Genomic DNA, 58,034 nt, shown 5'->3' on the forward strand with positions numbered 1-58,034 from the left:
GGAACCACATATTATTCAAGTCCATATTATCTAATTCGAGCCAATGTATTCGGTTATAATTGAGCGGTAGCGATTCCCATTTACAGTAATGTGCCGACGACCCATACCCAAACCGTAATTTTTTCGGGATGCAATGGTGACTCATGGAGTACATGGGGATTGCTGCCTGACCAATAACGCATATTATGCTTACTGACGAAGCTATTCAGCCCGAAATGGGCCCAATCGCTGAAGATGATTTCTCAATGAAATTCCGCAATATTTTCAAGTTATTGCTCAGCACAATTCACGAGCATACGACGATTCTGGTGGTCAAGCGGCTTCAGTGCTCGTGTCAATTTGATCTTGTAAGTATGTAGGCCAAGATCTTAGCAAAGTACGTCACAACGACGTCACAGAGATGTCCAACGCTTGCGAACTAAGGGAGAGAGAACTGTGCTGTGCTTGTGGATTCAAAATTTTCTACTAGAAGCTCAATTGTTGATCTGAAGGACGACTATGACGAGCGCAAATTGGACGTAGCGCTCTTAAAGCTAAGGCCACGGACTCCAAATTTCGGTAGTAAATTTTAATAATTTCGACTCCTTGTTGGATCGTACATCTTTCCAAGATGAAATGGTGAACTTTATTGAAGAGAAATGTCAAAAGAGCGGGTAAAAATATGGCAACGTTTTCTGGTCTTATCGGTGTACTTTTGTAGGGTCCCTATTGAAAAACCCGCTATTAGTCTCCTCGCCAGTTTCAATCATGTAGTTATCTTCAAATAGTGTTTTATTTGGAGTATTTTTTGAGATATACTTAGTCCTGCCTACTATAATACATTTACAGTTCCAGTTGGTACTGATATTTTGAGGTTCTGCAAATTATTGCGAGGTGATCGACAGGACAAATTCTCCAAATCTGACCACAAACTGTTGTCCGATAGATCCAAAGCTGGTCTTCCAGGCCTTAGACACTCCCTTCAATTAAAAAAAAAAAACTAAAAAAAAGATTTAAACGTCCAAGGGATTACTGGGCTATTCTTTTTAACACTGACTCGGAACTTTTTGACACTTCTGCGCTTTTTTATACTCTCGCAACAAAGTTGCTAAGGAGAGTATTATAGTTTTGTTCACATAACGGTTGTTTGTAAGTCCTAAAACTAAAAGAGTCAGATATAGAGTTATATATACCAAAGTGATCAGGATGACGAGTAGAGTTGAAATCCGGATGTCTGTCCGTCCGTCCGTCCGTGCAAGCTGTAACTTGAGTAAAAATTGAGATATCATGATGAAACTTGGTACACGTATTTCTTGGCTCCATAAAAAGGTTAAGTTCGAAGATGGGCAAAATCGACCCACTGCCACGCCCACAAAATGGCGGAAACCGAAAACCTATAAAGTGTCATAACTAAGCCATAAATAAAGATATTAAAGTGAAATTTGGCACAAAGGATCGCATTAGGGGGGGCATATTTGTACGCAATTTTTTTGGAAAAGTGGGCGTGGCCCCGCCCCTACTAAGTTTTTTGTACATATCTCAGAAACTACTATAGCTATGTCAACCAAACTCTACAGAGTCGTTTCCTTCAGGCATTTCCATATACAGTTCAAAAATGGAAGAAATCGGATAATAACCACGCCCACCTCCCATACAAAGGTTATGTTGAAAATCACTAAAAGTGCGTTAACCGACTAACAAAAAACGTCAGAAACACTAAGTTTTACGGAAGAAATGGCAGAAGGAAGCTGCACCCAGGCTTTTTTTTAAATTGAAAATGGGCGTGGCCTCGCCCACTTATGGACCAAAAACCATATCTCAGGAACTACTAGACCGATTTCAAAGAAATTCGGTATATAATATTCTTTTAACACCCTGATGACATGTACGAAATATGGGTGAAATCGGTTCACAACCACGCCTTCTTCCAATATAACGCTATTTTGAATTCCATCTGATGCCTTTTCTGTATAATACGAGTACATACATACATTAGGAACCAATGATGATAGCGGAATAAAACTTTACAAAAATACGGTATTTGAAAAATATGCAAATGACGGGTAATGAAATCTCGATTATCACTTTATCATGCGAGAGTATAAAATGTTCGGTGACACCCGAACTTAGCCCTTCCTTACTTGTTTTAATTTATTTCGCTGTTTCAAGGCAAGAAATGTCCACATCTTATTTTTAAATACCCAAACAGACAATTTGAATCAAATGCTTAAGCTAAAAATCCTTGAAAACATTTTGTAAATAACTTAACTCGCTTCCGGTGGCAATTTTTCGCCGTCCCAAACGGTATATCGCACTGCAAATGTAGCTGTAATTATGTCTGCATAGCCGCTTTGTCTTTGCTAGATTCTCCTTAATGATTTCAAACGAAAAGCGGAGATATGCAAAGCTTTTCAACTAGATTTATTTGAAATTTACTACCAATGCGGCCAAAGGCGCCAAACAAAGGGAACTGAACACATCGCCGGGCAGTTACCCAACACCGCATATGAGTTTGCTATGTTTGTGCATTTTTTTTTGTTGTGCGAGTTTCCACAACATGGATACTCAGAAAACGAGTGGATAATATGTTAGTCTATCCATCCGTCGGTTTGTCGGCTTAATAGACTACACAAATATTCTTTCATATATAGTAAATATCCACATATAGCATACTATATATTGTTGGTTTCTGTGTTTGCCACTTTTTGCACATAGTTCATGCCTTAGTACTGTTATTTTGTAAATTCCTGCGTTATTTTTATTTTATTTTTGTTTTGCACATTTTAACATTTTTTTACACCAAATAGCGCTTCCGCCTTAGCTACCCAGTTATTCTGGTCGTGGCTCTGCGCGTATTGCTCGTTATTATGCTATGTGATATTGTTGTTGCTATTGCTATTGCGCTTGTTGTTGTCGTTTTTGTTGCATTGCTTTTTTAGCCATAATGAATGCAATTTTCAAGTTTTCTGCTCTCATTATCGCCACATCAGGAAGCGAATACTCTCGTGTACGAGCACGTGGAGGGGTGTACTTCAACGCGAAACGCTTCGCATATCAACCCTTTCGTAAATCTTTCCTTTTGAATATTTGCATTCGTGTTGCCACTGCCTACAGTGTGAATGGAAATATGCAAATGTTGTGAAAGGTTGTGTTTCGATAGATATATGTATGTATAGAGTCATGTATCGCACAGTGGATCTTAGTCGAAGTCCGCGATTTTCGTTTGTGAAGTTTGAATGTTTGTAAATATTATCGTTTGATTAGGTTAGGTTAGATGGCTGATCGAAGATCGCACGTGGACTGGTATATACAGTCTTTTAAGAAGCCATAGAAGGCAATACAAATTTGCATAGACGATTAATTTCAACTCCCGCCAGTTCGGTGGAATGTCTGAAGGTATGCGCTCCTCAGTGCTTAAGTCTTGACTTCCCAAACCTGGGACAGTCAAGAAGGAAGTGCTGAGTTCTTTCCACCACATTTTCTTCCATACACTTCCCAAAAACGGCGTTGGTAGATTTCCAACCTTACTGCATGAACATCAATAGGGCAATGGGCTGTTAAAATCCTCACAAGAAGAGTGAGGCTAGCCTTACTAAGGACAAAGAGATCACTAGCTATCTAATAGTAGAACACAAAAGGATATGCGGGCACCGACCCGCTCCCATTCTACCGATAGCTGTTCTAGGGTGCCTTTCCTTGCGAGCTCAACGCGATCTCACAACTCTGCTATCTTGAGTGAATGGTCTCATCTCTGAAGGAGGCTGTGGTCTGGAGCAGAAGATCTACTGCAACTTCGGCTTGAAGGACATTGCAATAGATAGGAAGTCTAAAAGTGGAGTTGATAGAGAGCTCCTGACAGTAAACCCCTCCACCAACCTCCCCCCAAGCTTCCCCCTAGCTTCTTCCCAACCATAGGTCCCTCATCGGTATATGAACAGAGAAGGAACCACCTGAGTTCGTTTGGCGAGTCCATGATCTAAGTGAGTAAGTAATGTGAGGATATCCGGGTGTTCAGATACGCGTGCTTTTAAAAACCCAGATACTCTGAGTCTAATAGCCACTTTCGCAGCCACACACCTTCCGGCGATGTCTACGGGTTCAAATTGAAGTGCCATGGTTGGAGAGGACCTTAGTGCACCACACATCCTGATGAACGCCACCCGTTGAACGCTCTCGAGTTTTTTTCAAGTGTGGTCTTTTCTAGAACCTTTGACAACAGAGAACCACTTTCGGTGAGAGCCCCACCTCTTGCACAAGGCTGGCCTACAGCAGTATACGGCAGTCGATGCCTTTTTGCTCTCATTCCGTTTCAATCACTCTGTCGCACAGAAGACTGAGGATGAGGTATTTGAGGTTTGATTCCGACAGCACGTTGTTGAAAGCTCCTTCAATATCAAGGAAGGTCCCTACAGCCTTATCCTTAACCCTAATGACTTCTTCAAGCTATGACACGATAGTATGCATATGTTGCGCTCCTGATAGATAGTCTCTCAGAATGCGCTTCCTAACGTACCTGTCTATCAATCTTTCCCGAGTTTTTATCGTTACAAATCTTCGAAACTATTTCATCAAAACTCTTCTATAAACTATCACTTTGACATTTAAATAAAATATCTCCCCCTTCCTCTCTCTGATTCTCGTCAAAATCGGTCTTGTCTTATTTCCATTAATTTGAAGTTGCTGTGTCTTTCTAAAGCTCGAATAAAAGCAAATTCAATATTTGATCGTGTTTGTCAGAGCCTACTTTAGTCATTTTTTTCGGGAATGAGTGGAAGTCTCCCATTTTCTCTGATAAAACCAGCTGTTGGGATGACCACTCGAAATTTTCAAGAGCAATTATACTCATTTCTCTCTCTAATTGGAATTTGATCACTCTAGTAGGTATTAGGTCTTCCGTTGACTGAAATAATGTGATTGCGAACTGCTTAAGCTTGCGATTTTCGATCTAAAGACTTCCAAGTAGCTTTTTTATGTCGGAAATCGTGAATTCGGAGCACGAGAGTTCAATGTTTCGGGTTTGCTTCTATCTATACAACGATATCAATCAGCCTTCAAAAAGAATTTTTATATTATATAAGCTCGCAAAGGAGGTATTCTATGTTAGTCTAAAAACACTCAATCCTTTTTTCACCATATTTTGCTAACACCAATAATCATACTAACCCACTGTGCAGCATAGCTGAAGAGTGCGAAGCGATTAGACACAGTGCCACAATATTTCAACATGAACTCTGCTCTTCCGGCTGTTGAAGGCGCTACTAAAGCGTGCAGATTTTTTTGTAGTACCTCCACACACTAACACATACACACTCAAGCAAATTTACAACAGCAGAAAGAGCGAAAACCACTTCACATACTTTTGGGCGCACAAGAAAATAGAAACAAATTCAAATTTGTTTCTGCGGCTTACAAGCGATTGTTTTTACAGGCGCCGCCTATAAGTTATACCCGTTATGCACACGCTAGTGTTGTTATTATTGTTAACACTTTATTGTATTCCTACTCACTGCCTGCCTGCTCGCCATTCTTTCACAGAGAGAGATAAACGCCAGGCAAATGCGAAAGACGCACAAAAACATTGCAGGCAACACTTTAATTTAACTGTCGGAAATGCGCGAAAACGAAGACACACAGCGAACAAAAACAATCGCTACGCGTACACAAAAGAAAAAAGGGAATTGTAAAAGTAAGCAACAACTTTGCGCGAAATGCAGCTGTAAACGCTTCGTAAGCCTTTGGTGCGGCATCCGGCGGCACAAAAGACGAAAAGCAAAACACCGTTGCAATTTGTTGCTGATGAAAATAAATTTTGCGCCATCAAGCAAGACGCCAGGCAAGGCGCGAACTAAGGCAATAACGGTAGCTGCTGCCAGTGTTGCCTCACAATGCAATAAATGCAACAACAATAACGTAGGCGAAATACATCAAACGGCGAAATCACACAATATACAACCTTGCCACATTTGTTTTAGTGCATTAATCGTCATCTTCACTTACGGCTCATGCCTCACGCACTCATACATACATATACGATTTTATATTCATTCACGTTTTTTTGCTGTCATGATGTTCTATGCTTAATCCTGCTGGCTTCATTATTTTTATCTATCACAATGAATGGATGAATTGCTGAATGAAAGAATGAATGTGAATGGCGAAAGATATTACAAAATTAAGCTAATACTATAAAAAATTTGACGCAGAGCAGGTAAAACTTACAATAATACTTATGTATGTTTATGTTTTAGAAGGATTAGATAGATATTTTACAAACTTGGTAGTAAGCTGGGATACTTTAATATTTTTATTTACTTTTTCGCCTCGAGTTCACTGTGCGTTATTCCATTTAGATTCAGAAAGAATTCGTTTAACCACGAGCTAGATCTCCTTTGACCTCTAGCTTGACATCCCTTGACTCTTCGCTGGATCTCGCATGACCTCTAGCTTGCCAGCAATTCATTTTTAGCTGATGGTTCTTTTATTTTGAACCTTTGGCAAAATAGATTTTCAAGAAAATTTTCATAGAAAGTTTCTAAAATTTCAAAGAGTTTATTAACAATGCTTTATTCACTCTCCAACACTGACTATAACGGCTTTCCTTTCTAGAGTGCTTGAAACATGGAAATACTAAGCTTCGTTAACGGAATGTGGAGCATCAAAAGACCCTCCATATTGCTCTAGTTTGAATAAACTTTGTTTAGTGAAATAAACTTCAAAATGTAATGCTATTTTCGGAACAGAATAGTATTTAGTCCAAAAGATTGTCGTGAATAGATCAACTGTTCTATGACTTCTGCAAGTAGTCTGCTTAGCATTCACAACTGACTCATAAACCCCTCATTTTCAACAGCTAATTCAGTTTAGTTTACCTAAGAATACTAATCTCAAAACAACATTTTTATTTACATAAGTAAAGGGTGATCCGTTTCGAGTTGCCCAACTTTTTTAAAGAAAAAACACAGAAACTTCAAATTTATTGGGGAATGTTTATTATCATTCGCAAGAACATACTTTGGTATTTTTTTTTTTTAAGATTATCTCTTTGAAATGTTGGCCGCGGCTACGTCGCAGATAGTTCATCCCTTGAGTCCAATTTTCAATGACGCGTTCGAGCATTTCGACTGGTAACTGGCGAATAACAAGCTTGAGGCCTAACTTGAAGCGGGATTGTCCGCATAGTCTTTAGACTTTACATATCCCCACAGGAAAAAGTCTAACGATATGATATCACACGATCTGCTCATCGAAGTGTTCTCTCAATAAATCTATTGATTAAAGCGATGTGTGAGGAGTGGCGCCGTCTTATTGAAACCAAATGTCACCAAGATCACGACTTTCAGTTTCAGGCATCATATAGTCGGTTATCATGGTACGATAATGGTCTGGAAATAGGGACCGATGATTTCACTGGCCGCAAGTCTAACCAAACTGTTGTTTTTCTGGATTAAATGACAGCTCTTCAATCTCTTCAGGTTGTTATTCGTGACAAATGCGTCAATTTTGCTTGTGGGTATGTACATTAAGCCAGAAATGAGTCCCATCGCTGGGCAAAATTTGGCTCGAAAACGTCGGATATTCTTGGAACTTTTCAAGAGCCCATAGAACGAAGCGATGTCGCTTGGAAAGGTCGAGCGGCTTCAGTTCTTGCACAAGCTATATTTTGTACGTTTGAAGTTTAAGATCTTGACGTAAAATGTGCCAAGTCGTTCCATATGTCAGACCGAGTTGCTGCGAACGGCAAAGAATCGACACTCTCAGCTACGGCTACTAAATTTTTTTTTACTGCGTGCCGGACGTGGTATATTCGGTTAAATATTATCCAATAATGAATGCTGGATCTCAAGATGGGTGATGGTGTTGCGAATAGTACGCTCAGTAGACCGATTATGTTGACCATAAATTGAGCGAAGCGCGCGAAACACATTCTTTACAGAACGTGAATTTTGGTATTAAAGTTGAACGATTTGTAGACGTTATACAGACGTCAATCTTTCCATGATCAAATGCCAAACTATATTGAACAAAAACAAAATGACTTAAGCGTGATTTGATCGCGTGTGTCATAAAAAGCGATTGAAAAAAGTACATTTACTTGAACCACCTGTTAAATATCAAAACAATATCGTATAAAAACAAACAAACGTAAGAACAACAAGTTAAATACTCAACTTACCAGAGTCTTGCTGAACCACTTCACCGCAGAGAAGTAGACCAGCTGTTTCGCTTGGCGCGTGCCTCTGAGTCACCACTGTGTCGACGAATGTAAAAGTGCCGCCAGAGTATGAAAGCTACATGCGCTTAAAATGCAAATGCCGAAGGACAATTCGGCGCAGGATTAAAGGATTCGTTTGTGTTGTACAATGATATTGAACAGAGCTTGAGGATTTCTGTTGTTAACATCGTTGCTGTCACAGTGCTTTAGACAGTGCATAGTGGCGGTGTTGCTTGCCGTTGAAGAAAACGAAGACCATAATAGTAACTGCAATGGTACTGCAAGAGTGATAGCTTATAATGATGACATGAAAGTACTTATATAGTCGTCTCATAACTTTAAAGAAGTTAATGGAAAAGAGGTATATAAACTCCAAACCTAGGAAATATCATCGCCATAGAAGACTTAGTTCATTTCGTTTGGCTAATTTGCGGAAATTATAAAACTAGCTTGTTCCATTAAAATTAGCAAACAAAAAATTTGGAAATCATATTTTAATATTTATTTATGGTATTACCAGGCTGCAGAAACCAGGGGCCCTCTGATGGCCCTTAAAAACGTTCATATTCATAATGCTACGGTCTACCACTCAGCAACTGGCAAATGCAGCTTAGAGATATCACGTTCCTGGCTGCCCCGAACAGGCCCACTCGTCTGCCTTTTTGTTTTCTCATATTCTTAAATGACTGGGTACCAGATGATTTTTACCGAGTTTCCCACTGAGGGCCAAGTTTTTGCCTCCGTGCATAACATAACCCAGTGAGACTTAGTATAGGCGCTACGAATAGCTTTAATAGCCGCTTGACTATCCACTAGAAGCTTAATGGACTGCTAGATAGAGCACAGATGCATTTGACGCCTTTGTTATACCAAAAATTCTGGCTTAAAAGACTTGAATTGTATTCACTTAGTTTGAAGCTACCTTCTGCGTATGGATTACAGAAGATGTCTGCTCATGTGCCTATTTTATCCTTTGATCCAGCGGTGATACATGGATTTCGCACTTAGAACTGTCGATCGCCAAACCAAGGGTCCAAGAATGGAATGAAAACATCTGGATCTCGCTTGCTCGGTCGCATTGCCAATTTAGCCTAGTTCAGTAGCAAAGTATAACATATAACATGCTCGCAGTAACGCGGAGACTGGTTCCAATGATCTAAAATCTTAAGTCGGCTTGGCGTATGAATTGTATCATATATCACGCGAATATGTAAATGTCGGAAATTGAACATAACCTTCAAAACCTTTGTCGAAGTAGTTTTCATTGCGACCGTAATTTTCCGACAGTACAATGTCTTACGACATTTGGATACGAAAGACATTAGTTCAATTTCATGATCAAAAGGAGTGAAAGCTTTTAATAAAAGGAAAGTTTGTATATTTATGATCCTATATTCTTGGCTTGCAAGTAAAAATAAGAAAATATTTTCATCAACTTTTCCACAGCATGTTTCTTTATCGATTAATGAGTTTTTCCATGAATTTAAATTCATCGCACTTCACACAACTCTTCACAGTATAATTCATACGATTCTTCACCTTTTGTCACACATTTCTAAAATGAATATGCAATTTTTATAAGGCAGTGGAAAATCGAGCGAAATCAGAAGTTGCAGAGAAGTGTTAGATACAGATATGTTGGTATGGAAATTTAGTGTTTAATGAATTCGAACACATCGAGTAATGAATTCAGCGCTATGACTGTTTCAAACTAACGAGAAAAGTATGCAAATATATATTCGAGTGTTTTCGAAGGATTATTGTAACATATTTGAAAATATATATGTACATGCTTATAGTAAATGATATACATATATATAATTATATTCTGAAAAAATATAACTTTTCCATAACCAAACTTATTGTAATAAATAATATTTCTCTCAAAAAAATGTTCTAAAAAATTATTAGAATATTTAATAATAATTCATTTAATTCTTCAATAATTTACATAAATTAAATTAGCAATATTTTATAAACAATTTAACCCAAGCCACGCATGTGATCGGTATTTCGATTCACTTTCGGATGTCCATGTAGTTTTGGCGCTCTCTTTCTTGTAATTGTTCCACCAATGTCGTTAGAATCAGCCACCGCGCCAAGAATCAACTGCAGCAGAATAATTAAAAGTAAAGAAAAGTACACGAAATTCATTACGTTGGTTTGATTGTGATATTTTTAATTTTTTTAATTATCCGCCGTGGCCTAAGAACCGTCTTAATTCCAGTACTTTTACAACCTTCAGTCGTCTGTGGCCCATTAGTGAGCCAAGAAGTCTTTTTATACGAACTTAATCCGCTTGGACTTTGGAATGGCGCTCCAAGAGAGCAAGCAACCGGTTTGAACAGCTGTTGAAGAAAAAACGTGGGCTTGGCAGCACATTACACACGCTTTGTGCGTAAAGAATGGACGTTTTCTGCAATACTTACTCATTACTTTCTTATAAGTGCGCGTTGTATATTAATTATTAATGAATCAGTTTTAAAATTATCAAGTAAAAAGATATTAAATTGTTAATCGTTGCTGGCAAATAAAACATATGATGAAATTTTGAGAATTATGACGTCATAAACAGGTTCCCATATTTATTTATTGTAAATAATAAGATGGAAATGATTTCAAAATAATCTGTCAGATTGAACAGCCTTAAATTTAAAGCGATGATGGATTAAGTAACTAACCTGTATCAACAATCGGGTTCACTTTACAGAGGCTGCTCACAAAAGTTTTCTAAAACTACTTAATCTTAACGGTTGTTTACATTACTTAAAACTACTCAAATACAATACAAATTTATTTACGGGGTTGTCAAAATTATGAGTATAAAGAGTTTTCTGTCATCGCTCCATATCTCTTCTGGCATTTGATGGTAGGAATCTCACTGTTAATCGTAGACTCTTACCTCACTTTTAACCTGCCGCTGGTAGTCATAAGAGAAATGTATTTTTTCGCCGTTCTCTTCCTCCTCCTGAAATTATAAATTATTGCTAATTTTTTATTACAGCGTCATTGTCTTCAACTTAAACCGCCAGCTGTCAATTGACTTACATTGAAATGTGTGAATTCTTAATTACATAACATTTATCCGCAAGCTGTGAATATTTCTTCATTTTTTTATTTAATTCGTTTTACTGTTGACGTAATTTGATGTGAAATAATATAATTGATGTGACGTAATATTACATTTATATAAGCTGTAAGTTGTATATGAATATTTATCAAAATTTGTGACATGTACGTTTGTATTTAAATGGTATACATACCATATTTTCGTATTTTCGAGGATTAGTGGCACATTGGCTCAGCAAGTACAGTTTCTTGTATTTATTGGATTAAGCGGTGTCACAGCCTCAAAAGGTAAGGTTTGGGTATTAAGGATACCCCCAATGTATGTTTGTAGACATTTTAAGAGTAAACAGTAAGATTTTTCAGAGAACCAAACCAAAAAGTTATGAAGTTACTAGCGATCTCTGACAGCGCTTAAAAAAGCTTCTGAAAACTGAAAAAAATTCTCTACCAAAACAATGACAAAATGGAGAGGTTTTTTAAAAAGTTGAATTTTACCCTAAATGTTGAGCATGATCATCCGCTAAGTCATCTTATGAAGAATTAAAAATTAAGAAGGCTTACATATTTTTCCACGGTTAAAAAACAGCATTTATGCAAAAAAAATTTTCTCATATAAAAAGCGAAATATTTTATTCGAATTATTTATTGTTACGAACATACACTATTAACGAAGAAATTCTAAAATTTTTGAAAAAAATATTTTCAACTCGGCCCTTGCGACGCCATTTCCGGTGACACCTCGGAAAAAAGATGCACCCGCGTTGGCAGGATAAGTCCTTACAGGATCATCTAAAGTGAAAAAATACGTGTTTTAGTTAAGACCTTAACTTAGAACTTGGACTAAGAAAAAAACTGAAAATTAGATTTTTGGCAGACATTTTTCCAAAAAAATTAAAATTTCCGTGAAAATTTTGCGACATATATTTTGCAAATAATTTTTATCAAAAAAAAAAAAATACTTCGTCCAAGTCTTTAAGAATTGTAACTCAAAGAACTGTGTAACATTTCATGAAGATCGGTTGAGTCTTCTCGAGAAATCTTGCCTTGCTAGCCTCGAGTGCACAAGTTCTCAAGGCTGTCTCTCCGAAACCATTACTCGGATCAACTTGAAAATGTAGGATAATATTCTAGAGGTATTGTAGAAATTAATAAAACAATAAAACAAATTGAATTTTTGAAACCCTTAAACCCATGTAACCCCTTAAAAATTAACTGATAGAACTGACTGTACTGATGGACCATACTTTGAAAGCGTAACTCAATAACTATCTAAGATATCAGTTTAAAAATGTACAATGTTGTTTTTAACTGTGTAACTTATTTAAATATGAGAAAAAATCGATTATTTTAATTTCACTCGAGGCGTGCCTCTTAAAATCTACTCTCCTTCTTCCTTTCATACATGCATGTTTGTAGAATCCAGTCCAGATGGAGGCAAGCTAACCAGTGCTAAATATACAGAATTTATGGAACGTGAAATTAATATACATTACGTCATTTAAATAAAGACTTAACCACTTGTATGTCATCCTATATAAAATAACCGAAATGCTTACATAAAGCAAGTTGACTGATCGGCGTCAGTAAATTTGGTACATGGCTTCAATGGAAAGCTATGAACCAATTTCATCCCCATCAAATTATATTACGCGACATATACTTACGCAATTTTATTCAGATTTCCTACGCAATAAACCGTGTATGCGATAAACCAACTGATCAAATATGATCCGGCCTCCTTTTCTCATATTTTAGCAGAAATCTTTATTATCGCCTTCAAAATTGGCTTCATTTGGGCCAATACAAGCATGCCAACGCTTAATTCAATTTTAAATACACTTGTTATAAGGATGGGTCGTATGACCTTCAGAGCCTTCATTGTACGACCATTAATAGCTTCAATGTACTCATAGCGCGTTCCCCGAAACGTATTTTTCAATTTCGATAACAAATAACAAATACGGTGTGTGAGAGATGACTCTCAATTTGTGTTTGGCCCGAAAGTCGGCCACGATCCTGCTAAAATTTTATGGGGTATTATCCTAGTGAAGAATGTATACATTTTTGGCACACAAATCCAGTAATTTACGAAAAATTACTTAATATATAAGACCTGTGAAACAAATGCATGGTAAGCAAAACCAGGTAATCAAAAAAGAAGCGACCAGCATAGCCTTGATGTTTGACCGAGTTTGACGTAGCTCATTCGGTTTCGACTCTCTTTTGGAGCGCCATTCCCTATATTGTTGGATAGTTTCGAGATAAAATTCATATACCCACGTCTTATCACCGGCAATGATACCATTAATGAAAGTAGGGTCCTCAGCTACGTTGTCAAGCATCTGTCATTCAGGTATTGGTACGAGTCTAGCATTGACACGATTCATACACAAAATATTAACCAAAATATGTTGTGATGATCCATAAAATATGTTGAAGTCTTCTGCTATCTCTCTGATGTCAACACGACGATTTTTAATTTTGGAAAAGTCAAAGTGACAATGCTTTCTGGTAAAATTTTCAATGATTCCATTGGAAACGCAAAATTTCAAGCAAGCTCGCTGGTCAATTTTTTTATCGTAGAAATCGCAAGACAAACTTTTGGCGTCGTGAAAAACAGTTGCCAATCTTACACTATATGAAGATCAAACTTCACACGAACATAAAAAAGCTTGTACCAATCTAGGAATAAAAAAAGGTTAATGGATTCGGTTTGCGCGCAGTTTAAGTGAACCAGTCCTAGTCAAATGTGATCAGATTTAAAGTCAACAAAATAGCAGTAGTCATTAAAATAGACACATTAAGGAAAGTCTAGACTTCATATATACCGCTAAGTTCAACAAAATGGTTTGTATACTGTCTGATATATGTACTATTGTGGGCGAAAAATAGTAAGACTTATTAATTTTAATTTTGCTTGAAAACTCATTCGTCAAAATAGTTTTTTTCTAACTTCAAATGGCTGTCAGTGATATCTGTGCCGTATTCGCCTGATTTAGCACTGTGCGACTTCTGGATGTTCAGCAAACTTAAACGACCGCTTTGGTGATACCGATTTGAAAAAATACTGACTACATTTCGATGATAGTAGTATACTGTATAAAACTAACCAAAGGGTCAGCAATCAGTACATTAAGAAGATGGGATTGAACGAAAAATTTTCAATCAATTCTTGACACTGAATAAATCTTTGGGAATCATTTCAAGAATATCTGTACGATTGGACTTAGAAGAAAATATGGACCGATTTGAACCCGTTTTCACTCACTCTCATAAATAGCGTAATTAGAACCTTAAAAATCACATTTGGTTCGCATCTATCTTCACTATGTAGGTATACCGAAACTTTAAGATCTTCAACTCTCTGTCTAAAAACTTAAAAAGCGCTAACTTTGAGCTCTAATCTTAACTCAATCCTTAATATTAATATTTTTTGTAATAAAAGAAAATGATTGAAATAAAGACAGTTTTGCAATATTAAATAATTTTCAGTCTAACACTCAAATAACAGTAAAAAATTTAAAAATTCGAAAAATGTATACACAAAAGTAAAACAAAGAAGCTTTACCATTCAACGTGCCATTGAGTTTTAAAACCAAAACGACCACCGAATATTTTGCGAAAATCAATGAACTACCAATTCAAGCCCTTTCGATGACCACCAGCACCATTTAACCTCAATAAAAAGCCATTTAAGCACATTGGCATTGTGGTAATCCGCAACAAAAGCATGCACACACACAACAACAACAACAGTAAACACTTGAGTGGCATCAATCGCTGTAAAAGCGAAACAAAATAGGCAGTTCAGTTTACAGCTTGAACTCGACACTCGACGAACGCGTGCGGCGACACAGGCCACGAACCCCACAACCGACAAAAATAACAGCAACAGCATACTGAAACAATGGCGGAAGCTCAAATAACAAACCGCTATCAAATCAACACCGTCATCACTCACTGTTTTCCAAAAGCACTAACGGCACTCCAACCCTATAACCCACTCCCCAGCCCACTTTTCGACTAATCAACCAGCAACTGGCAACAACAACAACAAGTCAACAAACTGTGTGTGTGTGTGTGTGTTAAGAGCGAAATGTGTTGTAACGCAAGAATTTCAGTTATGTCAAGTGGCTGTCGCTGTTGCCGCATTCATTGTTGCCACCAACGGTGCTCTTAGTCGTAGTTGTTTCGTAGTGTTGTTCTTGGTATTATTGCTGGCGTTATTTCTTCATATACGACACCACCTCTTTGAGTTCAACTGCCGGCGCTTCCCCAAGTGGCATCTCACCACCCTCTCTTCACTTTCCTTTCCGCTGTTCCTTGCCTCTGTCGACGGCTTCAATTAATAGCCCGATTTGATTTTACATTTAACGATTTTCGCACTTAATTAGAAGCGAAAAAAGCCGGCAAACCATGATTTCATTAAATGTGAAGATGAATTTTAATTAAAATCCTTTTCACTTCGTGCCACCGACAGGCGAACTGCTCTCGTGAGCGTGCAGCGTTCGACTCGCAGCACTTCAAATTCAAAATCTTAGCTTTTACTTCGTTGAATGGCGCCGAGCCGAGTTGAGTTTATTTGATGGCAAGTGTCTCAAAGATATGCCAACTCAATAACCAACAACAAAAACAACAATTACCGGCATTTTATTGTTTCCTTACAACGTCGTTGAAATTAGTCTTTGGTATGTTTTGTTGTTGGCTTCGTTTAATTGTCGCTGCGCCCGAAGTGACTTAATAAAGTCTACCCTCACCACGAACAAAAGCAAGGGTAAAGGGTAAAGTGTTAGGCATCATTGTGGTACTGACGTCCACTCTTTTTCTTTTGATAGAAATTTTCGCCGTTTCATTGCCTTAATTTATGTTAAATGAAAATTGAAAATTAAACTTCGCTCATAATGGTTTCGGTGGCAACAGGGGAGAGACATATTGCTGGTACTCATGAAATGACTTGTAAAGTAAATTTAGGATATACTCAGCTCTTAAAGGTGTTAAATAGTTAATTAAGTGAGGAAAAAACCTCGCAAGAATTGGAAAAATATATTATTATAGATCTCAGGTTGTACTCTACTGAGAGACTTTTTTCCTCCAACACTACAGCTTTGGTACGAGTACCACAGTAGTTGAGGTTATACTCCATCGTTATCCTTGAGCTTCTTAGGTTAGATTGGATAGATAGACGAGGAATGCACCGCTACCTTAGATCTATTGTGCCCTCTCCTAAATCACAAAGCTAGCGAATCGATTTGATCCCTATTTGGAAACATGGATCCAAGGGCCTTCAACCTGCGTCTGCAGATTTTGTAGTGTTTCAGGCTCCCTATCGTTGAACTGGCAATTTATGCAAGAAGCTGCTCCATGTTAAATAAGTGCTTGCAGTGGCCAGCGCAGAATGCGACAAGTAGTCTGAATTTATCCCTGGGGAGGTTCATTACATTTTTAAACCTGCTGAGAGTGTAACACCCCATTAGCAACTTGGCATGCCTTGGAGTTGTGGCCAATACCAATCTCTGCATACTCCTTCTTCCTTGCGGAGCAGCTCCTTTATGGTATGTGAACCCCCACGATGAAGCGTTCAGGTCCTACAATGTTAGTAGATGCTGTAGAGCTCACCAGCCAGTTTATTCATGGCTATACCTTTGTGACCGCGCACGCAGATGAGGTGACTTGATTACATCAAGCTAGGCTTTCAGCCGTTCTCTATACTCCTGCACCAATAGCGATTTGATAACATAGGCAAAGATTGCTTTAAGTGGCGGTTGACTATCGATATGTATATTGTATATGGTTATACTTTCGTTGCGATAGTTGCGTCACATAGGTATGGAGAGTTTGGTGCGTGGTCCTGCGCTTCCTGCACCAATTCGCTCCGACGTTTTCAAGCCATAAGTGTACCACTTGATTGTACTATCCTTAAGCAGTTGCTCAAGAGTGGAAACATTCCATTCAACTTTATTGCTAAGGGTAAACTTGAACTTCTTAGTGAACTTCTTAGTAAAGTTTACCCTTTTGGTAATGCTGTCTCTTGGGAGAAGAGCCAAGGGTATTACAACACTTAACTATTTCATCCGCTGTGACGAGATTACTAGAGACAAGTGCGCATTGCACCCGACATGCAGATGATCCTTGGCTTGCAGCCCCAGGATTTACCAGCTAGTCGATTGCACACCATTAGTGCCTTAGTCTCTCTGATCATGGTCAGGTTAACATGCTGTTTCCACCGCAAAGTAGAATCCAGCGTGAAACTAAAATATTTGACTAGATAGGTCATCTCTACCTCTCTGCCCCGATGGGCAGAACTTCCCTTGCAAACTTCCCTTGCTCCCCAAAAAGCTGCTCATTTGCTGAAACCGCCGATATCAAACCACTGTAGGATATAGCTGCCAAAATGAAGCGCTTGTTTGAAAAACTTATTTAGTTTACAAGATATCTTCGCAAAATTTGGAATGAACTATTGATTAAGGCCACACTACAATCTCAGAATATATTGGTTAGATCGGACCAGTTTAACATATATAGTACCTGAGGCCGGTTAGAGACCCACGTCTCGTGAACGGGACGATGGTCGTCTTGGAAGGATTGATGTTTAACTCATCAATAAACACGGGAATGGCTTAGGTATGAATGCTGTATCAGAAGGCCTGAATCTTTTATTAAAATGGTGTCGAGTCGAGGTTGCAAAAAAATGCATGACAACGTAACTGAGGACCCTTCTTTCATTAATCGAATCATTTTCGGTGACAAGGCGTGGGCTTATGCATATGACGATGATGCTGACCATTTAACGTGGTCTGGTTCAGTACGAATGCCTTCGACAAGGATAAATATTCAATAAGGAATTTACGTGAAGTAAGTCGTCGTAAAAGATCCGATTTGTGAGCAGAAAATGTATGGATATTTCACTAGGATACTATTCCTTCATATTTTTGCATAATTCTGACCGACTTTTTTGCAAACCATGAAACGGTAGTCATTGCATTGCACCGTGTTCGTCAGATTTGGATATCTGTGACTTTTTCTGTTTCATGTTTATCAGTCCGGGTCAAATTTGATCAAACAGTATTAAAGAAAAGTACATTGCCACCACAAATACACTTTAAATTTTTGATGATGATAAATCTAAATTGATGTAATTTGATGTATCTTTGAAATTTTTGCAGCTGTTTTCAGCTATGATACGAGTACTCACTGAGAACGTCGAATAACGTACTGAATCTTCATTTAATCCTCAAAGCACGTACTTGATCTTTATTTAATCCTCCATGATTAGAAATTATATTTCGTCGTTTCGCTGCTTCTTCCGAGTTTTATGAGATTGCAGAGCCAGCATATTCATAATCTAATAATCATATAATCTTATTATTCTATGAGAAATGTACCATTGTCTGGAAGCTTTTTATCTACCACATTATCTTTCGTGGAATTTATGATTAGCAAATTTACATCTTTCAAAAACGTTTCTTGCGATGGATCTAATACGAGCTAATTTTCCTTAACTTTAATCGTTAACCCCATTTTGAAATTTGTCATTCACTTTGTGCCAATTCACTAATAGACCAATTCTATTCTCTTGCACTTTAAAAATGAAGCACTTCCGGAAAGTGATTAAAAGAGCAAAACAGCAGTCGTTTTTGACCAAACAGAGCCATCCACACGTCCAGCTCTTCATTACCAGCATAAAAGGCGTTTTGTTTCGTCTACCATTTGCTGGCTTATTGTTTGACTTTATTTCGAAAACTATTTATGAGCATAAAATGTAGTGAATTTTCAAAGATAAAAGGAACATGTATGCAAAAACAACAACAAATTGCAAATATGTGCAAAGCGACGGAGCAGAGCGCGGTCGGTGAGCGCATTCAGCGAACGATCGGCAGATAAATGCAAAATGCTTTGGCAGACAAGCCGGCGCCGGCAGTCAGCCGGTGGCTTACAACGCTCCGCCGCTGCGCTGCCAGCAAGTCAAACAAACAGTCAACAAATCGACCGGGCTAACCAACCAGCCGACCAAATGGCGTAATAAAGGGCAAAACTTTTTACAAATGGCTTTCAACTGCACGTGACTGCAAACAGAATTCGAAGTTTTGCTCCACTTTTTACGCAAAAAATACAATACTAAATAAAATAAATGAAAACACTTTTGTTCTTTTGCTCCGTTATGTCATATTATTGTTTTAATATTTCTATATTTTGTTGTTGTTGTTTTTTTTTTGGTTTTGCACAGAAGTTTTCATACACTGCCGTTATTGGCATTTCGGCTTAGCATTTGCGTGTGCAGTTTTTGTTTTAATTGCTGCCTTTTAAGGGTTGCCATTCATCCTATTTTCCACAAAAATTTAACAATTTTTCGAAATCAGACAAATAAAACTGAACTGAGAACTCCTAAGCAAACTATAAAAATTATTGAACCGATTGTCTAATATCTTTTTCAAATGTGTTAATCGGGGTAGGGATTTCGTTACTTCAGCAATCGCTTTATTCTTTCTAACAATGTAAATTAGATCTTCGACGATCTGAACTTGTAAATACCTATATAAAAGATCAGCGTGACGACCGGTGTTGATTTAAGCCTGTTCACTGGCCTGTTTATTTGTCCAACCCTCTGTTTGTATATACTCGAACTACAAGTAGTTCCTTAGCTTTTGAGATATTGATCAAAAAATTGCAAACGTCTCTTGCTTCCCAAGAAGCCAATTCCAAAATTGATTTCAAAAATTTCTTTCTGACAATTTAGAGCTTAAGGACGCATCATCCCCTGGAAGAACTCCTGGAGCCGATGTGGATAAATAAAGTTGTTGGCCGAGGCAAATCGTCGAACAACAACTCAAAAGATTGCTGAAAGATTGAAATTGTCGAATGCGAACGTTCACAAGTCCTTGAAGCATCTGGGACTAATTTTGAAGTCTGGCTTATGGTTTCCTCACGTGTTTACAGAAGGATATTTGCTTCGTCGCTTTAACAACTATGCTTATAAAATGTCAAAAACTTTATCCCGACAATGCTACGATTAATTCTGCAGCGTATTGTTTTCAATTCGAATGGAGGGTCTGTCATCCAGGGCTGTTTTCTTCTTTTCATTAGTTGTGTTTTTTTACGTGGCGGGTCCTAAACCCAGTGTACCACTCGTGTAGTGCTCTCGCCTTCAAACGAATGTTTTTTGGCTACCCAGAGGATACTCGGTCTAAGACCGGCAGTCGTGAGCTGATGGTACCACCCCGTCCCAAGTGCTCATGGCGCTCCGTAAACTTTCCTCACGAACTTCTACACATGGGTCCATCCTCCGCATCGACGATGAGAACAGCTGATGGGTCGGCGTACGAGTTTTCGAGAGAAAGGGATGGAACAATGAGCCGTACGAGATATACGACGACATTGACATAGTTCAGTGCATTAAAAGACAGTGGCTACGCTTGCTAGGAATGGATGAAAACGCTCCAGCTTTGAAAGTATTCGACACAGAACCCACTGGGAGAAGCAGAAGAAGAGAAAGAGCGCAACTCTGTTGAAAAGACTAGGTGGAGAAAGACCTGGCTACACCTGGAACCTCCAATTGAAGTCAAACAAAGAAAAGGAATAACGACTGGCGCGCTGTTGTTAACTCGGCTATAACCCCGTAAGCGTTGTCTCCGCAAATAAAGAACAAGATTGTTATCAGCTGGAGAAATTGAACTCACGAAAATTAAAGCACCATCAGGATATGGCGAAACCTCATACAAGTTTTATGACTCACCAAAAGCTTTTGCAGCTGGAATGGGATGTACTACCACACCCACCATGTTTCCAGACTGGCACCTTCAGACCATTACTAATTCCGGTCTCTGCAAAATGTTTTGGAAGGGAGAATCTTCACCTCAAATCAAGACATCAAAAACCACTTTGAACAGTTTTTTGCCTGCAAGGATCAAATATTTTATGAGCCTCGTAGCCTTCGCTCAAAATTTTAATTTCATCTTTCCCGTTCAATGTTCTCATGTTAATCGAAAGATGTCCATCCTATTAAGTTTCTAATATAATATTTATAAATCAGTCTAACTTTTTATGTTTTGATTTTTAGAAAATGTTGAATATTTACTTATGCAGTCTCTGTCATTATTGTCTCTAACTTTTAATTTTAGCATGTTTACTCAAGTTTCGTGCTAAGCTAATTGCTTGCTGTTCTCTTCCAGATTAATAAAAATTCAACTCCTTCTAATTAGTGACGGATAAATTAGTGTGTAAATAAACTATAGTTTTTAGAAATTTCATATATTAAACCCTTCACTATTTGTGCTTCCCTTGGCCTAACATTAAATATTAAAATTATATATTATATATGTATGTACTTTCCCTCACAAAATTATGTGGTTGTGCACTCGCATAGTTTAATTTTCATATTTTCACATTCAGAAACACATAAAACACTCTCCGAACACAATGCACCATCTCGCAGTCTTTTCCCTGATTTATAACTTTTATTTCTAGTTTTTTTGTTTTTTGATTTTTTTTTTGCTCAACTGTTCTGAAAGTTCCGTAATATTTTTGCCAGCCTATTGTTCTTCTGTCATTTGACTAACAACGAAAGCATTTAGACAGGCTTTCCAACTATTTTTGTGTGCGTATGGAATAAGTAAGTTTGTGTGTGTGCTATGTGTGCATGTGGGTGTAGGGGAGTAAAGCTTATAAGCAGAGGCAGTAATTAGTTCTTACACATTTAACCCACATTTTATGCAAATAATTTCGGCAAACAATGACAATGCTCTAATGAGAGTTCCGTTTAATTAAACATATTTTTTTAAATGCTCGGGTTTTTTTATTATTATTTATATCTAATGTAAGTTGTACATAAAAAGTTGTTTAATTCAAAATATGGAAGAACCAGAAATTGAGAAAAAAATTCGAAACTTCTAGTTTTATAACACTTGCGTTACAGTACTAAATTTTTCTCAGGTTTATATTGAAGAGACTTGTTATCTATAATTAAAAATATATCTTCTACTTCGAAGGTAAAATTCGCTATTCAGTGTTATCGAGATGCTCAATGTTCTCTACAAACAGTTATTAAAATTCTGTATATCGAAAGTTCCTTGAGGATGGATCTTTTGCTGTTATCATTGTTCTTGCCACAACATCTGCCTTGTTGACTTTCTTATCGCAATTAAGCGTATTAATATGGATGTAATGAGAGGCTATGAGATCGCACTGAATTGGAACGACATATTGACTTAAGTTTAGGATCATAGGATTATTTGTGAAGCTTGATGAGATACCAAATGCACTTAAGAAGCACACCTAATGTGACAGACCAGAAAACTGATTTTTGGGAATTTAGAAAAAAACTACTATTTTAATGTTTACAAAATTTTTAGGGTATAAGCTTACATATTTTAAGAAGAAGTAGAAAAATTTAAAATTATTCGCGTTACAGGCGATATCAAGAAACAGAGGAAAGCAAGGAAACCCTCGACCGATAAGTGCGATTCTTTTTCCTTACAAAACCTTGCAATTGCATAGAAGATGTTCTATAGTCGCTGTTTCTTTTATTTATTGGCAGCTTCTACAATAGTCATTGAAATAGAATGTTAGAATCACTAAGAAATCAAGGCATTATTTTACTATCTTCGATGGAACCCTAATAGGCTTTAGTCATTTCAAAGCCCCTTGAGTGTTTGTATATACAAATAAATTGCTTTTTGTAAGCACCCCCTTTCTCAAAACAAGAAGGCTCCAGCACTGTCTTATGAGTGCAAGAGCGGCTTTTCAACACATTTTTTAAACCGTGTGCCCCTTCTTTAATACAGAAACATGGCCAAAGTACTGTAATGAGTTAATCGCCCTATTGTTCAAGAAGCTATATAGTGTTGTACGTGCACTCGCATATTGAATTCTAAGTAACTGCGTATTTTGCACTCTCCTGTACTTGAGCGTGTAGCATTTATGCAAAGTTGCTATAAAAGCAAAGTAAATTAGTTAGCAAACTTAATTGGTCGTTCGGTTTCGTGAAAGCCCGGTTAGTATAAGTGGTTAAAAGTAGACACAAAAACAAAAAAAGAATGTTCCTCAAAGTGGCTGTAATTGGAGCCTTGTGTTGCGCCAATGTTCTAGCTAATTTCACCAGCTACGAAGGGTAAGTTAGAAGGTAGATGGGGTTTCTTACATAAGTCTCTTAAAATATCCGCGTACTTCCTGACAACTACAGCTACAAAATCTACGAGTTCAAAGCAGTGAATACAACACAACAGGAGACCCTTGAGATCTTGGCGCAAAATGAAGCATATGACTTCTTCACGCTTCCACGCATTTTTGGACTCCCTATACGTGTTATGGTAGCTCCAGCGGTGCAGCTACAGTTCCAGCAAACATTGGAGACGGCAAAAATCGCTCACACAATCGTTAATGAGAATTTCGGTCAGAGCGTTGAAGTAGAGCGGAAGCTAAACAGTATGCACCCCAAACAACGGAATGCGGCACCTGGTAGCATTTCGTTTAACGTCTATCAGCGTTATCACGAGATCGCAGCCTATCTGGAAGAGCTAGCCAAGAGGTATTCAAGCCGCGTTAATGTAACATCGATCGGTGACTCATACGAAGGGCGTAAACTGCACGCGATCACAATAACAAACGGCGATGGCGCTGCAAATAAGAATGTCATACTAATGGATGCGGGTATACACGCGCGTGAGTGGATTGCACCGGCCGCTGCGCTGTATGTCATCCAGCAGTTGATGGAGAATTACGAGCAAAATTCAGATTTATTAGTCAATTACGATTGGATTATTGTGCCGCTCGTCAATCCCGATGGCTACGAATACAGTCATACACGTGACCGTCTATGGCGTAAAACACGTAAACCTGTGACCATATTTTGCGACGGTACGGATGGTAATCGTAACTTTGATTTTCATTGGGGTGAAATCGCTACTGTTAGTCATCCTTGCGCGAGCACTTTTAGGGGCTCCTCTGCCTTCTCAGAGCCCGAAACGCAAGCGTTACGCGATTTGATGCACTCGCTGACCGGTCGTGCGAAGTTCTATCTCTCTCTACATTCTTTCGGCAACTATTTACTCTATCCATGGGGTTACACTTCGTAAGTACAAACGCAAGATTAGGTATTTTTAAACACTAACAACCAAATATATTCTCAGTGAGCTGCCTGAAACTTGGCGCGACATTGATGATATTGCTCGTGCCGGTGCGGCTGCCATCAAAACCGCTACGGGCACGGAATACACTGTGGGCAGCTCGACTAATGTACTCTATCCCGCTTCGGGTGGCAGTCTTGATTATGCTTTGGCCAAAGCAAAAATTCCAGTCCCTATGGCCATGGAGTTGCCGTCTGCTGGTCAGCGATTCGATCCACCGCTATCGAAAATTGAGGAACTAGCTTCTGAAACCTGGATTGGGATTAAGGCTATGGCGGAGAAAATTATAGAAAAATACAAATTAGCAGATGAAGATAATTAATCAAGAAAACTCAGGTTTGAAATTGTAAGTCGTATAAATACATACATATGCAGCTAAGAAACGGAAAAAGGTTTGAGTATTTTTCATTTATTTCTAGAGCATAGCAGATTGCAACTCAATGCATTTGTTGTGTGATTTCCCTTCTTGGCTTTGTTCAAAAACCAGTACTCCCTCTTACTTTCTGCTTCTCTCCCCTTCTATGGTTTATTGCAACGTGCATTATCTGTATATACTTAAATTACTTCTAACGTCTGTTACGCCATGTAAGATTGCACAGTGAGTGACTTGGCTTTTTTCATAACGAAAGAAGCAGTACAGTAAAAGTTCCCGAATATATCTTCACGGAGAATAAAATAGATTGGGCAATCGACCCATACAAATCTCCCTGTACGGACTTAATCGTTCTAGCAATGCTGCTGGATGCAGTCTGTCTACCGTTCAGATATGTGCTACACTCATTGAGAGATAGGGTAGTTTTCATACCGAAGGCAGGTAGAAACAAACAAACCTACTCAGGCAAAAGTTTAGGCCTATAAGCTTAACTTCCTTCCTGCTGAAAGCGCTAGAGAAAATCTTGGACACGCACATTAGGGCCGCAGCGCCTCTTTGAAGCTTACCCAAGGCGCAGCACGCATATACGATGGGCAGATCAGTAGAGACTTCACTCTATACATTGGTATTTAATATCGAAAGGGCTCTTGGAGTACTACTAGACATTTTTGGACTATTCAACAACGTCTCTACGGAATCTATTCTGAACAGTATCCAATCAATATGTGTCGATCATGCTATACAACTCTGTATCAGAAGTCTTTTGACCTCTGGACGAATAAGAGTATAATAACATGGAATGCCTGAAATTTTAAAGAGGTACTCACCAAGGCCGAGTGCTATCTCAACTTCTATGGACATTAGTGGTGAATGAACTGCTTAGGAACCTGGAAGACAAAGCCCCTAAATATAGTGCCATATGCGGACGGCATTGCCATCTTAATTACGAAAAGGTGACCACAGACCATTAACAATATTATGACCATCATTCTCAATACAGTTTAGAACATGACATCGCAAGCCTGCCGGTCTGGGGTTGAAAACGGATCTGCTTTTCTTCACAAAAACACCTCTAAGGAGGTCCCCGTTTATAAATGGGACACAACTCTCTCTTAAGGACCGCACCAAGTACAACATAATGGAAAGGGTTTAGGGGCTCACTGCGCTATGCATAACGGGAGCTTTAAGAACAACTCCAACGGCGGCTCTTGAACTGGCACTAAACCTGCCACTTATAGACCTCTTCGCTGAAAACTGTGCAGTAAAATCGGCGAGACGACTACTGGCTGCAGCAGAATTTACATATAGAACTTTCAGGCATAGCTCGGTGGGTAATGGTGGTTGGGAAAATACCACTTTTCAACTGGGAAAGAAGGTTCAAAGTAAACATAGACAAGTACGGTTGGCGTAAAAGATGTTAGCTACGCGCAACACTCTAAACATCTTTACTGACGGCTCGAAAATGGACGATAGAGCTCGTGCTAGAATATACTGTCCTCAGTTAAGAAGAAGGGGTTTGAGTGTGTCGTTGCTGCGGAACGATTGGATTTCCGATGATGATGTGGAGAGGGAGGGATATCTAGGGAGCAAGAGGCTTCTAGATGATAGGGTTAGGTGTAGGTGGCAACAACGTTGGGTCAATAGTCCTAACGGCCGAGTGACGTACGAGTACATTCGGGACGTTGGGTTCGTTGAGGATAACCCAGACTTCAGATTTTGTCTGAGTCTGGGTTTTCTGCTTACGGGGCATGGGCCTCTGAATGCATTTTTGCATCAGAGGCACCTATCGGATACGTCGGGGTGTTTTTGTGGGGCAGTTTTAGAGTGCCGGCAACGCATTGATTTGATCCGCTGTGCTTTTGAGCGCCGTGGAGTAAGGCTGTCGTCAGCAGGTGCCCACGTAAAACACACCGGACGTTGTCCTCAGTTAAGCATAAGACAACCTTTTAATTTGCCGGACTACTGCGGTATATTTAAACTGAGGTCTTTGCTATTGCGAAAGCCGCGGGGCAGGCCTATAATGCATCTGCAGGCAATTCCAGAGTTAACATCTACGTAGGCAGCAGAGCAGCAATCAAGGCAGTAACCTCGTGTCACATACGTATATCAGAAAAAAGTGTCTGGAAAGCAGGGTAGCAATGTAAAGGTTGCCAGAAGTAAGCAACTTAACTTCTACTGGGTGCCAAGCCAGAAAGGCATGGAGATCAATCAAATAGTGGACGAGATTGCCCAGAATGCTATAAGGCTAAAACCCCATCAACATTGGGAATCCCATGCATTGTCTGTACTGACGACCTCGACAAAAACATGATGAAGAAGATCAAAACCCGATGGAACAAGCTACCTGGGTGCAAAACTGCAATAGTCATGTGCAAACTGGTAGATCGGAAGTAGACAAAATTCCTGTTGGCGCTCGATAGAAGAGACTGTAGATCTGGTGGCGAAGATGGGCCTGACAGATCGGGAAACTGCATGAAATGGCCAGGACACCAGGGAAACAATGGACCAACTCTTTTGTACTTGCCCCGCATTGGCAAGACTATGCTTTAAGCGTCTGGGGTCCCCACAATATGATACACTAGAGGAGGTATCGACAGTGAGCCAGCAGAGTCTATTAGAATTCACGTCAAGCGCAGGCATCCTAAACGATGACTATTTCTCTTGGACATAGCAAGTGAACTCCATCTAGTATCGCAAGGGACCAAACTGGTCTATGCGTGGCTTATTGGCCTACCAGATTAACCTCATCTAACCACTGACATTGAGATTGGTGTAATAAGTGAAATACATTCTATACGCCACCAGTTTATGGAACATTTCAGTTCTTAAGATGGAAAATGTCGCATTTCTATAAATCCGCCAGATAAAATGCATAAGCTACCTATTACCTAGAAAAATCACATTTATATGCACTTATATGTATAGAAGAATGACAATTAAGTTTAAAGCAGACTCTGAGCACATGGCTTCTAAGAAAAATGTATTAGTCGGACGCTAAATTCATAATAAATATCACCTCCAATCACTACAGAAGCATTGCTATAGTGTTAAGGCTTGACTAGAGTCTACTATTTACAGAATCATCAGACCGTCTCTTCGAAAACTAAATCGCCCAATATTTCTTACTTCTATTCTATCTGTATGGACTTTACTTACCTGGAGCTTACATCGAAAACATATACATGACCTATGTATATGTTATATAGAAATTCTTAATCGACAAGTAAACAGTTCCGATATGTAATTTATGTCAGCATTTCAAATTGATTTGAACTTCATATCACAGACGGTCGATTTTTCACAGATAACCGCTACTTCAGATTCTATCAGGAGCGGAAAGTAAAGATTGATAAATATCGAAACGCGCGTAATTTCAAATATGACATATGTATATAGAACTTCATTTCAAAGAATAAAATACGAGCACACTGCATTTATGAAGGTACCACAACACTTATTAGAGCAACTCATTAACAATATCACAACATTGGGAGATAAGGAAAAACAGTAACAGTGCACACCGCAAGTACAGTTATTTGAAGAAAAGCTTGTAAATTACTTCACATAAAGGTTAGAGAAGTGCAGAAAGCGCTGCGTCAGTCGGTGTGTGACTCACAAGCGCTAACTTGTAAGCGCGAATGACAGAGAAGCACTATAGAAGAGCGCAAGACATATGATATTCTATCTAAACAAATGGCTGTCTGTTTTTAATAACAAAAAGTGTTTTCTGAGTGTAATAGTGGACTTTCAAGACGCTTTTTTAAACCGCGCGCCCCTTCTTCAATACAGAAACATGGCCAAAGTACTGTAATGAGTTAATCGAACTATTGTTCCAGAGGCAAAATAGTGTTGTACGTGCACTCGCATATTGAATTCTAAGTAACTGCGTATTTTGTACTCTCTTGTACTTGAGCGTGTAGCATTTATGCAACATTACTATAAAAGCAAAGTAAATTAGTTAGCAAACTTAATTGATCGTTTGGCTTCGTGAACGCCCGGTTAGTATAATTAACTAAGAGTGGTCACAACAAAAATAAGGATGTTCCTCACATTGGTTGTAATTGCAGCCTTCTGTGTCACCAACGCGCTAGCTAATTTCACCAGCTACGAAGGGTAAGTTAGAAGGTAGATGGGGTTTCTTACCTACTTGAATATCTCTTAAAACAAACCTGCATTTCCAAACGACTACAGCTACAAAATCTACGAGTTCAAAGCAGAGAATACAACACAACAGGAGACCCTTGAGATCTTGGCGCAAAATGACGCATATGACTTCTTCACGCGTCCACGCATTTTTGGACTCCCGATACGTGTTCTAGTAGCTCCAGCGGATCAGCTACAGTTCCAGCAAACATTGGAGGCGGCCAAAATCGCTTACACAATCGTTAATGAGAATTTCGGCCAGAGCGTTGAAGTAGAGCGGAAGCTAAACAGTATGTACCCCAAGCAACGGAATGCGGCACCTGGTAGCATTTCGTTTGACGTCTATCAGCGTTATGACGTGATCGCAGCCTATATGGAAGAGCTAGCCAAGAGGTATTCAAGCCGCGTTAAGGTAACGTCGATCGGTGACTCATACGAGGGACGTCAACTGCACGCGATCACTATCACTAACGGCGATGGCGCTGCTAATAAGAATGTCATACTAATGGATGCGGGTATACACGCGCGTGAGTGGATTGCACCGGCCGCTGCGCTGTATGTCATCCAGCAGTTGGTGGAGAATTACAAGCAAAATTCACGTTTATTGACTAGTTACGATTGGATTATTGTGCCGCTTCTTAATCCCGATGGCTACGAATACAGTCACACACACGAACGTCTTTGGCGTAAAACACGTAAACCTGTGACCATAATTTGCGCCGGTACGGATGGTAATCGTAACTTCGATATTCATTGGGGTAAAGTCGGTGCTTCTCATACCGCTTGCGCGGACACTTTCAGAGGCCAAACGGCCTTCTCAGAACCGGAAACGCAAGCGTTACGCGACTTAATGCACTCGCTGACCGGTCGTGCGAAATTCTATCTCACTCTACACTCGTACGGCAATTATTTGCTGTATCCATGGGGTTACACTTCGTAAGTACATCATGCAAAGTTTGGTATTTTTTAAAACTAACAGCGGAACATATTTTCAGTGCTCTGCCTAAAAATTGGCGCGACATTGATGATATTGCTCGTGCCGGTGCGGCTGCCATCAAAACCGCTACGGGCACCGAATACACTGTGGGCAGCTCGACTAATGTACTTTATGCCGCTGCTGGTGGCAGTGATGATTATGCTTTGGGCAAGGCACAAATTCCCATTTCAATAACCATGGAGTTGCCGTCTGCTGGTCAACAATTCGATCCACCGCTATCGAAAATTGAGGAACTAGCTTCTGAGACCTGGATTGGCATAAAGGCTATGGCAGAGAATGTTATAGAGAAATACAAATCAGCAATTGAAAGAAAGAAACCAAGAAAACTTAGGTTTAAAAATGTAGGAGATACACAAACATGCATATACAGTTAAAAACAGAAGTTTAAATGTTTCTTATTTCAAATAAAATCGTTTGAGGTTCCGAGTCTCTGGCGTTACTGCGTTCTCCCATAAAGTTGTGGTAGAACTTCACTGATTTGCCTTTTTTATACAACATGTCTTTCTGTCTCCTATTCCCACTTTCGCTCACCTATATGGTTGGTCCAACATGTATTATTTGTAGTATATACGTTGAATACTTCGGGCTGTAAACCTTAAGTGCTTTTAACTACGCAATATATGTATCTACTATCTCTAAGTAAGCGTGGTGTACCCCTTGACCTCACCCATGTATATGCTTTGAGGACGCAAAAAAGAAAGAAGGAGAAGGGGAGGGTAAGGTGAAAACAATTGGAAACCTACCAATAGAATTAAATAATATGTCAAAAACTGAAATCGGTCTGTTAGAACTCACGAACGAAATTAGAAGTCACAAATCAAAATTTTGAAGTGAAAACTATTCAAGATTTGGGTCAACAAAACTTTTCCACCGAATTTCTATATACATGTATAATGAAAGTTCAAACTCACCACATCATATTATGGTTCGGAACAGTGCTCTTGAATCCTAATCTGCGTTGATTTTAAGTATTGATACAGCTACGAAAACATTAAAAGGGTCTCTTCTCCGGGGCTGTTGCTCCGTTTTAATTGAGGACATTTTTTACGTGGCGGTTCCCAATCACAGCGCACAACCCTGGGAAGGGATGGTTCGTCTTCTTACTTTAGACCGGAAGTCGTTAGCTGCTTAAACCATATGTAAAAGAATCGTTTCTGGCTACTCCCAGCTACTCCCAAGTGGATAACACTCAGAAAACTTTCCTCATTTGCTCGAACTTCGACATGACTCTATCATCCAAGACTTCCTACCTGGCAACGTTACAATCAACCACAAAACGTGCGGGATGGGAAAGATACCGTGAGTTGAAGAGGGAAGCGAGACACATTTGCAGACAGGAGAATACGAACCCGACTCCCCAATCAATGACGATGGAGAATACGTTCCATGAAAAACAACTGCCTTTATGCCGCTATGGCCGAATTTGATATCCTCGAAAAATTAATATGGCCGTGTAAAGTGGCATTGAGCAAAATCAAAAGCTGCGGCACAAAAGGGAAGAACCTCTCCAAACCGACTCCTTATAGTGCGACTACTTGAATCTCTTGCTGGAGAAAATAATTCGAGCTGCAGAGCTTAATCGAGCAGACACAATCAACACCCGCGCCGTTAGTTCTGCTTTCTCCAGACTGGATAAGGAAGTGAGGCAAATGGGTATGGTAGTATCCGGTCATCAAACAAACAATCATCGTACTCGCGACTTGGCTACCACATCACTGCAGTACCCGCCGGGGGAAGCAAAAGAAGAGGAAGTCCTCCACTCCGTTGGAGAGATCATATGAAGAAGACCTGACTGCGCTTGGTAACTTGAATTGGCGCCAAATTATTAAAATAAAGACCTCGTGACTGAAGCATATAGTTTTGGTTACGTTTGTCCATAAATCAAATGATCATTATTAAATCTGGAAAGTTTTGCCGAATCTTCTTAATTTGTTCTTTTACCATACATTTCTTCACTTCACCAGTGCTTCTACAATGGATTACATTATGTTCTTCAGCTTAATTTGTTCTAATTTCAACCTAACTTAACCTAAATATATCTATTAACACAGCAGGCAGCACTTAAATTACAAAGACAACAGCAAAACAATACAATTAACTGTATTTCAAAGTATGTCTTTGCTTCCCGACATTATCAGTAACCCTTTCATAGCTGTGAAGTTTAAGGCCATAAACTGGTTAGTAGCGGAATAAATTTATAATGTACATGTAGACTAAGTCTTGTAGAACCCAAATAAAAAAGAGTAAGCGATAAGAATTTCAAAGCTTTGCAAATACGAAATAGTTATTTATTACGGTAAATTCCCATTTCTTTTACGAAAATGCGTTGTATTTCTCGTCACTTAACTACGACAGTGTTTGCTTTGGTGTTGGATACTTGGTTGTTACCTTCTTGCCCATCGCACGTATGCCCGTCCAGGTCTCTTTCACCAACCGATCGATATCCGATGGTGGCGGATCGAAACCGCTATCACCACCGTGCGGTAACTCCATCGTATAGGATAGGGTAAAACCTTCACTGAATGCATAATCATCACTGGCACCAGCAGCTTCTCCATAAAGTGCAGTTGAGGAGCCCACCTCATATTCAGTGCCGCTATAGTCACGTATAGCATCGGCGCCTACCATAGCCACCTCGTGCAGATCCTCCCAAGTATCGGGTAGCTCACTTTATGGATATAAAACAAATGCATATTTACATAATATGTTTTTTTATACAAAACTTATCACTACTTACGGTCCCCAGCCCCAAGGATAGAAGAGCGCATAGCCGTATGAGTGTATAGTCAGATACAAAATACCACGGTCGCGCAGCGAATGCATAATATCACGCACCACCACCGCTTCGGGTTCCGAGAATGCACTCGGGCCAGCATAAATGTCTGAACATGGATTCGAGGAGGCACCCTTACCCATCCAATGGAAGCCAAAGTTACGATTCGGATCGGTACCATAGCATGTGACGCCGTTCTCTGTCACTGGCTGACGTGTCTTACGCCATAAACGGAAAGCGCTCGCCGATTGTGTATACTCATAGCCATCAGCATTCATCACCGGTAATATAACCCAATCGTAATCTTGCAATAACTCAGCGTGAGCTTCAAAATTCTCCACCAATTCACCAATAGCATAAACTACAGTGGCTGGTGAGATCCATTCGCGTGCATGGAAGGCGCCATCCATGAAGACCACATTCTTGCCGGTAACGCCATCACCATTGGTAATGGTAATCGTTTTGAGTATGCGTCCCTCATAGGTCTTACCCACAATTCGTACGAATACGCGTGTGGGATAACGTGCCGCCAGATCGTCCAAGTAAGCATTGATCTCGTCGTGCGAGTAGTAACGTTCGGTACCCAAACGACCGGTGCCGTTGTAAGGCTTCGCCTGACGTAGCATACGGTTCTGCAGCACCTCAGTTTGAATGGTGCGTCCGAAATTGGTGTTTTTCAATTCAAATGGTATTTTTTGACTACGCAGCTCTGCTTGGAAACTCTCATCATGCGCGGGCGCTACAAGCACACGAGCTTTTTGCGTGTGCAAACGACTTAGCGACAGGAAGTCATACTTATCGGCATCCTCTTGGGCGAGCGCGTTTAGCGCATTCCTTTGAGCAATCGTCTCCGTTGCAATTTCGTATAATTTGTAGCTGAAAATAGCGTTCAGATTTCTGTCATAAATGGGGTTCGGGAAAAGTCAATTCTTCGTCTTACCCTTCATATGAACCCGCCGCAGCGAACTCAAAGGTTACCCATAAAAGCGCCAAGAGACGCAAGACTTTCACTGCCATTATTATCACAACCTTCGCAGCTTAACTCCACTAATGAACTAACTTCTCACATACTCAATTGCTATATATTGAGTTGTTAATTTTTTTGAATTGCCCTACGACTGATTGATAGTAGCTGGGCTTATCAATATAGCCAGTTCACGCGCGCCACTTCATATCGTTAATTATTCGGTACAATTAAGTACTTCTGATTTGCCTCCGGAGCATTTGCTCTATTGATATATATACAATATTGTAGAAACATCTTGCAAACCGTGCCATTCTTCATCTTATCTTAGTGCCTAATTAGCCGATAAGCACTTCGTCTCACTTATAATTCTATTGCTGAGTAAATATAGCGAAGAATTGTGGTTAGTATAAGAGGCTAAACTTCAACTTTGTAATCGTTCATACTAGTGATTTACAACAACAAGCGTTAATTAATACTTTTGTGTTGAGTGTAAAAAATTTGATAGTAAACAATAAATTTGAGTAGCTCATGTTAGGGATGATAATATTTCTCGTTAATTGACTTTGAAACTAGTTAAAGTTAGGTTAGTTTAGTTGGTGATTTCGGTGTTTGTTAACTATCTCAATCTATTCGGAAGCATGTATAAATTGGAGATAGAAGGAACTAAAAATATAGTAAAAAACACCCGACACTCCTTCGTATATATTCGAAAGGGTCTGTCGTTTAACAAGAGACAGATTCCAGTCAGAAAACATCAATTAACTCTTAGCCCTTCTCTATATTTTTCGTACCTTTCTGTTTTTACCTCTGTTTATCTCTTTTAATCTGTCTGTCTTTATCGAGGCAGAAGTATTAGGTTAGATTACGTTCGGTGTCTAATCTAAGAATCGGACTTGGACTACAATACGCAGTCTCTTGTTAAAACATAAAAATAGTACACCAGTAGACGATCTTATAAAACGACAAAGCGCCTTGTGACCAGTACAAATTTGCTTAGACGTATACTTTCTATTCTCGCCAGATCAGTGCGACTGCAGAAAATGTGAGCTCCGAAAGCTAAATCTCGCTAACGCGGGGCAATCAAAAAGGAAGTGTTTAGATGCTTGAACTGCATTGTCTTCTATACAGCTTTTTTAGCTGGTTAAGATAATTTATATTACATTGTGGATGCCGATAGGACAATGGCTTGTTAGAGTCCCCTCAAATAGGGAGAGGTTAGTTTTACTGAGGGATCACCGGATCTCTTACTTTCGATTTTGAGCCAAAAGGATTTCACGACAGCTGATGAACGGATTTAGCTTAGCGCTGACCAAGCTTTCACGAAGCGCTTTTATACAGTAATAGAAAACACGAGAAAAGTGGAACACCGATCCGTTCCTATTCTGCTGATAGCTGGGCTAGAGTGCTTCGATACCTGCGATTCGACCTGAGGTATTGGTAGTTGAATACTTTTGGGTGTGCACGCACCGAGTGAATTCGGTAGAGGGCGTTCCAAGCTAACGAACGAGCGGCTGGTTAGTTATCTCCGAACACCTGGAGAGTCAGTACAAACATTTTTGCGCGACGTGTTGCTGTGAGTGGTGCAAGCCGAAAATGCAGCGTTCGTTGGAGCAGAGTCCTCAAGATACTCAAACGAAGGGTCAATCGAGTCCGACAAGACATCGCAGCCGATTGGAAGGCCGATGAAAGGCAAGCATTTTGAGACGACAGAGGGGAGCCAAGCAGCATGCTCTCAAGGCTATACCGAAGAATGCCTTCCATGACGCCTTCAATGCTTAGAAATAGCACTGGCAGCGCTGCATCGACGAAGAAGGAGCCTATTTTGAAAGATTTTAAAGAATTGTAACGATTGGTTCAATACATTTTTTTTAATTTTACTAATGAAACAAAAAATGCACTCGGCTAGCAAATCTGAGTGATTATGAACATAAATAGATGGAAACAAAGGTTTAAAAAACTTTTAAATTTTATTAAGGAAGCAATAAGAGTTCGGCATTATTTCAAAAGCGCCCAATTCTTTACAAGTTAATGCTTTACACTAATGGATATTTCTCAGTCACTTTCTTTCCCATAGCACGAATGCCGACCCAAGTCTCTTTCACCAGACGATCAACAGAGGATGCTGGTGGATCGAAACCATAAATGCCACCACGTGGCAATTCCATAGTGAAGGAAATAGGGAAGCCGGCTTGGAATGCGTAGTCATCACTGGCACCAGCAGCCTCACCTAAGAGACCAGTTGATGAGCCAACAGTATACTTAGTGCCACTGTATGCTTTGATAGCGTCTGCGCCAGCCAAGCCAACTTCGTGCAAATCGTCGGCAGTTTCCGGAAGTTCGCTGTGAATAAGAAGAATATGCGATAATTACAATTATAATAAACAACTTCATGTTTTTTAACTAGTATTTACCTGGTATATCCCCATGGATACAGCACATAGCTACCATATGAATGGAGAGTCAAATACATAATACCGCGACCGCTGTACGTGTGAATAAGATCGCGTACGACAACAGTTTCGGGTTCCGAAAATGCTTGCGGGCCAGCGTAGGTAATAGAGCAATAATCCGAAGATGCGCCTTTGCCCAACCAATGGAAATCGAAATTGCGGTTTGGATCAGTACCATAGCATGTTTTTCCATTAATTGTCACCGGTTGACGAGTCTTGCGCCATAAACGTGTGCTGCTTGACTCCTGTGAATACTCATAACCATCAGCGTTGACCACGGGCAACACAATCCAATCATAATCTAGTAAGAGATCAGCATTTTCCTCGAAATTCTCTACCAATTCACCAATAGCATACACTGCCGATGCAGGTGAAATCCATTCACGTGCATGGAAACCGCCATCCATCAAAATAACATTTTTGCCCAAGCGGCCGTCGCCATTTGTTATGGTAATAGTTTTCAAAGTACGACCTTCGTAAGATTTGCCAACAACTTTGAGTGAAACACGTGATGGATAACGGGCAGCCAAGTCATCCAAGTAGGCATTGATTTCTGACTGAGTGTAGTAACGCTCAGTGCCGAGGCGACCGGTACCGGAGTAAGGTTTCAACTGACGCAGAAGACGGTTTTCTAAGATTTCAGTATTCACAGAGCGACCGAAATTAGAATCTTCGAGCTTATAGCTTATATTTTTCTGTTCAAGTATGTTTTTGAAGTATTCCTCAATCTCGGGCGAGATAAGCACACGTGCACTATCACCGGATATACGACTCAGGGAGAGGAAATCAAATTTATCTGCATCTTCAGAGAGTGTGATAAGAGTCTCAATTTGCTCAGCGGTTGTGGGAGTCACTTCATAAACTTTATACCTGAAAATATGGTGTATAAATTTAGCTACAGATTAATGTTTGACTTATGTAAAAGATTATTTGAGTTATTATGAAATAATATTTTGGTTTCTGTTGGGATTAATCCAAAACGATTAATTCGTTTATAGTCAAAACGAAAAGTGAATGATTTTAAAAGACACGAAAGTAGAAGTCATTGGATTTTGGATTGGATTTCAGATTGTTTTAAATCCAAACTTTATACATCAATAAGATAAGGATTGCTGCTTCGATGCGGGTAAGAGCTATCATAACTTTGTGAAATTTACACTTTCTCTGACTGCATTCCAGAAGACTTAGATCACTTTGTCGCAGTGTATACTCCTGGTGGCTTTTGCTCTGCTAGAATATCAGCAAGAGACATGTGACCGAAGCCGTTGAGGAAAGGCGCAATCAACTTTATGCGCGGGTGGATCGAAGTCTATAGAGAATGTTGGAGGAAACTTTTCTGTAAAGAGCTTTCCGATGTCCAGCCCCTTTTAAGAAGTTGATGATTCACTTCAACAGGCAGTGTCGACAATACTAGCGGAAATTCGCGGATTTATTATTTTCGCAACAAAGTGCATTTTGCTATAATCTCGAAGTTCTTACTGTACTTAGTGTAAGACTCAACGCAATTTGTCAAAGTTGTATGGAGGAAGGTGAGGTGTAAACAGCCAGGCTTTTTCTTCTATAATGTCCAGCTTTTGCAAGACTGAAGTTGCAACATCTCAAGTACACTTTTTCAATACTATCATTTAAAATATTCAAATATTTTCACAAACTTTACCCATCATATTTTTCAGCGCTGGCTAGCGCCACAACACCAGCGACAAACAAAAGTGCTTTTAATAACATTGTTCACTACTTCACTTTAGTATACTAAATATGTTTATAGAAAATAGCCGTCTATATATAGGCTCCGAAAGTGTTGAATATTCCAATCTAATCAATACAAAGAAACCCTTTAATCACAAATAATTTAACGTAAAATCTGTGGCAATCTAAATTAAAATAATTAAAATGCACACGTAATCGGAGATATGCATACTAAATTTATGGCGTTTTGAAATTGAACTGATTTTCAACAAAAATGTAAAATTATAGTCCGAGTTTGGAAATATGTGATCGACGTCGTACCACATTTTATCAATTTTTATTTATTAGTCTGGTAAAATTTGGTCAAACTGAGCTGCTAATAACTTAATAAATGATAAGCTCATAAGAGAAGTTGAAATTCCAAAGACAGATATTTGCTATTTCAGGTAAATGACGTGGAAGAATCCCAATTAGAGATAAATTGATGATTTTTATACTCTCGTAACAAAGTTGCTAAGGAGAGTATTATAGTTTTGTTCACATCACGGTTGTTTGTAAGTCCTAAAACTAAAAGAGTTAGATATAGGGTTATATATACCAAAGTGATCAGGGTGACGAGTAGAGTTGAAATCCGGATGTCTGTCTGTCTATCCGTCCGTCTGTCCGTCCGTCCGTGCAAGCTGTAACTTGAGTAAAAATTGAGATATCATGATGAAACTTAGTACACGTATTTCTTGGCTCCATAAGAAGGTTAAGTGCGAAAATGGGCAAAATCGGCCCACTGCCACGCCTACAAAATGGCGAAAACCGAAAACTTATAAAGAGTCATAACTAAGCCACAAATAAAGATATTAAAGTGAAATTTGGCACAAAGGATCGCATTAGGGAGGGACATATTTGGACGTAACTTTTTTGGAAAAGGAAACTACTATAGCTATGTCAACCAAACTCTATAGAGTCGTTTCTTTCAGGCATTTCCATATACAGTTTGAAAATGGATATGAAATGACGGATAATAAATTTCACGCCCACCTCCCATACAAGAGTATAAAATGTTGAAAATCACTAAACTTAGCCCTTCGTTACTTGTTTTTTGTAAAAAAGAATTCAGAAACACTAAGCTTTACGGAAGAAATGGCAGAAGGAAGCTGCACCCAGGCTTTTTTTGAAAAATTGAAAATGGGCACAATGGCCTTATATACATCTATTTAAGCTCATGGATTGTTAAGATTGTTCTAATTCCTTTGTTTCCTAATTTTTACACTTGATAAAATACGAAAATATCCTCGAGGTCATTGAAATTATAATTTCTTCAAAAATTAGTGAGCACTTTTCACATTTAAAATTTTAAAATAGAAAATATTTTTTAATGGTTTAAACGTCGACTAACCTAACCTCACTTCTGTTGGTTCATCAAATGTAATGATGGAAAAGTTTTTTAATTACAAAATTTTTTTATTTACACAATTTTTTTAGGTTATCCGTTCTTTATGCCTGCCGAGTTTAAACTGAAAACAAAACTCGATAATATGAATGCTTATAGCTGAATATTTATATATGAAGAACTGACATATCAGACTGCCCTCGTTCATAACCATATATACATCTACTATGAAAGAAAGTTCAGACATCAAGTATTCCAAGAGTACATACATATGTATTTTTTTAAAGAATAATTTATTTTCATTCATTATATCACTTTAACATGACTCTTCTAGAAAATCAAAGCATTTAATCTAATATAAAGAACAATAATCTAATCATCAGCGTTTAAATCAAAGAATGACAACTTAAGTATGCCGCTAATCGATAACAGTTTCAGAAAATTCAGGGTAGACGGCGATAAGTGATTTATTTCCTTTGGATCAACGTAATCTCTGCAACACACTTTGAGATTTATGCCACTGGTGTAATCTAATCAACGTTGAATCAAGTATAGTGTAGTCAAGGAAAAAGTAGAGCGTACGACAATAAATAAAAGAAAATAGAAACCACAACAAATGAAAAAAACATATACATATATAAATTACAACAAAATAGATGGGAAAGAGCGAAATTGTCTCATAGGTTAAATTTGAGTTTGATATAGTTTCCTAACTAAATAAAAGAACATCATACTTTTTTAGAACTGAGTTCATATAACTTCACTGTAATCATAAATTTATCGCAGGAAAAAAAATATTCGGACCAAACATCTTATGGGCACACAACGTTGGGATCAAAATTATATCTTCACAACAAACCAAACGAAAAATTCCCGGCCTAATATAGTAAACAAATTTTTGTTGCCAAAATTCGTTTTTTTTTCAACGTAGTTCTCCTCAAGGGTGATGTACTGATTATAGTGACTCTCCAACTTTTCGATACCATTTTTGTAGTACGATTTGTTCTTCGCTTCAAAATAGGCCTCGGTTTCAGCGATCACCTCTACATTTTCTTCCTGCGAGCTTTCTTTTGAGTTCTGAGAACAGGATATCGTCGCTGGTGGCCAGATCTGAAGAATACGGTGGATGCGGAAGCATTTCGAGGCCTTTGCATTATTTTGGTGAAGCAACATTTTCATTTTCTTTAAACAGTCCAATAACTCTATATATGTAATAGTTGACTGGTTCATTGTATCCTGTCCACTCGGATGAATGTCGAATGGACTTCGGAAGAAAATAATGAGCCATTCTTCATTTTTTGGTTCTCCAAATTTCATTTTGTTTTTGGTCAAAAGTGAACTCGCGCGGACCCCATTGCACAGAACTTCCTCATACCCACAACTTCACTCTACGGTCATAAAAATTTTTTTTGGACTCTTTTTATATTTTCCTTCGGTAGCAACCTCTGTTGGGTGTACACTGCGTTCACCGTTTTTGGTGCTCATTTCACCACGTCTAAACTTAGCATACCAATCCTTAATGGTTGATTTTCATGGGACAGTGTCCGAAAACTTGTCATCAAGCCAAGTTTCTACTTCAACCCTATTTTTTCATATCAAATAGCAATGCTTTATCAGCACGCAAAATTCTTTTTTATCCATTTTTTCGCAATAACGAAAATTGCTTCACTTAAAATGATATGAATCACAAATTAATGATCTGAGAGCTGATGAAGTTATACACGCGGCTTTTGAAGATTATGGCTAACTGGAACTTATTTGTATGATAGTACAATGAACAGAGCACTCACTCCGGCAACCGCAGAGTTGCGCACAAAGCTACTCAAGGACTGGATTTGTAGAAACATCCAGACACTTTCTCGTCCATTGTCTAGCCTTTGCCAGACTGGCTCTGGCCAACTCACAGGCTCTTTATGGAAAATACGCAAACAATCTTTACTCAATGAAAAATTCTCTTTGCGTTTTCAAAATTATTTGCATTCCCTCAGAAACATTTATGTAGCCAAACATCTACACCAAAAATATTCTGAAGACGAATTCAATGGTTCAATGCATATTCAAATTAAAAATGGTGAAGCAATTTTCAAAGCGTTGGACATTGGAAGATATAATAAATAAAGTATCATAAATTTCAGCACAATTATATTCAAAAGCGATCTTATATCTGGTTTCTAAGAAATTAAAACATAATATTCCTTCCAAGTTTACAAATCGCTATGCTAAACAGAAACAATTATGCTATTAAAATGGTAATATCCTTTCTCTGATTTATTTAGGAAATTTAACCCATAAAATTATATTAGAAAATAAAATTTAATAAGCAAAATTTGTGCGATTAAAACTATAAAAATCAAATTCGTTGTGTCCTATAAACTGTAAGATAACATTGTGGCAACAGAGTTATAACAGTAGCATAACTAGGAAATGTTAATGTGCTTTCAATGAGCTTTTTTATTATAGCGCACATGTAAGGAGCTTTTAATGCTTTATTTAAACATTCAAAAACAATCGAACTGTCTTATATATAAGTATATTATTAGTTAAAAAGTATTTCAATATACAAGGTAGTCTCCTTCTGCTTCAATACAGTCCTTTGCACGGTCCAAAAGCATGTCGAACGAGTGTATGCCGGTGCAAGCCTTTTTAATGGCCTCTACGTCTGCATAACGCTTTCCTTTCATGGGCGAATGCATTTTTCCTATAAGGAAGAAGTCGCACGTTGCCATATCAGGTGAATACGGGGAGTGGTTAATGGTTAAAATGAGATTTTAATTTGGTCTATCGCATAACAACTGCGCCGGCTTACCCTCTTCTGAAGTAAATTGTGTTCCAGTGAAAACGTTCTGTATCGGCCAGGACAAATGATAGTCATAAGGGCCAAACACTCACTTATAAGGGAGGTGGGGAAAAACTTCCAAGGCGCTGTTTTCCCAACTATTTTTAACCGGTCCGCAACAAAAAGCCAAACGTTAACCTAATGGAAAATTATCGCTTCGTGTTTAGTCGCGAATTTCGAACGTGTTCATACGTTCGACACTTTAATAAGATCTTGTCAGTACTCTTTCCCATTAATATTTTTATCCGGTTTTGGAATAATATCTTGCCCTTCTTATCCCACCAAATACAGAGCAATAGCTTGGCGTCATGAATATTCGGCTTTGCCGTAGATTAGGCTGGTTGGTCAGGTTTCACATAAGATTCGTAGCGTTTGAGTTGCGGAAATGGATCCATTTCTCATCACCGATCACAATCTGAAAAACGACTTATTTTTGCAGGATTCATGCAACATTGCTGATATGTAAAACATTCTTTCAACGTCTTTTGCCTTCAATTCATATGGGGTGCCATTTTTCTTGATTGAAATGCTAACTCTTCTTGTTTCTGGCAATAGTCTTCATCTTACAGTTCCTCATCTTCAAATTTTGTTGTACGCTCAGTACGTCCTTCGTCTTCCAAGCCAAAGTCACTACTTTTAATTGTACAAACTACTTCTTTCAAGTTTCTTCAGTTAGAGCCAACTAAATACGATAATTTACGGCTGAGGTTTTCTTCATATCTTCATATTAAATGGATTTACGTTTTCAGACTTCAAATGAATAACAAATGCCGAAAAAGACGCACAAGGACAATACCTTTCCAATGAATGTGCGAAATCGTTGCGAATGTTGAACGACGCTTACGGTGATTGAAAAACACAAACCTACGAGTGGAACAGAACCATCAGAGACGATCCAGAGTTCGTTGAAGACATGCCTCGCTCTGGACGACCTTCCACCTTTCGAACTGATGAAAATATTAAAATAGAGAAGAACATGGTGCTTGAAAATTGTCACGAAAGTATTAGAGAGATGGCAAGAGAGCTCGACATCTCTCGCGAGTCCAAGCAAACAAGTCAACAATCATCGGAATAGAGTGAAAAAACGAGCGAAAATAAATATTTCTTTTACAATTTCCGGGCATTTTTTTGTCACAGTGTAAATACCTAAAATATTTATTCTTTCGTCTATAAAATCTCTTTTATTTCATTTAAATTAAATTGTACACCAAGTTGCTACTTAAATATATACTAATTAACACACAGACATAAAAAATTGCATTACTTAAGTAATTAACATTCAACACGACTGCAGAACACGCCGAACAGTCCCACCTCTCTTACACTAATACAAGCTAACGTGTCGAATAAACTCGATGAAGCCGGCGAATGTCTCCTTGCAGATGTGAATGATATCGGATGGCGCCACTTGGAAGTTCTCACCGGGCAACTCGACCGTGAAGGACATGGGGATGCCCAAGTTGCCATAAGCATAATCGTCCAAACCGCCAGAAGCCTCGTAAAGTATGCTAGCCGAAGTGCCGACAGTGTAATGGGTGCCACGGTATTTGGCGATTTGGTTGGCGGCGCGTTGAGCAACCGAATGCAGCAGGTTGCGGGTGGGGGCAACGGCATTCCTGAAGTGTGGGTATAATTGCAAATTGTGGTAATTAGTAAGATGAAATTTTTTCGAAGCACATAATTTGAAAAAGAAATTTATTGTATCGAATAGGTGGTGGAAGTTAAGGCTGAGTATTTCGCTTACCTCGAATAACCGTAAGGATAGAACAAGAACTTGCCAAACGAGTGCACATCCAAGCTGAGTTTCACGCGATGGCGATTGTACTCCAAATAACGTGCGACTGCCGCTGTCTCAGGCTCCGATGTGGGACCAGTGCCGGAGTAGACTTCGGAGCAAAGCTGCAAATACAAAGAAAAAATCAATTTAAAATTGTGCAATTTTAATATTTTAGTGGAAGAGTGCGCTCACATTTTGACTGGCGCCATTATAGTTCCAGTTGTTCGGGAAGTTGCGGTTGATATCCACACCAGCACAGGAGCGACCACCGTAGCGATGACGATTCTTGCGCCAAAAGCGATCCTAGCGCATAAAATTTTTTATTAGATTTATTCAAAAAAGCAAATATGTCGCTTGCAACTCACATTCGTGAAGGAGTACTCATAACCATCAGGATTGACCAGTGGCACCAAATAAATTTCGACATCTTGCAACACCCTTTGGAATGCGCGCAAATTGTTCAACAGTTCATTGGCCAAATAAAGCACAGTTAGCGGTGTAATCCACTCACGTCCGTGTGTCGCCGACTGTATGTAGGCCACACGACGATCACGCACTCGGCTGTTGAGCGATATGGAGAGCGCCGCTATGTGGCGACCCTCAGAGGAGCGACCAAGCGATTCGTAGCGGCAATTTTGCGGGTGGCGAGCAGCCAAAGCGCTCATATAATTTAAGACCTATGGAATTTTAAGAAATGTAAGTTTCATTAAAAATACTTGTAATGTTTTCCATTATTACGAACTTCTGAGTAGCGCGGAAAGTGCGAGAAGAAACCGCGCGCCTGTCGTCTTGGGCGATTTAGCTCGCATTCAGAACCCTCACAGGCACCGAGTGTTTCATTGAAAGCAGACCTGAAATATATATTTATTTTTTTATTAATTTTTAAAGCAGATGTGTTTTGGATTTAGTGGTCTCACATCTCCTCCATCAGCGGCTTGGCCACGAATTGTGCATTCAATTCGTTCAAGCGCGCCTCAAATGTGGATTGCTCTGTCGGTGATACTGTGACGACGGACATATTGCGTGTTAGCAGCCAAAAGTCCAGTTCTGTTGATTCTGTTTGTAAATCGACAAGATAGTTGAAGGCATCCTCGCCATCGTGGAAGACTGTGTATTTGTTGTAGCTACAAAATATATGGAAAAAAGTTTTAGTATTATTAATGGTTATATGATTTATTTTTATTTTTATATTCTTGCAACATGTTGCTACAAAGTATACTAGTTTTGTTTAAGTAACGGTTGTATATGTTACCTAAAACTAATCGAGATGGATAAGGAATTATATACAAATATATAAATGGCAGACGACTTTACGAATTTTCGATAGAAAGACCTCCATTAGACAGACCTCCACTCCGTTGGAAAGACCAAGTGTACTATAGAAGAATCTGGCTACACTTGGAATCTCCAATTGGCGCCAAACAGCGAAGACGAAGTACGACTAGCATGTTGTTGTAAACTAGACTATAACCGCGTAAGCGTTGTCTACGCCAATAAAGAAGAAGATATAAATGACAAGACGAGTCAAATACCTAGTGGTTGTCTGCCTGTTCATCCACCCATGTGTGCAAACGATAAGGATTTCTGGCAACCCTACCCACCCTGTGAAAATGTATGAATTCAAATTCTAACCCCGCCCACTCCCCATATTACGGTTTTGTTAGACACTAATAAAAGACCGCTGCATCAATAAATAAATACTCTAGGGTCATACCATGTGTCCAGAAAAAACTTTGCAAGAATATTGTATTTCATCTTACGCTCAAAAATGGTTGAAATCGGGCTACAACTATTCAATTCCCCCAGATACCGGATATGTGGACCCCAGTTGCCATTGTGAACCTTTTATCAAAAGTATTGGTCAATCTGTCAGATATATTATAGAAACTCTAAGAAAATACATTCTGATAATAGGATGCCTGGATGTCAAAAATGTTTTGAATCTGATGAATACTTTCAGCTTCTTTTTGACAGATCACTTGTGAGCCATGTCAAGCTGTCATGTTATTTTTGTTCAGTATTGTTTGGCACTTCATCATGGAAAGACCTACTTCTGAAACAACTTCTGAACAAATCGCTCAACAAAATCAGCCTAATGAGCGTACTATTCACAACACCAGTCGCAACATCTCATTGTTGGATAATATTCGATCCAATACACCACGTCCAGCTCACTATGAAGTAAATATAGCAGTCGTACCTGAGAGTATACAAGAAGACCGCGGAGAGTCGATTAGGCACCGTTCGCAGCAACTGGGACTGACGTATGGAACGACTTGGCGCAGTTTACTTCGAGATCTTAAATTGAAAGTGTTCAAAATACAGATTGTGCGTCGACCTTCCCAAGCGACATCGCTTAGGTTTATTGGCTCTTGAAAAGTTCCAAGAAGATCCGAAGTTTTTGAGCTCAATTTTGTTCCACGAGAGCCCCATTTCTAGCTCAATGGGTATGTACTCGTAAATAAGCAAAATTGCCCATTTGGAATGAAAAGCAACTTGAAGAGCTGCCATTTCATCCAGAAAGAACAACGGTTTGGTATGGTTTCTGAGCCGGTGGAATCATGGGTCCATATTTATTCAAAAGTGATGCCGGTGAGAACGTAACCATCAAAAGCGAACGCTTTTGCGCCGTGATAACCGACTAGTTTATGGCTGAAATTGAAGCTCGTGGTCTCGGCGACATTTGGTTTCTACAAGACGGCGTCACTTCCCACACATTGCATCAATCAATGAATTGAGAGAACACTTCGGAGAGCAGTTAGATTTCACGTTTTGGGCTGATCGATCGTGTGATGTTATATCATACCGCTAAACTTTTTCCTGTGGGGATATGTAAAGTTTAAAGTCTAAGTGGACATTCTCGTTTTAATTCAGGCATTGAAGCAAAATATCACGCATGCCATTCGTCCGTTACCAATCGAAATGAACGAGTCATTAAAAATTGGACTCAATGGATGGACCATCTAAGACGTAGCCGCGGCCAACACTCGAATGATAATAAATATTCCCTATTAAATTCGAAGTTTCTGTGTTTTTTCTTTAAAAAAGTTGAAAACCTCGAAATGGATTACCCTTTATATAAATAATCAGTATGACAAGTTTACTTTTTAGAATATCCTTTTCTCTACTAGAAACTGCTCAATTGTCGAAAACACCATTTAGGGGTTTTTTGTTTGTAAACTGTATTATAGCTTTGGTGTAACCGAATTTAACGTCGTTTTCTTGGTTTTTCTTCTAATAACAAATATTTTTTTTTTGTATTTTGTAAATTTTTCACAATCATCTTTTCTCTAAATTTCTAAACAATTGCTTTCCAAGTTATTATTATTTTCATTGCTTAATTTTATCAAAGCTAAAGCACTTAAAAGCTTTCCAAAAACATACGTTAAATTTTTTTCGAAATCGCAAAACTGCCAGATGTCGTCGAAATCATTAACAATATTTATCACAAATAAATGTCTCATTATACAAATAATAGCGCTGAGTTGCATTGTCAACAGGAGATTATTTTGCTGTAAAAAATTGTAAAAATTATAAAATAAATAATAAAAAAGTCAAATATTTTAAACAACGAACACAAACAAAGACAAAAACAACAACAAATATTGTCAATAATGGCGTTAACAATTTCGAAATAATTTCATCAAATATATTCATAAACAAAAGACGGCTTAACACGCGTTTGTGTAAGTGAAATTGCTGCTTCAACACCTGACTAGCAAACAAGCATACATACCTACAACATTACAACAATAATAAAGTCATTGGCATTGCTGCAACAGTAGCAGTGTGAATTTCGAAATGTCTATTGTCATGATTAAGGGAATTAAAATAATCACGCAAGCGCACAAAATCAAAAATACCGTATAAAAAAACAACATAAACAAAAACTGCCGAAAATATTGCAACTCAAGCGGCAGTGACAAGTGCAACGCGGGCAACAAAAAAAGCTATAACAAACAATTGCGTAGCAAGAAATTACACACACACGCATATATATATGCATATCGGATAAGCATAGGTATATACTAAATAAATGTGCATATATATAATATTATATATTCATTTAGATATACAAATATTTGGGATTTGAATTCTTAATTAGCATTTGCTTTGACTTAGAGCTTCATTCATGCTTGATATATTTTGTCGACACGACATCATTAATATCCAACAAAAAAAAAAGTTGAGCACGATAATTGGTATACAACAGGTGTACAATTATTCACTACTATTCGAACATGATTACTTACATATATGCATATATAATTATATGAAGATGCTGCCAATGTTTGTTTTTTAATACAGACAACCTTTATAAGATCGCCCTCTAAACACCTGCGGCTGACACTAATGGCGCCAACGTAGACACCAGACAGATGTCGTAGTGACCACAAAAAACATTAAACAAAGGAAGAAAATTACAACAAAAGCAATGTCGTAATTTAGCATTTTTTATATTTCATTTTTGTTTTTTGGTGATTTAATTATATTTTATTTTTTGTTTATTTTAAGCCTGTAAGCATTGAAGTCGGTGATTTTTTTTTTTTTGTTTTATTCATATGCAGATTTTTATTCAAAGGCCAAGCAAGGAGTAAGACAAAGCATTCAATTTGCTTGTTAAGTAATTAGCTGAAAATATAGATCGAAGCAGAGTCTTCTCATACCCAAACAGCACCATAAATTTCTCTTGATCACTCAATCCCTTGAATTTTTCTTGAACAAGTAGAAAAAGGGTGATCCAAATGAATTAATGGTCTGTATAGCGAGGAGATGACATCCAAAAGAAATCTGAGCTTCATATAGTCAACAAGATTTTTGCATTTCGCCACTAAAAGAATCAGTTAATAAGTTTCTTAAGGCAAAGTGAGAAACAGACCGGTACCTGCTGCAGACGAAGAGCTGAAATCACCTCTTTATTACAATTTAACTGCTGTTTGCGCTGCGTTCTAAGGTAATGTACTCTCCGCTCTTTCATATATGCTCACATAAAACCAGTACTTTAATGATTTTCAGAAACTTGCTGGGCGTTACTTTAAGAAATGTGATTCCTACTCGGTGGAATTAAGTGGTCAGCAATTTCCGGCTTAAAAAAAACGGAAATATGCACAAGCTATGCCCATATTGGAGAGCTGCTTCTTGAATATTCTTCTTCTTTATTGACATAGACACCGCTAACCGTTGGTTATAGCCGAGTTTACAACAGCGCGTTCTTCCTTTTCGCTGCTTGGCGCCAATTGGAGATTCTATGTGAAGCCAGGTCCTTCCCCACTTGGTCTTTCCAATGGAGCGGAGGTTTTCCTCTTCCTCTGCTCCGAATACTTTAAGAACTGGAGTGTTTTCGTCCATTCGGACGACAAGACTTAGCCAGCGTAACCGCTGTCTTTTAATTCCCGGAACTATGAAAATGCTGTCGTATAGATCATACAGCTCATCGTTCCATCGAATGTTATATTCGCCGTGGCCAACGCGGAAGGACAGTAAATCTTCCGTAGTACCTTTCTCTCGAAAACTCGTAAAGTCGACTCTACAGATGTTGTCATTGTCCATGCCTCTGCACCATATAGTAGGACGGAAATAATGAGTGACTTATACTTGCAGAATTTGATTTTTGTTCTTCGAGAGAGAACTTTACTTCGCAATTGTCTACTCAGTCCGAAGTAATAGTAGTAGTAGATTTCGAGGCTGACATTGCTGGTAAATGCTGGTTCCAAGATAGACGAAATTATCTACGACTTCGAAGTTATGATTGTCAACAGTGACATGGAAGCCAAGGACTGTTTGTTTCAAGACATGAGATATTTCGCTCAGTTCTCCTTTACCACCAAACCCATTTGCTTCTCTTCCTCTTCTTCTTGATCCTATTACACAAAATTTGTCTATGTGGAAGTTTACGATGCTTTTAAACCTTGTTAGGTTGTGACCCTCCATTATCTACTTTGCTATTGCCCCACATGCCACGTGTGCTCTTCTAGACAAGAGTTCATTTAATCATTATAACAATTACAACTTGTTAAAAGCAATAACATTGCCCAAGAAAGTTCATGGAAATTATTTATTCTACTCGAATTCGTAATTTTATTCGTTTTTTGATGGATTGAGGATAAACAATTTTTTTTTATAGTGACAATTCTATTTAGAAATTAAAAATATATTATTTCACTATACACATAACTTATTTCAAAAAAAATCAATCACATACATATTTTTTAAGTTCTTGTGTAGTCCAGTTCGTCTTTCAACCTAAAGTAATAGAATTTCGTTTCAATATTCAAATTTCAGAACGATTAAGTCAATAAATGTCCTGTTCAAACCAGCCTAAACTGGCCGTCATTAGCGGCGCAGCAATTAAGACAACAAGTTCGTACCACTTCCTTTCTAAAATATTCGCATTGAATTTCAAGCATAACACAAATGATAAATGATCATATTTACTTCCGTTTTCGAATACTTTCAGCGCAAGTGGTTGGTCGTGTCATCAAGGTCAGCCGATTTTGATTAGCTAATGTGTGTCGCACATACATATATATTAAGACACATACAGTAATACAAATATACATATATACACAAATATGAATATTTAAGCAGTGGAATGCGTGTTACTTTGGTCACCACTGTTTATCTGCCCGTTAACTAATACGTTAGTGATAACTTAAATTGATAAATAACTTCCGCTGATAGCAACTCAAATTGAATATACAAACATATACATAATTACCTATACGTATATGCAATAAATAAATTATATAACATATAAGCAAGATATTTGCATAGCAGTTAAAAATATTAAAATGTGAAATATTTGGGCGACAATATTTATGCGGCGCCAACTTGAGAAATGTTTGTGTTAGGCTTCACTATATCACATCTTCATATCAGCACAAATACCATAAAATAAGAGGTTAATTTAAACTCAATTTACATAAATAAGTGGATATTTAGTAAAATTTCCATTAGCCGTTGCATTTTTAATGACATTTTTTTAGTTATATTTTTAGCTCATTTATTTTTACTTTTTATTTATAGTTTCCAATAAAAAATTAAACACACATACATATGTATTCACAGTGCATATAAATTAATTACTAATGAGCCTAGCAATTTATGATGCCAAACAGAGACTTTGATACATAAATTAAAAATATTGGAGTTTTGGAATTTTTTTGAGAATTCCTAGGCTGGAAATTTCAATGTCAAACATAGATAATACAAGTGCCTGACGGTTTATTATTGGTGATTTATGAAGTGAAACAAAGACCTTGAATTATAAATTAAAAAAAGGAAAGTTTTATAATATTTCCTGATAAATCCTCGAATTGAAATTTTAAAGTGAAAAATATGTAACACACCTTCTTATGTAATCGGTGTCAAATGTGTTATTACATAATTTCTGCGTTTAGAGGAATTAGAAAAATCTATTACATGATTACCGTCACCGAAGCATGATTTTGTCTTAATTTTTTGTTACTGAAAAATACCAAACTACGATAAGTGGACAAGCAGATAGTCGTATTATAAATATATTGAATAGGTTTTCATCATTTTCATTTTTTTATTAATTCACAGAAAGAGCATTTAAATAAATGTAACATGGTAAAAAATTATGCTAAAAATATCTATGTTTAATATAATTAGAACAATTATCAAAGTAAATGCCAAATAAAAATAAATATTTATAATTTCGGTACACAATTTTTTATTACATTGCCATATAAAAAGCAATATATCTAAATTCGGTACAAAAATACCTATATAAGGTACGGTGGTATCTAAATTCGATACAAAACTTTTGCATTAAAATGCTACATAAAAAGGTATATATCTAAATTCGGTACAAAAACACCTATATATGTATATACGTTATGGTGGTATCTAAATTCGGTACAAAGCTTTTGCATTGCAATGCCAGATAAAAAGAAATATATCTAAATTCGGTACAAAAATATCTAAATACGGTATGGTGGTATCTAAATTCGGTACAAAGCTTTTGAAATGAAATGCCAGATAAAAGGGAATATATCTAAATTCGATACAAAAATACCTAACTACGGTATAGTGGTATCTAAATTCGGTACAAATATTTTGTATTATTTCAAGAAGATAACTACATTTGATGTATATCACGAAGCCATATGCAAAAGTCTAAAAGTATGATGCTGGCGTAAACAATAGAAGCGCTAGTAAAGTTTATAAATTTTATACGATACAAACCATAACTCGTGATTTCATGCCTCTATAAATTTTAATGTCACTATTGTATTTTGATATGAATAAGAGGAAGAAACCACCCATAAACAGACACAGACGAACCAGCCTTTTTGTTCAGTTATTAGAGTTGTCTGCTTAATAGATTGTACTCAATAAATATCAACAAATTGTGGGACCGGTCAATATGGTAATGGAGATGTGCGCTTAATAGAGCGTCCATTTAATGCAGCTTTCACTGTATTTCTTATTTATGAATTGTTTTGACTATCCCATCTTCTAAGTTGCTTCAAACTGGGCACAGTGTGCTAAATTTTGCTAACATCAGTTCATTAGTTTAGGAGCCCATCGCGGACAAAAAACGCGACACGTAATTTTTATATATAAAGACATTTTTTATAATGCATTAGTTACCTACAATCGGGTTAAAACCTCCTATAGTTCCGGATGAAGCTACTTTTGCGATCACAAAAGCACTTTCATACGATCTTGAGTGGAAAAAACTCTTTACATATTATCTGAGTTAATAGTTACACTTTCTCTTCAATTTCTAACTAACGCACAAAAAAGAACAATAAAAAAATACTTTCAGAACACTATTTAAAATAATGACTTAGCAAAATATATTTTCAAACGATGATTAAACACTTAGAAAAATATGATAAATTGTAAATGAGATTCTTAACCCACAACAACATATGTATATATTTTCTTATATAAAATAGAACTATCAACAACAACCGGCAACGTCACTGAATAAATTCGTAAAAATCACATAAATATGTGATAAGCATTTTGGGTTTTTCTCTCAACTGCTAAGTGCTTAACTGCAGTTTGATAGCCTCTGAGCTGCTGAGTATGCATAGAGCAATTGCTTCCACATTGAAAATAACACAAACAACAATGCATTCAACAATTGTTATGCGCGCGCGAGCGCTTACAAAGCATATTTAGATGCTTAGCTGCATGAAATATTTACATACAAAAGCATAAATATGCAAGTGGGTATAAGAAACGTGTGTTTTGTTTGCTCGAACTCATCTCCGTTAGCGGCAAAGGCTTAACAAAAGCGAGGAAAGTAAACATTAGTATGCAATAAAAGCGCTTGCCAATAAACAACAAAGCGAAATGCAACAAAAGAAAAAAAAAATATATAAAATATTATCAGATATTAAAACACCAGCTCCCCGTTGTTTACAAACCCGGTGTTTGCAAAACAGTACATGCTTTTTAATTGTACTTTTGCTTTTTCACAGTCACTAGTGTAGTGGTGAATGCAGAGTGAACGCGTTTTCGGGTAGAATTAACAATCAAGCTGTGCCAAAAATTTCAATTTTGCAACAGTTTAAATTTGTTCATAATTTATTTGAAATTTTAATGCAACAACTTGTGTTTAACTCGGTCAAAGGCATGTGAAATATGAATTTCCAGCAGCGAGTTCGTGTCTTAAGTCTTTCGTTTTCCGCTCTGTGTTTTGGCAGCGCTTTGAGCGCAGCGCGCAAGGTTGCCTATTATGAATGTGATTATTTAAGAATTAAAGTGCGTTTGAAAAATAAAAATAAACTCGAAGCGGACGCGTAATCAGTTGGTTGCACAAAATTTGTTAATGAATTCGCTAAGGTCGTTTGGTGTAGCAACTGTGGCAGAGCTTTTGGAGGAAAGTATAATTGTTGTTGTTTTGGGAATACACTCTTTATTGTTGTTATATAAGATAACTTTATAATTTGCTTGCAAAAACTTTCTGATATAATTTTTATTAATACTTCCAAATACATTTAAACATCTATGAGCTAAACTCTTTTGAGGCTTTTGGTTGTCATAGCGTATGAGTAACAAAATAAGCGTGTAGCTAAGCACTAAATTAAGATATAAAGCTGTAATTTGGTACAGAGGATCGCAGTAGCAAGGCGCACCTGTACACAAACATTTTTGAAAAAATGGGCGTGGTCCCACCCTCTATCAAGTTTAATGTACATATCTTCTAAACCACTTAAGCTACAATAAGCAAATTTGCTGAGTACAAATCTTATAAGAACTTCTACCGACAGTGTGAAAATGGATGAAATCGGTAGATAACCCCGCTCACTCCCCATATAACGGTACTGTTAAAATCTATTAAAAGCGAGAAAAATCAAGAACTAAATATGCCAGAGACATTAAATTTTACATGCGAGATGGTATGACTAACTACTGGTACTAACTTATGCTTAAAATATCTATGTTTAATATAATTAAAACAATTATCAAAGTTAATGCCAAATAGAAATAAATACTTCTAATTACGGTACAAAAATACCTATATGCGGTATGGTAGTATCTAAATTCGGTACAAAAATTTTGCATTACAATGCCACATAAGAAGGAGTTTATCTAATCCGGTGCAAAATTACCTATATACGGTATAGTGGTATCCGATTATAACAATAAAAGCCAAATAAAAATAAATATTTCTAATTTCGGTACAAAAATACCTATATACGGTATTGTGGTATCTAAATTCGGTACAAAAATTTTGCATTGAAATGCCACATAAGAACGAATATATCTAAATTCGGTACAAAATTACCTATATAGGGTATAGTTGTATCTAAGTTCGGCACGACTCTTTCATATTATTTTAAGTAGATACTTGCATATAGTGTATACCTTGTAACAATATGCAAAAAACTGAAAGTATGATGCTGGCACAAATAAGAATAGTGCTGGTAAACTTTATACGATACAAACCATAACTCGTGATTTCACGTCTTTATAAATATTAATATGACAGAACTTTAATGGAGCTAGTTTCAAAATTGTATAAGCGGGCGTGGCCCACTTGTGTGTATCAAAAATGGGGTTGAATAGGGACAATACTTCCCTGAGCTCCCATATATCTAATATGTATAAAGATTTATGAACTTCCAGGTGACTACATATAACGGTCAACGCCTGAGTTATCTCAATGAATATAAGAGAGCGTGTTTTGCAGATAACGGTGCAAAATTTGTGCTAAGAAAGAATAAAATTTCGAAGAGCACAAATAATTAAACGAAACTTTTTTTTTGTTGTTTGAAAATTTGTTAACAAATATTCATCAGTGGTCTGACTTACAGGGAAATTAAATTTTATTTAACTCGCAAAAAAATTGAATACTTACAAATTTGAAAAATAAAAATCGTAGAAAAAATCTAATCCTCCGAAAAAATATTTTTTTAATATTTTATTTCCCAACTAAACATAAACAGTTAATGATACATTTTATTAACAATTCAATTTTTTTCTTTTACCCTGCTTACTTACCCTTCATAACGGTCCAAATTCGACGCTGCCGCTCCAGCACATAACGCCAATACGGCTATACTGAACGCTTTCAGCCACATTTTGTGCAAGGAAAGATGCAAAATTTATTCAACTCACTGGTTCAGACTCAGAAAAAGCTTATATGGCACTTGCTGTTAGCAATTTTTTTAAAGCACTTTTTTCTTTATCTTTTTTTAAATTTTTCGTTTATTTCGTTTAACACTTTCGGGTTCTCATAATCGTGGTTTTATATTCTAAAATGCAAAATTTGAATTAATTAGATATGTTGGAATTAACACAAGTTTTTTTATTGAAAGAATATTTATAAATTTGCATGTCGGCGCAATTTGCATTCAACGGCGAATTCGCATGCGCAAAGCATTGTCGACGATGACATGGAGATACCGGGATATCGCGACTTTTGCAGTTGAGTGACTCGTGCACATGCGCGCTGACATATTATTGTGTGTGTGTGTGTGTATGTGTTTGTAGACGATTGGCTATTGCAGTTAAGTGTTCACTTTGCCGCATTTATATGTAATAATGATACTTGTGTATAAATTTTAAGAAAATATGTCAAAAAATTTTAAAACTATTTTCTTAATTTACCTAATAAAAGCTCTTAAATTTAGAATGTTTGCTTTTGTTTGTAAATAAAAAATGTAAATTTCTCCTATTTTGATTTTTTTTCATTTACTTTTAATATACTTAAATAAACGATTGAATATATAAGTATTTAAAACACTAAACCCACAAAATGTTTCTGTATATTAAAAAATATCAATTTTTCAGATTTAAATTTACAAACAAAAAAACATTTAAAAATATTTTTAAATTCAAATCTTTTTAGTTTTTAAGAAAAATATGTATAAAACATTTTAAAGCATCTTATTTTAATATATATAAAAATAAGTAAATAATCACAATTTGTAATTATAGTTTCAACAGTTTTTAGTTTTTGTAATTTCAGCATAATTATTTTTTAAATTTATTATATTTGTTTTACAAAATTAATTTCAGGATTTAAGTACTAAATAAACAAAAAGCTCTACAAAATTTGTAATTTTATTTAAAGTATTAAATAAAATTATGAATTTTTTAATATTTTTTTTTTAATTTAGTACATAAATCCTCAGGTTAATTTTTCTTAATTATAAAATTATAATTTTTTTTTATATATAAATTTTTTAAATTATAAATTATAATTTTTTAGTATATTAAAAATTAAATTTTTTTTTAGAATTTCTTTTAATTTTAAAGTAAATGTTTTTAAAAAAAAATTGTATAACATACATATGTATATACAAAAATTATTATTAATTATTTAAAATTAATATTAAATTGCTATAAAATGTTTAATTAACATATACTTTCTCTTTTAATTAAGAAGTACTAATTTATTAATTAGCTAAAATAATTTAATATTTGTAAATTATTATTAATTAAATTATTTATTTTTTAAAATTTGTCTTTTTTTATGTTCCTTCTACTCTTTTATAATTAAAACATATATTTTTTAATATTTAAAATTATTATTAATTAAATTATTAGTTATTAATTTTATTAATTGTCTTATCTTATATTTTTCCTACTGTTTTGTAATAAAAATATAAAGTTAATAATATTTTAAAATTATAATTAATTAAATTATTAATTATTTATGTTTTTTTAATTTTTTAATGTTTGTCCCTTTTATCTTTTTTCTATTTTTTTATAAAGAAAATATATCTTTTTTAATATTTTAAAATTATTATTAATTAAATTGTTAATTATTAATTTTTGTCTTTTTATGTTTATTTTACTTTTTTTATAATAAAAATGTATGTATATAATTTAATATTTTAAATTATTACCAATTTTTTTGTTCCTTTTTTACTTTTTTATACTCTTTTATGTTATTACAATTTAATTTTAATTGTTTAATGATAATATTATAAAAAGTATATTATTTGTTTTATATATTTCTTTGCTTAAAAATTTTTCAAGTATTTTTTTTTTTATTTATGAAAAACTTTTCACTATTTTTTTGTATACAATATTTTTCAAAAAAATTTTTTTTAAGTTGTATATTTTTTATTGATAATTTAAAATCTAGATTATAATAATTCTATATGTGATATAGAATTTCACCTTTTTCACTTTACTTAATGGCGAGTTATTCCAATAAATTTTATTTGTTCAAAAATTTGAAAAAAATTTTAATATTACTTTATAATTTTATTAATTAAAGAAAGTGTATATTTTTATCAATTTTTTCATATTTTTTATAATTTTTTTGGTCCGCTTTTTCACCAACGCCCAAACACACACACATAACAACAGCAGCAGTAACGCACTTCATTTTTCACAAATTAAAGTTTTAAAATTCACTAAACTCCAGCGCCACAAAATCCACTTCACATCAATGTCAATAACAATAGCAACAACCAATCAGTACCGCCAAGAGCTGCCCAGAGCTGCCACGTCCGTACCGCTTTCGATAATACCGCAGACTGATGCTCACCTTCCGTCTGGGCTGAGAAAGAAGACGAGCGTGCGCGATTAGAAGTAGAAAAATATGCACGAAAAAGCAAAAAAAAAAATAAAAAAATTAACAAAAAGTAGAAATAAAATTAGTTTTAGATACAAGAAATTAAAATAATGAAGCTGGAGGTGAAGTTGAGACCGAAAATGCAAACGCGTTAACGACGCGACCGCACAATTAAATCTCGCCGAAAATATTTCGTCGATGCTTGAGATGCCGCAGCGCAACTGTAAAAATCACAAAATCAAAAACAAAAAAA

At 37.2% G+C, this 58,034-nt stretch overlaps 4 protein-coding genes across 8 annotated transcripts; 1 reads left to right on the forward strand and 3 right to left on the reverse strand.

The window, feature by feature from the left end:
- The first annotated feature begins 23,221 nt into the window (after window positions 1-23,221).
- Window positions 23,222-30,268, forward strand: LOC126762474 (carboxypeptidase B). Of its 3 annotated transcripts, none has more exons than XM_050479247.1 (3): window positions 23,222-23,363; window positions 28,943-29,830; window positions 29,890-30,268. In XM_050479247.1, the coding sequence occupies exons 1-3, from the start codon at window positions 23,290-23,292 to the stop codon at window positions 30,263-30,265; spliced, it is 1,338 nt and encodes a 445-aa protein (XP_050335204.1). In that variant the 5' UTR covers window positions 23,222-23,289; the 3' UTR covers window positions 30,266-30,268. The 3 variants fall into 3 exon arrangements, with proteins under 3 accessions (XP_050335204.1, XP_050335205.1, XP_050335203.1); XM_050479248.1 differs by lacking the exons at window positions 28,943-29,830; window positions 29,890-30,268 and adding exons at window positions 23,436-24,323; window positions 24,382-24,736; XM_050479246.1 differs by lacking the exon at window positions 23,222-23,363 and adding an exon at window positions 28,701-28,864.
- A 1,880-nt stretch (window positions 30,269-32,148) lies between these two features.
- LOC126762475 (carboxypeptidase B-like) lies at window positions 32,149-33,719 on the reverse strand. Its single transcript, XM_050479249.1, has 3 exons — window positions 33,605-33,719; window positions 32,629-33,540; window positions 32,149-32,559 (listed from the first exon to the last, which is right to left on the reverse strand). Exons 1-3 carry the CDS (start codon window positions 33,679-33,681, stop codon window positions 32,238-32,240), a joined length of 1,311 nt encoding a protein of 436 aa, XP_050335206.1. The 5' UTR covers window positions 33,682-33,719; the 3' UTR covers window positions 32,149-32,237.
- A 1,860-nt stretch (window positions 33,720-35,579) lies between these two features.
- Window positions 35,580-37,815, reverse strand: LOC126762476 (carboxypeptidase B-like). The gene is made up of 3 exons (XM_050479250.1): window positions 37,739-37,815; window positions 36,043-36,951; window positions 35,580-35,971 (listed from the first exon to the last, which is right to left on the reverse strand). Exons 1-3 carry the CDS (start codon window positions 37,804-37,806, stop codon window positions 35,665-35,667), a joined length of 1,284 nt encoding a protein of 427 aa, XP_050335207.1. The 5' UTR covers window positions 37,807-37,815; the 3' UTR covers window positions 35,580-35,664.
- A 5,326-nt stretch (window positions 37,816-43,141) lies between these two features.
- LOC126762477 (carboxypeptidase B) lies at window positions 43,142-57,744 on the reverse strand. 3 transcript variants are annotated; one of them, XM_050479252.1, is made up of 8 exons: window positions 57,689-57,744; window positions 55,252-55,505; window positions 44,682-44,888; window positions 44,507-44,615; window positions 44,130-44,441; window positions 43,957-44,067; window positions 43,732-43,886; window positions 43,142-43,603 (listed from the first exon to the last, which is right to left on the reverse strand). In XM_050479252.1, the coding sequence occupies exons 2-8, from the start codon at window positions 55,329-55,331 to the stop codon at window positions 43,312-43,314; spliced, it is 1,266 nt and encodes a 421-aa protein (XP_050335209.1). In that variant the 5' UTR covers window positions 55,332-55,505; window positions 57,689-57,744; the 3' UTR covers window positions 43,142-43,311. The 3 variants fall into 3 exon arrangements, with proteins under 3 accessions (XP_050335209.1, XP_050335210.1, XP_050335208.1); XM_050479253.1 differs by having other exon boundaries at window positions 57,679-57,735; XM_050479251.1 differs by having other exon boundaries at window positions 57,627-57,728.
- Between the last annotated feature and the right edge of the window lie 290 nt (window positions 57,745-58,034).

Source organism: Bactrocera neohumeralis, chromosome 6 (assembly GCF_024586455.1).
Source record: "Bactrocera neohumeralis isolate Rockhampton chromosome 6, APGP_CSIRO_Bneo_wtdbg2-racon-allhic-juicebox.fasta_v2, whole genome shotgun sequence".
Taxonomy (NCBI): Eukaryota; Metazoa; Arthropoda; class Insecta; order Diptera; family Tephritidae; genus Bactrocera; species Bactrocera neohumeralis.

What these genes read in the sequence shown, in the direction of transcription:
- LOC126762474 (XM_050479247.1), top strand. Translation starts at nt 23,290, where the DNA reads ATGTTCCTCAAAGTGGCTGTAATTGGAGCCTTGTGTTGCGCCAATGTT. An exon ending in AATTTCACCAGCTACGAAGG is followed by an intron (nt 23,364 to 28,942) that starts GTAAGTTAGAAG and finishes AAACGACTACAG; the next exon opens with CTACAAAATCTACGAGTTCA. An exon ending in TATCCATGGGGTTACACTTC is followed by an intron (nt 29,831 to 29,889) that starts GTAAGTACATCA and finishes ACATATTTTCAG; the next exon opens with TGCTCTGCCTAAAAATTGGC.
- LOC126762475 (XM_050479249.1), bottom strand. Translation starts at nt 33,681, where the DNA reads ATGGCAGTGAAAGTCTTGCGTCTCTTGGCGCTTTTATGGGTAACCTTT. An exon ending in GCGGCGGGTTCATATGAAGG is followed by an intron (nt 33,541 to 33,604) that starts GTAAGACGAAGA and finishes CGCTATTTTCAG; the next exon opens with CTACAAATTATACGAAATTG. An exon ending in TATCCTTGGGGCTGGGGACC is followed by an intron (nt 32,560 to 32,628) that starts GTAAGTAGTGAT and finishes ATATCCATAAAG; the next exon opens with TGAGCTACCCGATACTTGGG.
- LOC126762476 (XM_050479250.1), bottom strand. Translation starts at nt 37,806, where the DNA reads ATGTTATTAAAAGCACTTTTGTTTGTCGCTGGTGTTGTGGCGCTAGCC. An exon ending in AGCGCTGAAAAATATGATGG is followed by an intron (nt 36,952 to 37,738) that starts GTAAAGTTTGTG and finishes CCATATTTTCAG; the next exon opens with GTATAAAGTTTATGAAGTGA. An exon ending in TATCCATGGGGATATACCAG is followed by an intron (nt 35,972 to 36,042) that starts GTAAATACTAGT and finishes TCTTATTCACAG; the next exon opens with CGAACTTCCGGAAACTGCCG.
- LOC126762477 (XM_050479252.1), bottom strand. Translation starts at nt 55,331, where the DNA reads ATGTGGCTGAAAGCGTTCAGTATAGCCGTATTGGCGTTATGTGCTGGA. An exon ending in ATAATGGCGCCAGTCAAAAT is followed by an intron (nt 43,887 to 43,956) that starts GTGAGCGCACTC and finishes TTGTATTTGCAG; the next exon opens with CTTTGCTCCGAAGTCTACTC. An exon ending in TATCCTTACGGTTATTCGAG is followed by an intron (nt 43,604 to 43,731) that starts GTAAGCGAAATA and finishes CCCACACTTCAG; the next exon opens with GAATGCCGTTGCCCCCACCC.